The sequence below is a fragment of the Lissotriton vulgaris genome, chromosome 1_1, assembly GCF_964263255.1.
Source record: "Lissotriton vulgaris chromosome 1_1, aLisVul1.2, whole genome shotgun sequence".
In the NCBI taxonomy this organism is placed as follows: Eukaryota; Metazoa; Chordata; class Amphibia; order Caudata; family Salamandridae; genus Lissotriton; species Lissotriton vulgaris.
The window spans coordinates 1,217,315,478-1,217,387,566 of NC_141685.1; positions in this window are offsets into that span (position 1 = coordinate 1,217,315,478).

Here is a 72,089-nt window from a genome sequence, read left to right on the forward strand (position 1 = left end):
CAACCCCATTTCTTGTGAACACATTTGGGTTGAGGATATTATGCCTGGAATAAAAGCTGAATATTTGTCAGGAGAGACTACCATTTTGCTCTTTGCTTTGGTACATTAGACAACAGCTTTGCTGCTTCTGTCTTGGGAGTAAAAGGAGTGGACTTTTCTTTCTAAAATCCTGCTTTTGAGGTTCTCAAAGTGTTTGTGTGTGCTTGCTTCCTGTTAAGAAGTCTCAGGGCCATCAAAGACTTTACCTGCTTCTTGCCAATCTCTGCTGGGAGTCCTGATTGCCATGTGGTGTCAAATCCAGTTCCTGGGCCCTTCAAATTGTGTGGGTGGTGCTACAAATCAAGAAAAGCAGACCCAGTGTCATCAGCAATGCTACTGTTTGCACCATAGCTAAGGGCACTGCTCTTAAAGAGCACAACATTCTGCCCCAACTTACACTGCAGCCCTGGTGGTGCTTGCGGCAGCAAGTTATCGACTCTGACTGTGATTTAGTCTGCGGTCTGCATCGGACCCTAGGGACCTTCTTGTCAAGAGCATGACTCACCACCCTGACTCACCCAGCAGGTCTGTCCTCCCAAAAGACAGCGCTCCACACCAATGCCACACCGCTGCCAGCACGGGAGACAAGGGCGCAACTCGTTAAGAGCAGGACGCACCACACCAACTTAGTCCACAACCCAGATGCCTGTGGATACCAGTGCTTCAACCGTGACACTGTTGAGTCAATAACTGATGTGTGTGACTTCCAGAAATCATTGTTATCACATCATCGTAAGGAACCAATGTATTGCTGCTTCTCCTCCCCTGTGTCAGTAAGGAACCAACGCTGCACCATCCCAGTGGCACCTCACCCCCCCTAAGTCGTGGAAATCTGCTTTCCTTGTTTTCCAAGGTACTGTAATCGGGGTCCATGTGATTCTATAGCTGGCCCGTGCTTCTTCGCGGTCAACGTGAATCTGTTGTATTAGCACCTGTCACCACATCGATGATTTCTAAGAGCCTCAGATGAATATTTTTCGAGACTGGTGTAGAATACTTTTATGGTATTTTCACTGTTTTCACTGTGCTGCTGTGTGTGTGTGGAAATACTTTACACATTACCTCTGGGAGAAATCTGACTACCCTCTGCCAAGCTACCAAGGGGGTGAGCAGGGGTTATCTTCATGTGTAATTCCCTTAACCTGACTAGAGTGAGGATACCTACTTGGACAGGGTGCAAACCACAGGATTTGACTCTGGGAGAGCACCCATTCAAAGGTCTGTCCCCAGGAGCTGGAGGACCGGCAGGAGGCTAGGAAGCTAAATTGGAGTTTGAAAAGATCAGGGTGGAAATAGAGGAAAAGAAACTAGCTATGGAAGAAAGAAAAATGATTTTAGCTCATTAACTGATGCTGGCTACCATTAATCCGTGCACTTGCAAACCTCAAACTTTGTAAAAAAAACTAATTTTCTGCACATTTCGATGATGGAAAGTTCTGGAATCTGTGGGGAGCCACAAACTTCCATGCACCCAGCATTCTTCCAAATCCCTCGATAAAAATGGTACCTCACTAGTGTGGGTGGGCCAAGTCCCCGCAGCAGGGAAGGGCCCAACATGTATTGTGAGTCATCAAAAGCATCTATCACAAAACAACCTGGTTTTGCAAGTGGCTCTCCTGCGTTCTTGGACCCAGACTCAGCGGCCAAATATGGAAATGTACCTAACCCGGACATTTAGCTAAAAGAATCAAATTTTCCTCACGTTTCCGTCTGGTATCACCCCGCTGGCAAAAAGGTTCTACCACCCAGGGTTCTCCTCAGTCTCCCGAGTATAATGATACCTGAATTGTATGGGTGGGTCAAGTGCCTGCGACTGGAAAGTGCCAAAAACATAGGGTACGAGGAGATAGCACAGCGAGCTCTAAGCGCTACTTTAAAAAATATATATAAATGCGTTTTTAGGCTAACTCTGCATTTGACACTCACACAAATGTGGTATCATTGTTATCGAGGGACCAAGGAGGACGCTGGGTGGTAGGACATTTGGGCATGCATGGTGATTAAGCTACATTTGAGGTATATATATATATATATATATATATATATATATATATATATATATATATATATATATATATATACATATATATATATATTACCTACTGGCGGTCGCCAGTAGGTAGTTATAGTTATGATTTTTTTCAATGTTAAATCTCAAAATTCTATTTGGAATAACTTTGGCACCGGTTGACGAATCTGCCTGAAAATTTCCTGAAAATGGCCTCGTCGAGCTCCGGTCCTTCCTTGAAAGTTTGGGGGGGATTCGTCAAGCGGGGGCCGAGATAAAAGGGGGGTCCCAAAACGCGTTTTCCCCATGTTAATTTCCATAGGGCGGTCGATTTCACTTTTAGCCCGAACGGCTGAATGGATTTCCACCAAACTTGGCAAAATTGTAGGGACTGGTAGCCCGATGTGCCTTTGCTATGTCTCAAGATATGTGCTCCAGTGGATTTTGAGTAATTTAGGTTCAAAAAAATATATATATCTATAGGCGCTCTCCGGTGCGCGCACCGGTGAGCGCTCCAGGCGCGCCACGCGACTTGCGCGCAGGAAGCTGATTGGCTCTCAGTTGTCTGTAAACATTCTAAACAGTCCGGAGCGGCCGCCATCTTGTGTCTCGGTAGGATCGAGACACGAGAGGTGGCCAAAACAAAGGGGGAAATGACCATAAGGGGGCAGAGTAGACACCCCCTGTACCCCTAGGTTTGATGTGGGGGCCATTAAAGGGCCCCGCGGGGTCTCACCTTTTTTTTTTTTTTCGATTTTCGCGGGGGAAGCGCCTGGTACGCGCACCGGGGAGCGTATCGAGGAGGGTACTATGGAAAAATAATCACTTCAAAAAATTGTATGTTTATTAATTGTTTTTTTTTAATTTTTTTATTTTATGTAAGTACCTACATGTAGGTACTAATGAAGAGACTTAAATTTAATGTACACCATCTTCTTTATAGACATCTTGCATGTTGTTATTGTATTTTTTGTGGTATATGGAATTCATAACATAGTCTGTCTGGAAAGGAGAAACAGATCGTTTAAGCACTCCCTGAGAATTTCTAGGGGATCATGAGTAGTCTATCCTGCTCCCTTATGAAAATGAGGTGTAAAATATTCATATAAGATAACATAGTGGGAGAAAGGTAGTAACTATGAGTAAACTTACTATGTAACAGAAAATTAGTTGAACAGTATACTATAAGTCTCACTTTATATTTTAAACATTTTTGGTAATACTTTATGAATTACATATAAAAATGAATATTGTCTCAAACAATTTGAAATTATTAAATATAAATTTATTCCTCTGATTCTTTTTCATAATTTAATAAAATTTCTAACATAATATTGTCCGGAATTTCCTCATAATTATAAGTACATGATTCCATTTCTTCCAAACATTCTATTAACTGTTCTTCCAAAGAGTCATCCATGAAATCTACTTCATCTTTTTGCTCTTCTGGTTTTTCCACCTTTATTTTGATAGAAGTAACATTTCCTTGATTTTCTCCTTCCATTTTCTTTCTGAAAATTGCATACAAATTAACTATATTAGTAGAGTTAGGGTACTGTATACCAGAGAAGCCTAACTCAATCCATAACTATTACAGAGAAGTCTATCTCGATCTATAACTTTTACAGAGGGATAGTATATAACTAACAGAATATTTTTTCAGAAATTAACTTAAAGTGTACAATATACTTCCATAATAACAATTTACCTTGGAGAAATCAGTTGAAGTTGTCAGTGTAATTTGTTCTCAAATGTACTTCTGGAAGCAGTAGTCAAAATGGCTGTGTTTCCCTCTCTTTTTTTATATATATTCTTGTACTTAACCAATGAAACGTCAGGAAATAATCGTAGAAAATGAAAGAAAGTTTTTAATTGGTTGTAAATTCTAACATTTCATATGTGTTTTTGTCAGGTAATTTACCTCAGGATATTTAGTCAGGCCTACAGCATAATTTTCTCAATGGAATTCCATCAAATTTGGGTAAATGGTAGGGACTGCTATGTAGTAGGGCCTATTCTATATTTGATGAAAGTGTCTCCAGTGGTTTTTTTGTAAATTGCTTTCCCACCTTTTTTTATCGAGCGCTTACTGGTGCGCGCTCCTTTACGCGCACCGGCAGCGTTACGGGAGTCCTCCATTTTGTGTTTCGGTACAATCGAGACACAAGATGGAGGGTAAACAATGTTCGGTATGGGTAGAAGGGGGCACGGAGAGCCTATAGATATCTGTCTTACTATCTATTACCCTCTGTGTTCCTCTCTTTCTCTTAACACCACTCTCTCTGTCCCCATTCCTTATGGTCACTCCTTCATTAATTTTTTTTCTTTTTTTTTGTTGGAGCGCTGACGGTACGCGCACCAGGGCGTTCACTGGTGCGCGCACCGGGAGCGCTCCAAAGTCAAATTTTTTTTAAAAAAGTAAAATACTCTTTTAACCCCTTCAGCGCTAATGACAAGGGTAACTCGTCATGGAGTTTCCATTGATTTCAATGGAAATTACATTGAAGTGCCAGAAGAGCCATAGCATCCAAGTGGTTAAAATAAAAATAGTATCTTAATATACATTATAGGGTTCATTTTTAGAAAAACATACCTTTCTCAGCTAAAGACATTTGCGAAAAAATAAGCTTAGAAATTCAATAAAAAGTACATAGGTATGAAGCCCTACAAAAAGTTAAAAATTAGCATTAAAAAAACCTATGAAATTCACTGAAAAAACCATAGGTTTCACACCAGTTATAGTTAGGAATTAGCATTTAAAAAACCTATGAAATTCACTGAAAAAACCATAGGTTTAACACCAGTTATAGTTAGGAATTAGCATTTAAAAAACCTATCAAATTCACTGAAAAAACCATAGGTTTCACACCAGTTATAGTTAGCTGGAAATTTTACTGATATAAAACCATTGAAATTCCCACGTTATAGTTAGTCGGACTCACTATAACTTGCGCGTGCAATGCACTGCTGATGACATCACATATTACATCACTCATGACATGGTCAGTGACATCACTCATGACATCACTGATGACATCTCAAATGACATCACTGATGACATCGTCCAGTGAATGTGTATCTTTCTGAAAAATAAATATATTTTATATATGTATATGTTAAGGTCGATGGAAGAATAAATGTTTAAATAAGTGTCTAAATGGATGTTTTTTAAAAAAAAATTGATTGGTTAACTGGCTTATTAAGTGTATCTTAGTGAATACATATATTAGCGAGTAATGTTTAAATATTTAAATATATGTATCAGTGTTTTACTTTGTGTACAAGTGGCTGCATGGGTTGGTGAGTAGCTACATGTGTGTGTATATAGGTTATTAGATGTTTTTTTAGTATCAGTATGAGTGTCTGTATGATTTGGTGGGGTGTTACTTACCACATAGATGCATGAATGCAAAACTCATTATTTATATGTGTTTTGAAGACAGCATATGTGCAGGACTGTATGGGTGGATGAGTGTGTATATGTGTGTGTTAGTGAGTGAATGCCTCTCTCACTAGTGTCTTTATGAGTAACTACATATGTTTTAATCTTGTATATATGAGCATTGATGTATATAAATAAGTATATGTGAGAGTGAGAGATTGAAAGAGTTCCTGTTTAAATAAGTATGTGTTTCTGTAAGTCATTGTTTAAGAGAGTAAGTATGTGTAAGTTTCCTTAGAAGTAATGTGCTAATGTGTGTATAGTTGTATATGCAAATAAATGGATGTTTATTAGTTTATTTGCATGTGTGAGTATATGTATGAGTAAGTTTTTGATGACTGTCGGTGTGTAACAGAATGAATAGGGGTATCACTACATATGATGAATGAGTATATGTATGAGTGAATACATAAAACTGTTGGTGAATGTGTGAATTTGTATATAGATGGTGAAATTACTGAATTGGTTGTTGTAACTGGTATGGGTATATGCAATTTTTTGAAAATGTTAGTTTCTATTTTTCAATATGTGTTTCAAAGGTTACTTTACAGTGAGAGGAGGTCTGTCACTGTGTCACAAGGATGGTGTCATCAGTGATGTCATGAGTGATGTCACTGACCATGTCATGAGTGATGTAATATGTGATGTCATCAGCAGTGCATTGCACACGCAAGTTATAGTGAGTCCGACTAACTATAACGTGGGAATTTCAATGGTTTTATATCAGTAAAATTTCCAGCTAACTATAACTGGTGTGAAACCTATGGTTTTTTCAGTGAATATATATATATATATATATATATATATATATATATATATATATATATATATATATACCTCTATATTGCCCCAATCTGCCTCTTGTGGGGGGCAAAAAGAGTGTGAAATTTATTTCGGGGTGAGGCATTGACATGCCCTATCTGGCCAGCCCCCACTCCAATGTATAAAAAAACATAATCCCTGGAGGACTTTCTGCCCTTGGGGGCCTTTCAGGGGCTATTACCACTATCTACCTCCCAGGAGGGGGAGCGGGGCGGCGGAAAGACTGTGTGAAATTTATTTTGGGGGTGGGGCATTGGCATGCCCTTTCTGGCCAACCCCCACCTCAAAGCATCAAAAAACATAATCCCTGGTGCCTAACCGACTTTCTGCCCCAAGGCGAGCAGTTCAGGGGCTATTTGCCTCATGGGGGTGGCGGAAAGACTGTGGCATATTTTTTGGGGGGTGGGGGCATTGGCATGCACATTTTGGGCATCCCTCACCCCTATAATCATGAATGAAAAAATCCCTGACCCCTAGTGTACATTCTGCCAGTGGGTAGATCAGGGGCTATTGCCCCAATGTGCCTCCCGGGGGAGGGGGGACAGAAAGACTGAATTTTGGACATAACATTGGAGGCGAGCAAAAGCCCTTGGACAAGGGGCCATTCCCCGACCTGGTGTCTAATGTGGATCTCTGCTTAAGGATTGCCCTCCTGTGGCAAACCCCAAAAAGGGGATTCTACGCACCCAACAGGTTAGGATCGGTTGGGCCCCACTATCCACACCAAGGAGAGCACACTGAATTGGCTATCATGCAGTAGTAAACAAGTTATCATTTAGATGCATATTCAATTTCCCCCTGGCAATACAGATATTCATGATAGCCCCTCTACCTGGCATGGCTACCAGTAAATTGTCACAATGGGTACATTTTGACTTCCTTGCTCTTTGTCTCCTCTTCAGCTCCCTGAAGTCGCGCAGGACAGCACAAACACTCAACAAATGAGCTTAAATAATTAAATATTTGTTATTGACAAACAAACCACCCAAAAGGTAAATGTGACCTGGGATAAGGAGATTCAATATCAGAGGGCGTGATTACAACTTAGCCGTTAATTATGTGCCTGCTTAAACCCTTTTTTACACACAGGGGACGGAATTACGAGTTTGGTTTTAACAATAATAATAATAATAATAATAATATTAATAAACTGAGCTTATACAGCGCCTGGTTACACTGACCAGTGTGTCCCTGCGTATCAAACAGATTCGATAATTATTGAATGAGGTAAATAACCCAACATTTGTTACATTTCAAAAGAACAAACCTGCAGAAATTGACAGGATAAGAAATACAGCATTTAACGTATTGTGCAAGTTTTGGAGCATTAAACACCAAAATGTGCATGTTATTCCCCATAACTCATAATAGGTATTATTTCTCGTACCCGATAAAGAACGTACTCCATGGTATCATGATGCATCAGGCATGATAAATAATGCCTCAACTTGTAATAAGGCCCTTAGTGGGAGGAAAACAGTAAAAGTAAAATGTCAGTGTCCTATGGTTGGTTTGATCAATATATTTTAATACATTTTTGTGTCGGTATTATTCGTTTGATTATTTATAATTCCATTGCATTAGGGAATAGTTTATCTCATGCTTATCTGACAATAAAATAATGGCACTGTTCCTAAGCCACATTTTAAGCATTGATCTACTAAAAGTTGGCAGGATCAAACTGGGTACCATTGAACAATGACACCTGCGTTTCCAAATCCCTCTGCTTCAGTTGCTATGGTGACATGTATAGTATATTTGTTGACATAGAAAATTAGAATCTACAAAAAACAGCTAAAATGAAACGAAACCACTCCCAGGAGTGGTTTCCTGTTAGAAGCCAGCATGCACAAACAAGCACTCACTAACCTGACGTCCTAGCTCATGGGAAATGACGGTGTGAAGATAGTCCGACCACTCCCTTTAGTGTTCTAAAAGGAAAACAGGGTAGACTGTTCACCAAGGAGGGCACCCAAGGGAATGGGGGATGGATAAAATAATAAAAGATAGACTAATGGATCTCTCTTCGGTGTGTCACCTGAATTTGTCTCCAGGAAGCGTCTAATCAAAGAAGTCAGTCAAGCGGTGTTAGTGGTTGCATGTAAGGAAACCGCGAAAAAAGTATTAGCAACACGAAAATGTATCTGCTGCCACTCACACGATTCTTTCAAGACTATGATACACACTACTCATATCCATCCAGTCACTCACAATTATTGTGTGGCTGTTTAACTATATTGCAGAATTAACAGGAGTTGTATGTTCACCGCAGAATTACACCCAATGATTTTCACCCTTTTTAAGCTGATAGCTTCTCAGAACCCTTTTGACTTGAATGTTCGTTTATAAACCACATTGCACTCTTTATCACTCAGAGTCCAATGTTCCGATTCAACCCTCACTCAAGCGCAAAGTCTATGGATTCACCTTATTGCATAGTCATGAGCAAGCCTTGTGGTTAGGATGTTCAGTAGTTTTTATCAAAAATGCACTCCTCAGCTCGCACAATGTATATCTCTTGATGCCAAATCATGAATGAACCGCACATTAGAGCACTGATTCTCTACTCAGCTTAGTTGTTAGTTAATGTTGTCCCTCTTATGTGCACATGCATGCATATGCTGCGTTGCCACACTTATCTGACTGTTATTTTTTTCCTGCAGGTCCTCTGGAGAAGAGAGCCGTCTGCCACAAAGATCGTGTTGGGAAGAGAACAGGATGCTGCAATCAGGGAGGAAGCACTCTCCAGTAATATTGAGGTAAGTTCCTTCAATGACCGTTTGGAGTCAGTGAGCGGCTACAGCGAGTTTTCTGTCAAGGCAAGATTGCCTAGCATGGTGTAGCTTATAAGCCCTCATATTCAATATGGCCACAGAGATTTCGACTTTTTGTGTGGGCTCGCTGTAGGCCCCTAACACGTAGCTTCCTGGGAAATAGAATACATTCAATAAGCGCTCACACCTGGCAGTGATATTGAGTCAACAATATGCACTTGCACATTCGTACAGTCTCACATTACTCTCTATGTTCTTGTATGCTGGGGTATTTGGCATCTGTTGTATCAGGCTTTTTCTCAGCTACAGATGGGTGTTATCAGATACTCTAAAGTCAGTAAATACTAAGTGGTGAAAGATTATGGGAATGGTGCCTGTCATACACTCTACCTGCCCAAACACAGGAACATGCGTGCTTATGTGTATGTCGTCTGTAAATGCCCATGACATTTACACAAGTTAGATTTTCAACTCTATGCCACTCAACTGTATGACATTTCACTGTTCGCCACTCATCTCTGGGCTGCTCCACTGTAAACTATTAGATTCTACACCACTCTACTTTACACCACTCTAGTGTATGCCACTCCCCTCTATGCTATTCCACTCTATGCCACTCCACTCTCCACCACTCAAATCTGCGATATTCAACTCTACACCACTCCATTCTATGCCACTCTACAAAATTTCACTCTACGCTATTCCACTTTTATGCCACACTGCTTTTTACCACTCAACTCTATACCGCTACACTCCACACCACTCCACTGTATGTCACCACACTCTATGCTATTCCACTCTATGCCACAACATTGTACACAATTCCACTCTAAATTGCTCCACTCTATGATATTTGACTCTATTCCACTCTATGCCACTCCACTCTCCACCACTCAAATCTGCGATATTCAACTCTACACCACTCCATTCTATGCCACTCTACAAAATTTCACTCTACGCTATTCCACTTTTATGCCACACTGCTTTTTACCACTCAACTCTATACCGCTACACTCCACACCACTCCACTGTATGTCACCACACTCTATGCTATTCCACTCTATGCCACAACATTGTACACAATTCCACTCTAAATTGCTCCACTCTATGATATTTGACTCTATGCCACTCCACTCTACACCTCTGTACTGTACACCACTCCATTCTACAGCACTCTAGTCTACAGCACTCTTCTCTATGCCATTTTACTCTCTGTCACTGAACTATGCCACTCCGCTCTAGCGTATTACACTCTACGCCCCTCCACTCTATTCTATTCCATTCTATGCCACTTCATTGTATGCCAATGCACTCCATGCCACTCCTCTTTATGCCACTTCACTCTATGCTATTCCACTCTATGCCACTCCATTCTACACCACCCTACTCTAATCCACTCCACTCTATGCTATTCGACTCTATGCCACTCCACTCTATACCTCTGTACTGTATGCCACTCCACTCTACACCAATGTGCTTCAGATTACTCCACTCTGTGCCACTTGACTCAATGCCATTTGGCTCTACTAAACTGCACTCCACACAATTCCACCATACACCACTCCACTCTACTATATTCCATTCTAAGCCACTTCACTCGATACCACTCCACTCTATGCCACTCCACTAACTGCACTTCACCCCACTCCTCTTTACACCACTGAACTTTATACTATTCCACTCTATGCCCCTTCACTCTCTACCATTGTACTATATGCCACTTCACTACACTCAACAACACTCCACTCAATGCTATTCAGCTCTATGCCATTGGAATGTATGTAACTCAACTATATGCTATTCCACTCAATGCCACTCCACTTTATGCCACTCTACTCTACGCTATTAAACTCTATGCCACTCATCTCTACTCCACTGTAGTGTATGCCACTCCACTCAACACCACTATACTCTACACCAGCCCCTTCTATGCTATTACACTCCACGCCATTCAAATCTATGCCACTCAATGCCACTCAACTCTACAGCATTCAACTCTATGCCACTCCACTGTATGCTATTCTACTCTATGCCACTCCACTCTATGCCACTCTACACTACTCCACTCTACGCTATTTAACTGTACACCATTCCATTCTATGCCACTCCACTCTACACTATCCCACGTTATGCCACTCCACTCTACTCCACTCTGTGCCTCTTCACTCTATAAGTCAAAAGCGTGTACAGAGTTCCCCACACAAAGTAGAGTAAGATGAGGGAATGACTCTCTTTCTAGAAAGCGTTGGTCGTGCAACAGGGAATAAGGTAATCCCTTGACGGAATTGAGGATGCCTCACACAATTCAAAGGCTGGACGACTGTTGCCATCCCACCCGATGATTGTATCGTGTCATCATTGGCCTCCTGCTCCAACGGCAGGCTGGCGGTGCAATGCCTGTCGGGTAGCACTGAGTGCTACTCTTTAGCGGAGTTCTTTTATTCCTCAGTGTTAGAACCGGCTGTCTCTAGTTGGCAGAGGTATACACTTCTGACAAATAGGGACACACCTTTTCTAGTCAGGGCAAGGGGATCACACCCTTCGATAACCCCTGCTCACCTCCTTGGTAGCTTGGCAGAGCAGACAGGCTTATCTCAGAGGCTGTGTGTTAAGCATTTATGACCACATACAGTAATAAAGTGAATACACTACAAATGGACACGACACCGTAGTATTATAAAAATAAAGATTTTTATATAAGGCTTAGCACAAGACCAAATAACGACAAAACTGTACATAATCGTAATAAATACTCTGGGAAGGGAAAAATAGTTCAAAGGTAGTTTCTTCTTTACACAAAGTCTTCCAAAGCAAATCTTCTTCTTGGAAACAAAGTTCTTAGCAACGGGGTAACCCACACGGGGGCTACACGACGTCGAGGCAAAGTTATTCCAAAGGTTCGGCGTCGACCGCGAGGAGCGCTACGTCGAGCCCGGAGTCACACGGACCCCCAACAACACAGTACCTTTGAAAATGAAGCACACGATGATCAGCGGCGTCGAGCAATCCGGCGTCGCGTCTTCGGTGCCGATCAGGCCTCAGCAGGCGTCGTCATCGATGATGCGGTTGCAAAGAGTGAGCAGCGCTCACGGCGTCGAGAGGGCACACAGTTGATGCGATCAGCAGCGGTGCAGACACGAGGTCCCTTGGAGCTAGAGCCGTACTCCCACTCACTGGCGATGCTGCTGGCGTCGGTCGGGCCCGGCGGCCGGCGGTCGAGGAAGCGGGACACTGGGGCCGTTACCCACTATGTCGAGCTGGATTCGGCGACGTCCGTCGGCGTCGAGATTGCTGGTTCTTTCAGAGGTGCTGGATTCACGGTTCCAGCAAATAGCACTTTAAGCAGATGAAGTCCTTTAGCCCTGTGACTTCAGCAGGAGACTGGCACTCTTCCAGTCCTTGGAGATTTTCTTAGCAAGCGTGAGAGTACACACCCAGTTCCTCTCTCCTGGTTCCTTGGCAAAAATAAAGAAGCGCTGCAGGATTCCCCCAACAAACAGCACACTGGCAGAAGGGGTAGGCAAGTCCTCAGATCAGCAGGCCTCTTGTCCTTGGTTTCAGGGTTCCTTGTCAGAAGAGATCTGATTTCATGGTTCAGGGGTCCTTCTCTTATACCCCTTTTCGGCTTTGATCCCTTTGTCCATACCGGGGAATTTCCCAACATCCTGGGTCAGTTGTGGGTGGGGCCAGGCAGTAGCACCTGGCCTATTCACTGAGCAGGGCTGGGTCCTCAGACGCCCAGCAGGAGGTGGAGCCAGCATTGACACTGGCAGGAGCAGAGCTATCGGCCTCCTGGCAGGAGGTGGGGCTAGGATCGTCCATGGCAGGCACAGAGCTATCAGCCGCTTGGCAGGAGGTGGAGCCAGCATTGTATCAGGCAGGGCAGGCTATCAGCAACTACTCTCCCCCTACTCTCAACGCAAATGTCCCACTCATCCCACACTGACTCATCCAGACCTGTGGAGCCACCCAGCTCCTGTCACACACACGCAAGACCGGCAGAAACCAGAAATGGTTAGACAAGAAAATAGACACTTTCTAAAAGTGCTATTTTCAAACCCAGAGTCAAAAAACCATCCATACCAACGGATGCGTAATTAAACCCCGAGTCCAGGGATACCAAACTGGACATTGCACCATGCTCCCCGAGCCAGCTAGGATCATAGCATTAATAATCCCGGCGGCCCATTCTAACTAATGGAGAGCAGGCTACCTCGCAATAGTGAAGAACGAAGATGACTGTAATTCACTATTAGGACATGCCAACTTGGTCAGGCGTGTCCTACCTTATACTCACAATGCACCCTGCCCGTGGGCCTACCATAGGGGTGACTAACATGAAGTCAAGGGAAGGTTTGAGGGGCCGGCAAGTAGGTATACTTGCGCAGCCTGCGTGACAGCACTAGGCTGCACGTGGGTCTCGCAATGACCGACCCGTAGACATTCTTTTACGCGGCCGCTCCTGTGGGTGGCACAACACGTGCTGCAAGCCCACGAGCGGCATTTGTATTTACAAGCCCCGGCACTCCTGGTGCACTAGACGAGGGACTGACAGTAACCCAAATAAGCCAAACATGGATACAATAGATACATCAATTTAACATAGGGAGCACTTGCGCTGTGGCACTGATCAGCAGTGACACAGCGCCCAAAGCATATACCAGCAAAACATCGTAAAACAGTGGAGGCAAACAGAAAAAATGGAGGAGAGACTCAAGCCAATGATGTCAGGTCTAACACTCAGCCAATAGATGCATGTGTGTGAGGGGCCAAAAAGGAGTGCAGTAGTGAGCGTGAGTGAAAAGTTAAAAAAGGTCAGTAGAGTCCATTGAGAAAACTTTAATGATATGGCTCACTGCCTCATTAAAAGTGGTGAAGGGAGGGGTACCGAGGCACAAAGAGTAAGGTGATTTGGCCTCATTCAACCCTCGCCTATGGTGCGGTCAACATGTTTCATGCCTCTCGGGCAATTCATCAGGACCTAAATGCTCATCAACTTGCAGGGAATTTCCACTGTTAGAAAGAATTGAGTATACAACCTGCAGGGTGTCGCAGGATTGAATCCTGCGTGATTTCCCGCCCCTTAGTCCCTGGTAGACGGTCCCCACAGACTGTCCTTGTGGGGCCAGAGCGGTAAGGTAGTTACCTTATTCGCTCGAGGCACTAGGCTTGTAGGCACCTACCCCAACCACAGCGGCGAGATTCTATGCCACTCCACTCTCTGCCTTTGTATGCCACTCTACTCTCTGCAATTTCACTGTGCAACACTCCAGTTTATACCACTCCACGCCACTCCACTCCACCCTACTCCACTCTGTGCTATTCCACTCTATGCCACTACACTGTATGCTGCTCCACTCGATGCTACTCCACTCTATGACACTTCACACTAGGCTATTTCATTTTATACCATGCTACTCTACACCACACCACTCCTATTCAATGCAACGCCACTCCACTCTACACAACTGAACTGTATGCCACGCCACTCTGTGCCATACCACTCTCCGCTATTCCACTTTACTCTGTTCCACTTCATGCTATTCTACCATCCCACTCTATGCTATTACTCTCTATCTCACTCCACTGTATTAAACTCCACTCTACTCCAATATATGTGATTCCACTCTACACCACTCAACTCTAAGCCTCACTACACCACTCCATCCTATGCCATTCTACTCTATGCCACGCAACTCTAGCCTTTTCGACTCTATGCCATTCCAGGCTATGCCTTTCTACTGTACACAACTCCACTCTACACCACTCCAATACACATGAGTCTAAGCCACTCCACTCTACAGTACTTACAGTACTCCACTCTATGCCACTCCAGTCTAAACCACTCCTTGTAAGCTATTCCACTCTATGCCACTCCGCTCTACCCCAGTCCACGCTACCCTACTCCCCTCCACCACATTCTATGACACTTCGATGTATGACACTACAATATTCTGCTCCACTGTACTTTATGTAAGTTCACTTAATGACACTCCACTTGATCGACTCCACTCCACTCTGATTTTAAACAAATTTTAATAAAAATTACTATATAATTGAAATCCAATGAAAAACCTAAAGATAAAGATTAGTATAGTTAAGGAAAGTGTTTTTATTCTTTTAACACAAACCAAACAATCTACAGAAACATTATAAATTCTAAAGTTATAGTTATACCTTAAATGTACAATTTACGCACCCCCTTCAAATAACTATAACTCTCACCATGCACTGCTTATACCCTTTAATATTACTTCACTTATGTCATCTTCATATATAACTTTATTTGGTCATTTGTACAAAACGCCATCAAAGTATACAAAGATAAAAACAAATAAATATGCAGTTAAATAGTAATAAACCATTAAAATCATAGGTACAAATGACATCCCGAATAGAATTAAAAACAAAAGTTTGAGGATACATAAATTCATTTGGCCTAGTCAAGCTAAGAGGGATTCTATGCAACCACTTAGCATTTAGGGTACTATACCATATGTACCAACTTGATATTTTGAGATACATGTACAACATAAGGAAGGAGAAAGTTAAAAAAGATTACTTCAAAACTATGCTAAACATTTTTCGTGAATCAGTCAAAAGGAAAATAAAAAGTGACTGAGGGCAAAAACTATTGGCACTGAAGTATCTACTTTTAAAATCCTAAACGCAGTCTGGTACTGCCTAGCCCCCAGATTTAAACATAAAGGTCGAATCCATCTCCTGCGCAGCTGCTGGTACTTAGTGCAAAAAAACAGAATGTGTTTTTCAGTTTTATTAGCTTTGCGGCAAGCCGGGCAAGGACCTGGAGCTAAGCCAGTCGCCTCTTTCCCCGGAAATTTCAATAGCAGATTGCCATGTCTAAACCTAATGTGCAAACTCTTGACAAAGAGGGGTGCAATCAGGTCAAGAAAGGGTTCAAACAGAGGGCTAAATATTGATATTTAAGAAGTTAGATGTTAACTTTCCGCTTCTTTGAGTGTTAGTATAATTTTCCCCTACTACATTCCAGTATGTGGCTTTAAGGGTCAGAATATCGTGTTTAGTGGCCCTTTCTGGGTGCTCCCACAAGACCATCAGATTCAATAGCTTACACCACTTAGCGATATGTCTGAACCTAGGCAGTTGTTTTGCCCCATTAAATACCAGGACCTCCCGCAATGGATTACGGTAATCGGTTAATTGCGGAGTGGTCACTTATGTATATGACTGTGTGTCCCCCTTAATTATGGAAACCCATCTTGGTGGATGGGATCCCTTATGCCTTTTAAGACTGGGAGGAAAGAGAATGTGCCCCCTCCCATTTAATTTAAATATGGTTTTGTAGGAGGGGTTCTCAGGGGCCAATATAGCCTTGGTGAAGGGTGCCAGATACCACCACCCCTATTGCAAAATCCTTTACTCCTAGGTTTGGGGTCCCGAAGGCCGCTCCGGGAGTGGAGCTTCGTACCCCCTCACCTATAATTAAATATGGCTTGGGGAGGAGAGTCCAAGTCTCCTCCTTCCCTAAAGTAAAATCATTTCTCCCAGGGAATGGGTGCACCTGTGCTTCTTGAATCTTGGGGGGGGGGTGGCATGTGCCCTCTGTCCTATAACTGAATATTGGCCCGGAGAATAAGATCGCTAAGGCCCAATAAGGCTGTGGGAGTGGGCCAAATACCCTCTTCCCTAATGATAATGCATTTGACCATGGGGAATGGTTTACCTGGGGCCTCTTAAGGATAGGGGAGGGAGATCATGTGTCCCGCTACCCTAATAATATATTTTTGACCTGCGGGCTGGGGTCTCTGGACTAATAGTGGCTAGGGAAGGGGGGCTGTGCACACTTCGTCCCCGTTTACCAAAATGTGCCTGCTTGCTGGGGGTTGGACAAAGGTCCTGGGCACAGTCAATGCCATGCAACTGACCCCTCCCCCCAACCTCAGCAGAGGTTTCATTTGTCTATGGCATTGAAATATCACTTTAAAAAAACATTTAAACTAGAAATTCACTGAAAATCAAAGGTTGAAGTAACATTATAGTGAGGTGTGATAATACGATCTAATTTCATTTAAAAAATAGCCTTAGAAAATCAATGAAAAATACAAAGGTTAAGGTGACGTTATAGTTAGGAGAATATGCCAGTGCCAATATAACTTTTTGACCCAAAAAACACAAAAATGCACTGCTTCTGACTTCACGTTACATGACTCATTACATGTTCTATGACATCATTTGTGACATCACTGTAGACATCTAAAATGGTTCAAGAAAACTTTCAAGCTAATTTAGAAATGTGGAGCACATTTTAATACATACAATGATACCAAAATGACATAAATCCAATAAGTAGAACCGGAAATAGTGAATTTTAAAGTTGTATTTGTATGTAGATATATTGCCTAAAAGCACAAAGCACCATCCATGGTTATCAGTGACGAGGAAGAGCCACAAGGCCAACTACCTTGGAGCATGGTCTGAATACATGGACCAGATTAGTCCTGTTGAAAAAGTTACCTTCTCAATGTTTGGCACAAAGAGCCCAGCTCACAGTGGCCACAGGGAGCAAAGAGATTGTTGTGGGAATGCTGTAGCGGGAATTACAGGACTGGCATCAAGGATGGTCATCACTGTAGCTTGAAGATCTATTTGGGCACCAGAAAAAGTTGTTGCTTGAGTTTCGCGATGACATGGTGCAAAACTTGTTTTGCTGGTTGTTGCTGGCTATAGTGCAAAAGGATCAGGTCCACTGAAGGTTCACATTGGCAGTCGTTGTGGTGTCAGAGTCTCAGTGCACACAGGCCGGTTTGTGGCTGTAATGAGCTCAAAACTACACACTGTTGCCAGCAAAGGGTCCATGACCTGTGGAGGCACCTCTTGGGGATCAGGGTCTCACTCTAGCAGAGGTCAGCAGGGCTTAGGGAAGTAGGTCCAGTTGCAGGTATTTTAGGTCCAGTTGAAGCAGACCAGCTGGTTATTGCAGAGAAGCCTCTGGAGCTTGTTGTGTCCCTGAAGCTCAGAAGGTCAGCCAACTGACCCTTAGAGTCAATTAGGTTAGCCTGGGATTAAAGGAGCAGGTTCAGTCTTCCTACTAAGAGAGCAGGGTATGCCTCAAGCAACAGGGCAGTGCTGCGGCAAAATCGGCAGGCCTCAAGCAGCAGGGCAGTCCTTCGGCGGAACAAGTTAAGCCTCATGCAGCAGGACAGTCCCTTAAAAGCATAAATGCTGTCTTCTGAGGAACAAGGCAGGATTCAGGATGCAGGCCAGTCATCCTGGTAACAAGGCAGGCCTCAAGCTGCAGGGCAGTCTTCTTCTGTAATGTTCACAGGTCAAGGAGTGTGCTGAAGAGTGGCTCTGGAGGTCCAGTATTCAAACCTGGTGCCAGCCTTTGAAATGAGGGAGTTCCATATACTACCACTACATCTGGTTCATCTCTTCCCCTTTCAAGGTGCCAAGAAGTCTGGGGTGGCAAAAGACTGGTGAGTGTCAAATTACTTTGTGCGCGTTGAACTCAAGCCCTTTGAAATGTAAATGGGTCTGGTTAAGCATACACCCCAATCATCCTGACAGAATGGCCCATCCTGTCCACACCTAATACCCTTTTGTGTCACAGTCTAGGAGTAATTTACAAGCCCCAACAGTAGAGCTATTCACAGTCAGGTGGCCCAGGGCACTGAAGTTACAAATAGTAGGGACAATAAAATGCCAACTTTCCAAAAGAGATTACAAATAGGGGGTACTACCTTAATGGTGGCCAGATGGGACATGGCATAGAGTTTTAATAACAAAAAGAATCCAGCCACTGTATTTGCTTGCTGCTATTTATTAAACCAGACTTCAGACCAATGTATATAATAAGTATGAGCGTAAAATCCGTTTGGCTCGCGGAATTTGCGGATTTTCGGCAAATTCGCAATCCGCGAATTCTCGCAAATTTGCCGACAATTCGCAAATTCGCATGCAGCGGATTTTGTTGCTTGGTCGCGCTTGACAAATACAATATTGTGGCACGCGGCGTTCACTTACCGTAATTCAGCGTTTGAAGAGTTGTTTTTCTCCATGTTTGTGTGTGCTGTGCCATTTTGGATCTTGTTGCGTGATCCCGCGGGAGTTTGTCGACCGCGATTACGTTATCGCGGCTCGCCACCCTGCACAGCGAGAGTTTGTCATTGCGAGTACGTCATAAAGGCTCGTGATCACGTATCGCGGGAGTAAACAATTGCGAACTCGTAGATGCGGTGGGCAGCAACAATCTCGCACTCTACGAAATTGCAAAATTTGCAATTCTGCACAAGAAATCCACCAGCAGGCAGCATAAACCTTCTGAAAATGATGATTTTTATCAGAATAACTCCTCAGGTTGACATTTGCCTGCACTTTTTTTTTGCAAGGAGTCCATTTTGGGGGGGAGGGGGCAGGGTGGGAGGAAGGAAGTGCCCCACAGTCTCCAACTTCCTGTTCCTGTCCAGCAGACCCCTCCCAGTGCTTTGTTCATGTCCTGGTCACTTTGATTTGGATCTTGACCTGGAAGGATTACTTTTTGTGGATGCTGCTGGATATTTGGATTTGAGGCCTTTTTGACTTTCTTTGGATCAATTTTGGATTCGAAATTTCACAAGTAAGTTGATGTTGTTTGTTTGGGGCATTACAGTTGCTGCAACTACAATTTTGGAACTTTTTCAGAACATTAAATAAAATTTATTGGGGGTAGCCACGGTATCCAGTAGGACCAGGGTTAGTTATGGATGCATGATACAACTGTTTTGTTGAATTTTAACATCATTTAGGGCATGGATGGCATTAGATTGAGGTGATTTTTGTGTGTTTTTTTATTTTTTGGCTGTTGTTGGGGCCTTTTGCCCAGGGGTACTCAGTGGTGCATGGACTGAGTCTTTCTGTGGGGTCTCTTCAATGTAAACATCATGGAGGGCATAGATGGCATTGGATTGGGGTGATTTTTGTGTGTTTTTCGATTTTTTGGCTGTTGTTGGGGCCTTTTGCCCAGGGGTACTCAGTGGTGCATGGACTGAGTCTTTCTGTGGGGTCTCTTCAATGTAAACATCATGGAGGTATGGATGGTATTGGATTGTGGTGATTTTTGTGTGTTTTTCAATTTTTTGGCTGTTGTTGGGGCCTGTCCATGTGGGTGGGGGCCATTTTGAGGCCTGGTCCAGGCAGGGCCTGGCCATGTGGGTGGGGGTCTAGGGGCCATTTTGAAGCCAGGCAGTGTGCTTTGTTGTGCCATAGACCTGCACCCAGTCTGCCATGCTTTCATCCATTATGCTCAGAGGTACTCAGTGGTGCATGGACCGAGTCTTTCTGTGGGGTGTCTTGAATTTCAACATGATTGAGGGCATGGATGGCATTGGATTGTGGTGATTTTTGTGTGTTTTTCGATTTTTTGGCTGTTGTTGGGGCCTTTTGCCCCGGGGTACTCAGTGGTGCATGGACTGAGTCTTTCTGTGGGGGTTTTTGAATGTAAACATCATGGAGGGCAAATATGGCATTGGATTGTGGTGATTTGTGTGTGTTTTTCGATTTTTTGGGGTGTTGATGGGGAATGGCCATGTGGGTGGGGGCCATTTTGAGGACTGGTACAGGCAGGGCCTGGCCATGTGGTGGGGGTCTAGGGCCCATTTTGAAGCCAGGCAGTGTGCTTTGTTGTGCCATAAGCCTGCACCCAGTCTGCCATGCTTTCATCCATTATGCCCAGGGATACTCTGTCAGTGGTGCATTTTATTGGTCTTTCCATTTTGGGGGGTGGGTATAATAAAAATGCTTACTTGCAAACTATTAATTGAAGTGCTACATATGCAACATTTATTTAACTGATCTTCCTCTGGCTTCGTTTGCTTTTAGGTGCAGAAAGACGAATCATCAGCCTCATCGCTCCTCATCAGTGCCAGGAACAAGTCCTGCTGCGGAGTGTGCAGCACAACGTCACATGTGGCCACAGACAACTCTGCAACTTGTGCAACTGCGGCCTGCTGTTCTGACATCTGAAGAAGATGGCCCCAAAAAAGGTTGCCCGTAGCTCCTCTAGCATGAAATTTGCTAGTAAGGAGCAGAAGAAGCAAGTGGCGCCACTTACCAAGGAGACTGGTGTGTCGAGCGTGGCATTTTTTGGGGAAAAAAAAGTACGCCTGCAGCAGCAGCGGGGTCTGCTGGGGACCAAGCTGGAAGCAGCATCTCCGCTCCATTGGGCTCAGTGCCACCACCACCACGTCAACTTAGGTCCAAGCCCTTGAGTGCTTCAGAGGCAGCCAGTATAGTTGTTCAATCACCATCGACCAGTGATGTTGGCTCATCGCAAGAAAGTAGCAGCATCCCTCAATCAACACAGGTTGTTGTAACTCATCTGACGAGTGTTCAACAACCACAGCCGCAACAACAACCACATGTGCAAGTACAAGCCCAAGTACATGTGGAAGGAGAGGCGGCGCAAGGAGAGGGGCAAGCAGAGGTGCATGGAGCTGCACAAGTGCCCACAATAGTTAATCCTCCAGAAGTAGCGGCACATCAGGAAATCGACATTCAAGCCGAGGTATCATTTGAGGAAGCCACTCCTCCTGATGATTCATTGTCTTCCAGATCCGCAGCAAGGAAAAGATCAAGGATGGTGTCTACATCTTCTTCAAGCTTCAATCTGTAAGTGCACAACATAGTAAATTTCGGCAACACACATCCTCCACTTCATCTGGCATTAGCATTCCCAGTATCGCCTCCTCCGCCCCCCACAGACATTTGAAGTCCGCAGTTTGGGACTTCTTTAGTGTTAGCCCAACAAGGGAAAACATAGCCATTTGTACCATTTGTAAGGTTTGAGTTAGTCGTGGTAAGCTTGGTACCAACTATGGTACCGGAGGCCAGAGAGGTCATCTTGAGAGACAGCACACTGTCAAATGGCATGCGCACCTAAGGGAGATCAAAAGAAGACCTCAAAAGGACAAAGCATGTCTGTCAGGCTTTTAACTAGCTGCCATTGCTCCACCTGTATCCTCAGGTCAATCATAGGTGTACCCAGTGTAAAGAAATACTGATCGACTACCGCATACTGCTCATACAGACGCTCAAGCATGTAGAAGGTTGAGTTCCAATGTGTTACCACCTCCTGGATGAGTGCTTTCACTGGCACTTTAAGTTTTTGCGTTTTTGCTCACTTGCCTGTCTTTGGGGTGCTGTTTGGGGGGCTTCCAGGTTTTTGTGGGTGGGTTTTGGGGTCTGGGAGCACTGCTGGCACAGTCTAATGTTGATTGCATTTGTTTTTCAGGAAATCCATGGTGGAAAAGGGGAGTTGGGGCCTAGCTGCACAGCCCAGCAAGGAAAAGATCAAGGATGGTGTCTACATCTTCTTCAAGCCCCCTTCCTTCTGATGATATGGATGAAAATTGGGATCCACCAGCGCCGTCTGAGAGTGAGGCACACCATGATCTGACAAAGGTAGCTAAGCGTAAAAGGAAGGTCCCTGAAAGTCTCATAGTTATGGAGTGTGATTATGATGCTGAACAAGAAGTGGCATATACTCCTGCTGATGAAGACTCTCACGACGACGACGCAGTCATCATAAACGTCACTCCAGCCTCAGCGGGCATGCAGAAAACAGACATTTTTACCCTATCCCGAAATGCTGCTGAGAGTGATGTTGGCGACGTGTCAATGGGACCACCACCAATGCAGTTAACTAGTACAGCACCACCTACAGCTTCCATATTTTCTCACCAGAAGGGACCTTCATCCACCTCGACCTCCATTTCCTCAATTAGTGGTGCTGTAAGTGCACAACATAGTAAATTTCGGCAACACACATCCTCCACTTCATCTGGCATTAGCATTCCCAGTATCGCCTCCTCCGCCCCCCACAGACATTTGAAGTCCGCAGTTTGGGACTTCTTTAGTGTTAGCCCAACAAGGGAAAACATAGCCATTTGTACCATTTGTAAGGTTTGAGTTAGTCGTGGTAAGCTTGGTACCAACTATGGTACCGGAGGCCAGAGAGGTCATCTTGAGAGACAGCACACTGTCAAATGGCATGTGCACTTAAGGGAGATCAAGGCAGCCCGAATTTGAAGTCAACAAATTGTATCCATTGATGTTTCATCTGATGATGACGAGGATGAAGAAGCGTCAAACATTTCTTAAGTTACACCCAGTACCCCTGTTAGCAGCACACCCCCTGCAAGATATATGAGCCACACTAAGAGTGTGGGAGAGAGTGAGACACCAATGCGAAAAAGTTCATCATCACTACGCGTAACTGGGTCGAAGAAGTCATCATCATCCCGTAAAATGGTCCAGCCCACCGCTAGGAGCATGTTGTTTTTTAGATGCGCCATTTGAACGCAACCACCCAACGGCGCGTCTGTATAACACTAAGCTGGCTAAAATGCTAGTGCTGGGCCTTCTCCCTTTTTCTTTTGTGGAAGAGGTGGGTTTTCTTGAATTAGTGACAACGCTCTGCCCTAAATGGAAGGTTCCTAGCCGGTTCTATTTTGCCAGAGTTGCGGTTCCAGCACTACATGAAGATGTGCTGGAGGTGATTGGGGCAGCTTTGCAGAAGAGTGCTGTTCACACTATACATCTGACAACAGACATGTGGACCAGTTGCCAAGCCGTTGATTACATGTGCATCACTGCACACTGGGTGTCTTTTTCAGGGGTTAAAGCAAAGGTAACCGCTGGTGTTGACATGGACAAAGTTTATAAAGCTGCTCGGAAACATGCAACACTAGCCATGTTTGCCATGGAAAAAAATCATACAGAAGAAAACATTTTGCATTAGTTTAACACAAAGGTCTTTCAATGGCTGTCCCCAAGAAAACGCATGATTGGTTATGTTTCCACGGATAATGGCGCCAATGTAGTTAAGGCCATGGAGAAGGGTAACTATTTCAGAGTGCCGTGTTTGGCGCACTGTATAAACCTGGTTGTTAAAAAATTCTTGAGTGAAGAAAGTCCAGTGTGCGAGTTACTGACCATCTGCCGAAGAATGTGCACACATTTCAGCCATTCTTTTAAGGCCCGGAAGCAGCGGAGGTGCCTGCAACATGAATGTAAAGTGCCAGTGAAAGCACTCATCCAGGAGGTGGTAACACATTGGAACTCAACCTTCTACATGCTTGAGCGTCTGTATGAGCAGTATGCGGTAGTCGATCAGTATTTCTTTACACTGGGTACACCTATGATTGACCTGAGGATACAGGTGGAGCAATGGCAGCTAGTTAAAAGCCTGACAGACATGCTTTGTCCTTTTGAGGTCTTCACGCGTGCAGTCAGCAGGGAGGACTGTAATTTGGGAAAAGCTATCCCATTGTTGCGCATGCTATAGAACCAACTGAAAGCAGTGTCTTCTACGTTTCAAAAAGATGGAAAGCAAGAAGCATTTGAGTTGGCGGAGAAGGTATTACAGCGCCTACTCTGCGATGAACGTCTTCAAAAGATCCACACAGAACAGCATTACATTTCTGCTACTATTCCTGATCCACGGTACAAAAAGGCAGTGGCAGGCAGAGTATTCTTTCCTTTTGATGACGCAGATGTTACAAAGAACAAACATTGGCTAGCTGTGTCAGCCAGTCGGTTTGAAAGAGAACGGCAGGAAATTGAAGGAAAAGGCAGTACATCAGCATCAGTAGGCCATCCGGAGTAAAAAAAAAAACACTTCTGCATCTGTGGCTGTGGCAGAAGTGAGTGATTTTCCCTCTCAGCCATTAACGACACCAGCAACCGTATCATCTGCACCAGACACAACAGTAACATTGTGTGAAGAAGAGGATTGGCTAACTCAGCTTGGGTTTGCTTCTCAAAAGGTCCCAGACAAAAAGTAAGCAAAGTGGAGGAACCCTGGAGAACCTTGAGTCGATGGTGCAGGACTATCTGAATGACTCAACAGAGGTCTATGTTCATGATGACCCATTGGCGTATTGGCATGGGAAAAGAGATGTGTGGCCAGAGATCATCAACCTGGCTATGAATTACTTGTCTTGCCCACTCACAAGCGTGTCTTCTGAACGTGTTTTCAGTGCTGCTGGTGGCATTGTAACTTCCAAAAGACCCGCCTCTCGCCCAAAAATGTGGAGAGGTTAACAATGATCAAGATGAATCAGCACCTCATACCACCAGATTACAAAATACGAGAATGCAAGCAGGAAGAATACGAGGAGGACACCAACTTAGATGAGGGAAGTTCTTCTCTGTTAATTGACCTACTCCCATCTGAATTCGCAGAGTTTGAGGACGAGCTCTTCTTCCCTGACACCGAGCCCTGAAAATGAGTCAATGAATCACTAACTTTCTTTTTCGTCCTTATTCACTTTTATTCCTGTGTGTCTGTCTTTCCTTGTTTTGCAAAATCTATATAAAAAACAACTTTAATCACCTAATCACAAAAACAAGCCCATCAGCAGAACTGTCTTCACTTATTTGCTTATTGATTTGAAGGTGCCGCAGTCTGCATTCCTCAGGTTCACAAGTTCACAAAAACATGCTCCTCTATCCTCCTCCTCCAGACTCCTATTTCCCTCAAAGCAGATGGCTGAATTATGCCCAATAAAGACAGACTCTGCACTTGTGGGGGTGTTCTGCTTCTTTGCGGGTGAGTTGACGGGTCTGGGGCATTGCTGTGAAGGTCTAATACCGGATAAAAGTGGTTTGGAGAAAATCGGAGCAGAAAACGTTTTTGCGCTTTTGATCACTTGCCTGTCTTTGGGGTGCTGTTTGGGGGGCTTCCAGGTTTTTGTGGGTGGGTTTTGGGGTCTGGGAGTACTGCTGGCACAGTCTAATGTTGATTGCATTTGTTTTTCAGGAAATCCATGGTGGAAAAGGGGAGTTCGGGCCTAGCTGCACAGCATATTTGGACTGAATTGAAGGTAGGCACATTTTTGCTATTTGCCTGTTTGGGGGTGTTCTGCTTTTTTGCGGGTGGCTGCAGGGGTCTGGGGGCATAGCTCGGAATGTCTAATATCGAAATTAAGTGTTTTGGACCAAATCCATGGTGAACAAGTTTTTGCGTTTTTGCTCACTTGCCTGTCTTTGAGGTGCTGTTTGGGGGGCTTCCAGGTTTTTGTGGGTGGATTTTGGGGTCTGGGAGCACTGCTGGCACAGTCTAATGTTGATTGCATTTGTTTTTCAGGAAATCCATGGTGGAAAAGTGGAGTTGGGGCCTAGCTGCACAGTGTATTTGGACTGAATTGAAGGTAGGCCCATTTTTGTTTTTTGCCTGTTTGGGGGTGTTCTGCTTTTTTGCGGGTGGCTGCAGGGGTCTGGGGGCATAGCTCGGAAGGTCTAATATCGGAATCAAGTGTTTTGGACCAAATTCATGGTGAAAACGTGTTTGCATTTTTGCTCACTTGCCTGTATTTGGGGTGCTGTTTGGGGGGCTTCCAGGTTTTTGTGGGTGGGTTTTGGGGTCTGGGAGCACTGCTGGCACATTCCAATGTTGATTTCATTTGTTTTACAGGAAATCCATGGTGGAAAAGGGGATTTGGGGCCTAGCGCAGAGCGCATTTGGACTGAATTCTAGGTAAGCCCAAAGTTTTCTAAGTGTGGCTTTTCCCGGGTTTTGCCTTTTGGCTTGTTGGGGGTGTTAAACTTGTTTTCGCCCGGGTTGACAGTTCTGGGGCCATTGCTGGGAAGGTCTAATACCCGAAAGAAAGTGTTTTGGAGACAATCCCTGGGGAAAAAGTTTGTGCATTTTCTGAGATTTTGCTCACTCTACCGTTTTCGGGGGGTTGTTGTGGGGGTTCCTGGTGTTTGTGGGGGGGGGCTGCGAGTCTTGGAGCAATGCTGGGTATGGATACTTTTGCTTGCTTGCAAGTGGTTTGAATATAATCCATGGTGGGTAAGGTGGGATTTGGGCCGACTTTACTTTCAAAGTACGTTTTTTCACCATTTTCTTCTAGGCCTCGTTTTTGGAGATCTGATTGGGGTTCTTCTAGATTTTTGCGACTGGGTTTAGTAAGGGTCTGGGAGCACTGCTGGGAAGGTCTAATTTGTTCTAAAACGCAGTTTACAGTACACCTAGCTTGAGGGGAAAGATCCGCTAAATTAATTCGCCCATACTTATTTATCCTTCAAAAGGAGACTCAGACAGAGTACCCACTTTCAAAAATATTGTATTGTCTATTAGGAAACTCAAAGTGTGACTTTTTGCACTACACAGCGTACATACCTTATATTTATTTGTCAGTGGTGTTCTAATATCACTTCCTGTTTTTCCATCAATAATTACAGGCCGGGTTTCAGCCTGTGCAATGGGAAAAAAGGATGAAGTAAGGCTTCACATTAGCGAGCCGCAATTCAGCATCCGCCAGGCAGGCAGTGGACAGGGTGTCTTCCTGTCCAGCATTGATGGACGGAGCGTCAGATGGAATGGAGGAGTCCCGCTAATAAGAGGAATGGTTGGATGCATGCAACTTCCCAAATTCAACAGGACAACTACAACAACATACAGATACAGTATCCGTTCTTTTCTAATTATCTTTTAAGTAATGTTATTGCTGTGAACTTCTATGAGTGTGACTCTGCATTTCTTTGATCTCTGCTTCTGAATTCATCCCTACAGCCATTGAATAGGTTTTACTTCTGCTATTTTTCAAACCTAATTTAATGTACGAAGTGCAGAGATAGGCAAGTGAAAACGCATAATTATTACTGCAGCCCTGTACTGTCGCATTCTTTCATTCACGGTTGTCGAAAGTACTACTTACTTTTCAGTAACCATGCATGCAGTAGTGCATGCACTTCCTTTATGTCACTTAAAAGATTTATGGATAGCTTTGTACCCAAAGATTTGTTTATCTTCAATTATTGTTTGTCTATGCTGTGCTTTTCTTTCCTTCTCTCAACAAAACTTTCCCAAAAACCCCATTCCCATCCATTTTCCAAACCCTAACCCTCTTCCCCCGGGCTGTGTGATTTTGATTGATGTGTGAATAAATGACAGCAATAATTTCACACACTTGCTGGGGAGGATAAGGTCATAGCAACAGGCTCGTGAAGGAATCCGAGGATATATTCTTACTCAGATTGACACAGAGTCACTATTGGCAAATGAAAGCAGATTTTCATGTGCGCCATCAACTTGATTGGTCATCAAGAACATCCTCCTCCTAGACGTGGCAAATTATTACGCTGCTGTGTCCTTCACCTTCGGTACTATTTTTTGTAGTAGTAGCCAATGTCAAAGAAATTCAACGCAAGTACTAGTTATACTTTCAATACTTAACCATTTGTTAGGCTACATTGTGGCACTGTTCTAGTGTACTGGCACTTGCTATATTCTCTATCGTACCGTTCTAAGGCTACGGTAAGGACAAACAAGGTTTCATTTTCATATGCTTCAACTGCCACTGTGTAACACCACTAGTACCACCGCAATGATGACATTTCATCCACCCAGGATGTGCAGCCAGCCCTGTGTCTAGCCCTATTTCAAAACACAAATTACAGGTAAGATAAGCGTTTGGGAGGAGGTAGTATAATGGAGTATTAGGAGAGACGAGAGACTGACGGTAGTACTAGTAAAGTCCTAGGACTATTGAATTTACTTACTCTGCGAGAGGCACTTAGTTTTGAAAACATTTGGCCAATTAGTAATTACTTACACAACTTGAATCAAGATGCCACTTACGTTTCAGGAAAACAAACTTACTGTCAAACCCCCACCCACCAGCCTCAGAAGCAGTAAAAAACACGTATGCTAAGATAAAGTTTAAAGTATATTTATATCCCTAACATAAATAATCTCCCGCAAGAAACCCAACCTACCCCCCATCCCTAACCCAACAAATGTCCGTGAAATGTCAAAAAAACACAACTCCCAATTCCCACCCCCAGAAGTCTTTAAAAAAGGGGGGAGGGACAGTCTCCTTCTACTGCTGGCTGCTGTTCACTTTTCGGGCCAGGTCGGCATGCTCTCGAGCAGAGTTTTGGTGTTCAACAGCTCCTGCTCGAGGTAGGACACCCTGAGTGGAAGGCGGTGCAACCTTTTTTGGTACTACTCTGGGGGGCAGCTGATTTGTTTGCTGCTCAGCGGTGGCGGGTGGCTGCTGTACCCCTGCTCCGTACCGCTGCAGACCTGCTGCGCTGACTGGCTGACCCAGGGAGCGCGGAGGAGGATGCAGCTGTCCCGGTCGATGTTGTGGTTGGCTGCGTGTCCCCCTCCTCCTGGGCCACCAGCCGCGATATTCTGCGACAGTCGCCTCCAACCTCCGTTGCCGGGCCCTTTTAGCCAGGTCCTTCCGTGTTGGTTTTGGAAGGAGCATCTATATGAAGAAAGAAAGACATAGTCTGTAACCAATGCTCTTTAAAATTAACACAAAATAATTCAGCAGAAAGTTGTGTCACAGTAGAAAGCAACTTGCAAGAGCAGTACATAACTATTGTGGCCAGTATCTATCTAACCTCCAACTTCTTCATCCTTGCTCTAACATTAGTGGGAGTTTAAGGAATCAATTCTATGAGCACTATGGACTCACTCCATTAGGGTCGACTATGACAGTACACCAGTCTTATTCTTCTTCTTCTCTCTTGTTTACCAAAATTGGTACATTAACTTCTGCAAGCCGGCATAATGCCAGCGCAGTCAACTTGCACTAAAAACAGACGCCCACCATGATGAGTGAGACAGACTTGCGTTACTGTACCAGTCCAGTACATGCAGGTGGTGATGCTCTTACTTTTCTATTACGGGTGGCACTGAGAATACTCTGTTCAAGGGCTACTGCTTAATTAATTTAATTTTCACCCTGCTGTGCCAATGAATACTAGAAAAGGAAAATGAATTAGATAAATAATCTGATTATCTATCACTGCACATGGTATGTATTTGCTTACATATGGGATGACTTTAGGTGCTTTGCTTTTTATTGAGTGAACAGTGATACATCCACACATTAATGTTCTACTAAACTTATTAACAGAGGTAGTGAGTGGCCATCGTAATAGCCGGATATATGCTGTGCTTGCAATACAAACTACTGCTACTATTCATGGTAGTATTTGGACAAAATTAAAACTTCTTTTCCTTGCCTTTCCTAAACTGGGACGGACGTGCGGGTGTGGTGTTACATGCTCTTCAAAGTAACACTTAGTTCATCCAGTGACTGTCTACTATCTCTAGATACACATATGCTATCTTAGAGTCAGATAGTACCATGATACAGGCATCCATCCATTCAAACTATATGTCAATCAGTTTTCTTCATGTCTCTCATCTGGACAAACCTTACGTTTTCTCATTTGAAAACAACCTTTTCATTTTATTTGGGAAACCGCAAGCCATACATCTGTGCTTGACTTGCATTTGAATTTCAACCAAAGGATATATTGCGCACACATACAGTTTCTGTTTCACCCACCCAGGCAGTTTTCCTTCCACCCATCCTTGCTTCATCCTTCACCCAGCCATGCATCATATTCCTTCCCAGCCACCTCGGGCACCAATCAAACACATATCCTTCTTCTTTGTCAGTCATCATTACTTTTAACTTGCTCGTCCTTCCACACTTACTTACACCCTTCTTTCGCTTTTCGTTCATCCCATCCATCAAGTTCATCTCAGATCTGATTTGGATTCTCGCAAAAACATTCACCGCTGAGTTGAAGTAAATTTAGAGGCGGCTACTACCTGGTTGATAAAAACTTTGTTCTAAATTTGAAAGTCTTCTTAACAGTATAGTAACTTAACTGTAGAACATATATACTACACCCGTGCAGAGAGCACACTCTGCAGTCTGCAATCTCAATAAGTAAGGAATATAAGAGCTTACCACTTGCGCCACTACAGTGGCAACCCTCACAGCAGTTTCCTCCGGCACTTGCACCGCCTCCTCCCCAGAAGTGTCCTCCTCTACCTCCGCGCTGGCCCCGGCACCAGATGTTCCACCTACAAAGTACATTTAAGAATGTTAGATGTAATAGACATACACCACTCACTAGTATTTTGTCTAGGAATGAAGAAATGTGAATACAGAAACCAATCTAATAATTTGTGACTGTCTACTCTAAAGTAAAAATGTCCCTTTTTCCAGGGAAGGGCGTTGTCTTGTTGCACTTTTTGGCACAACTGATGAATGCTTGCTTTTTAACACGCACCATTTTTCTCATAACAGACAGAAGCTTCACTTCTAAGAACAAGAGCAAGATCAGATCATCATCACTAGGACGGAGTGACCAACGATTCAGCACCAAAAAGAAAAATTAAAGTTCAAACCAGGTGAGGGCTCGGCTCGCCCACAATAAATGTGTGAAATAAATCACTAAGCACTTTTCCATTTTTAATCAACTGTTTATGTTTTATGACAAGATTGATTTTAATAAATGTTTTTACTTTTAATAAAGCTTTAAAACTTAAATAGACTCTGTGGTTTTTGGTCAAGAGTGACTGAGCAAAAGGTTTTGCAATTTGCAAGCATACGTCTGTGCCTCTGACTCTTCTGGACTCTAACTCTTTACTCTTGTCCTGCATTGGATAATCATCATTGGGGATCAATCATCGATGAATTCGGGAGCTAAATGACTCTGCCACACTATCTAGTCAGTAAGGAGATTAGGGGTTCTTCAAAGTTTGATATCACTGAGGTATGTGGAAAGTCTACCCGCGCCTATTATAATTGATAAACAATGCACTATTTAGTGTCCATAGTTCTGTTTGTGCAGATTTGTCCCTGCAACAGTAGTAGTATGGATAGTCCTCCTATCCAAACCAAAAGTAAAGTAGTATCTTATTCTTTCTTGGTGGTCATTCACATTTTATTGTTGGTAATTGTAAAAGCATAAACATTTAGAAGACTTGAAAAGACATTATGGACAATCCCAGAGGACTGCACTCAGTGCATAGAGCTATTGCTGACTAGAATGGGAGTTTCGTTTAACACCTTTTGCCAAATGTGCAATCTTAGTTAGCTACACAGACACACTAATAAGAATAATCTAGTACTACCACAGGGAGTCATAGTAGAGGCAGGATAAGAATTTAGATACAGTCTACAAGAAGAACAAAGACGATTTAGAAAAAATCGAATGAGGAACGCTAGGAAAAAATGGGTACTCTATATTAAAATTAGGAGCCTTCGCCTGACGGTTCCTGGCCTTCTAAAGCAGCAGCAGCCGATACCCCTCCTCCTCGGTCCTCTTGCCCCTGGGGGGAGCTGATGTACAACATGAAAGAAAGAAAGACCCGAAAACATGGATGATTGTTGTCAACCAAATCAAACATTTCAAAAGAACAATAACAAAATAGTTTGGTGAAATAGCAAATAGACAACTATTCCATGGGATATATTGACCTATCTCATGTGGTCTACTACGATATTAGTATTGCTTGATTTGCGGACCGTCGACTTGGAAAGTTATGTAACTCACTAAACAAACTACTAAAACGGTTCGCCTAGGACTGGCAGGCAGCAGTCCGCAGCACGCGAAACACGGCAAACTTAATTGTGATTGCAGATCAGTGACAACACTAAAAAGTTTCCTACTACATTAACCAGTCATTAAAATACTCAAACTATCAATCCACCACCACTATTTCTTCTTATTGCCAGGCGTACAAAGGAAGGACTGGACTTCATTCTGTAGGGGCAGATTTACAAGCCCCTTGCGGCTCTTTTGCTCCGTTGTTGCCTGACTTTTGTGACGCAGCGGCTGAACAAAAGAGGCGCCATGGTGCGGCGTATATTAACAACGTGACGCATATGGGAGATGCATCACGTTGTAAAGCCCTTCGCCATCAGGGGGCGTTCCGGCGCAAGGGAGGAGGTTCCTGCGCAGGAACGCATCCTAAAAGTGACTGAGGGAGATCTACAAGATTTCAATCAGTCACTTTTAGGACAATGATGCGTCACTCAAACCCTGCGCCTGCTTGAAGCAGACGTACGGCTTGACGCAGCATTGGGGAGATAGGGCACCCCAGAGCATTGCTGGAGCTGCGCCATCGTTGCGACGCAACTCCAGCAATGCGCCGCCTTTACGGCACAGATACGTAACGCTTCGGTGACGTTTTGGGCCCATGGTGCCCATGGTGCGCCGCATTGTATATACGGCACACCATGGGTGGTGGTGGCGTGGCGCACAATTACTGGCGCATCCCTGCTACTTTGCAGGGATGCGCCGGTAATTGCAAATCTGCCCCTTAGTGTCTAGCATTACGCAGTTCTGTAAACTACACTCATACATAATTTCTCAGGCCAATGAAATGAACACGAAATTGAAAGCAAATAAGCATAGTAGCAACGCTACTGAGAAGGAGAGCAGTGCACCTGAAATGCACCGAAGATTTTGAAATATAATTTACCTACAATGTAATCAGCAGCATTATTGCTCTTGATAAAAAACAAAAATTTGCAATATAATTGTATTGTGGTATACTTATAGAGCGCAGCCTGTCACCACAAAGGGCATCCTGGCGCTTTGAACCCTGATCTAACAACAGCTTCAGCAACTAGCCTATCCTCGGGAAGAGGTAATAACACACAGAGCAGGAGAAAACAGAGTAGTGATGAAATAGCTACTACTACTCACCAAGCCTGGGGATCTCGATCCCGAGCAGGTCAAGCAGGTCGCGTTCCCGGTCCAGGAGATCCGTCCAATGGTGGGTGGCCTGGTTGTAGGTGCGCCGGACCCGAGAGTGAGAATACATGGCCCAGCACACCTTCTCCCACCGCTTCTGGCGCTCCCGTAGCCCGTAGCCGCTTGCGATCTTGCCGCCTGCCATGATGGTCCTGGGGAGGCGGCACTGTACATAGAACACTAGTGTGGCCAACTCCTCCGCGCTAAAGATCTCCCGTGGCAAAACTAGCTCCCCCCTAAAACGCCCGCACGTGAGTCGGGCACGGGGTGCGGGACTCTTCCCCTTCTCTGGCTGCTTCCTGGCTCCCTTTACCATGGTCTGGGCAGAAAGGAAGGTAAATAATAAATAAGAAATAGAATAGGGAAGAAGAAAAGAAAAGAGTTTAAAAAAGTAGTTTAAAATGAACCAAAAAGTAGCAGAAAACACAAAAATATAGAGCTAGAATAATAGAGGGATAGATAATAAGTAAAATAGATTAAAAAAAACTTCAAACAAGCAAAGGATGGCAGAGATTGATAGAGGATACAGAAAGCATGCTCAGAACCATAGCAATGAATGAAAAACAAGATGGCCGTGCCCGTTCACGACCGCGTGGGTAAGTTCGCGCGAGATTTTCCCCGCGATCACACGCGAACTTGTACTAGCGAGCCGCACACTTTGCGAGATTACACATAGCGCCCGGAAATGGAAATACGTCACGCAAACAAGATGGCTGTGCCCATGTACGACCGCTAGGGTAACTTGGTGTTGTTGCGCTACCAGCGGCTTGTGAAAACACAAAAAACCACGCGAACTAACAAGCCACAAAAAAACAAATCGCATATTCGCACGAATTTGCGGCTTTGGAATTCGATCTCGCGCAAATTCAGGCACTGCGAATCCCGCGAAATTGCAGTAAAACTATTTTTGCAAAACTGAAAGCACTCAGCAGGTGCAAAAGTTCAAGCTCATCATTAGTAACCATTCCCTGTAGTGCTTCCTGAGGGGCCCCTCCAGAGTTCAGTTGCCTACTTGCAACTATTCTATGCCCTGCTCTGACCCTCACAGCAGGCTCAGAGAATAGCTACTAGTATGCCACCAAGGTCCTGTTAAACAAATTACACTGCAACAGAAAGCAATTACAGATAAGGAAGCAGGTGCCAGACTGGAAGTTCAAATTCAGTGACACATTATTCAACCCCTAATTCATTCATGTCAGTTGAGGCAGGGCAGGTGTGCTAACGAATTTTGCAAAACTGAAAGCACTTAGCAGGTGCAAAAGTTCAAGCTCATCATTAATCAGGAAGCACTTACAGCTAAGGAAGCAGGTGCCAGCTCAAATTCAGTGACACATTAATCAGCCCCAAATGAATTCATGTCAGTTGAGGCAGGGCAGGTGTGCTTTTCCCCCCTTAATCTACAGTGATGAACCAGAGGGTGGCAGTGATGTACCAGAGGGTGGCATGGGTGAACCAGAGGGTGGCATGGGTGAACCAGAGGGTGGCAGTGGTGAAACAGAGGGTGCTGTGATGAACCAGACGTAGAAACAACATGGTCGCGACCCGACAAGTAGGTCCGCATTTGTGAACTGGTAAAAAACCCTCGCGAACTGGCAGAAACCCTTGCGAACACAAAAAAAAGAAAAAAGTTTGCGGATTTTGCGGATTGCTTATTCGTGAATACGCAAATTCACGAATCGCGAATTCGCAAAATTTGCCCATGCTTAGTATATAATTAAAGGTCCTGGCTTTTTATTTTGCCTATTTTTAAATGTTCTTTTAAATCATTTTTCTGTTTTTAACAAGCCAGAGCATCAAAAGATACACTCTTACAATTTGAACAAACATTAAACAAAATACATTGTAAAAAACATTACATTAGTGAAAACAAAATGCCATTCAAATATCTTATTAAGTGCATAAAACATGAACTCAAATTATTAATTGTCACACCAGTTGTCACACAAAATAAACAATAATGGCTTTCTTATCATCTATAAGAATGCCTTTAAGCCAAACAGGCTTTATTCAAGGACTTGGAACTAAAACTAACATAATGATTCTTGCTTTACTTATGAACACATCGCTTAGATTAAAACAACTGTTATATCTTTGTTTTATAGATTTCAAATCGGCATTTGACTGCGTAAAACGGAAATTACTCTGGGAAAAACTCGAAAAAATGGAAATTCCGGTTCCACTGCTCAAACTAATTCGCCTTACATACTCAGAGACATGGGTGAGGGTGAGCATGGGTGACGGGCATACACTATCTACTGAGATCCCAGCAAATAAAGGATTGAAGCAGGGGTGTGTTTTAGCCCCCCTTCTTTTTAACTTGTTTCTTGCTGACCTACCAGGACTTTTGGACAAAGAGAATGCGCATCCGCAAAAAATAGCGAATAGATGGCTCGCAAGTCTGATGTATGCCGACGATGTCATACTTATGAGCCACACAAAAGTGGGCCTTCAGCGATAGATGAAAAGGACCTATACCTACGCAAAAGAGAATGGAATGGTTATAAATGAGACAAAAACCAAGATTATGGTAGTTACTAAGAAAACAAAGATAAAACAAAAATGTAAATGAGGTCTACAAATACCTAGGGGTATTATTCCAAAGGGCAATTACCATCTTCACAAAGCAGACGCTAGCAGGAAAGCCAACACACTAATTGCGGCATTTAGAACTGTGCAAAAGTCTCTCCCTAGCCTGACATACGGTCCTCTGCTGAGCATTGTTGGTGCAAAACTCTTACCTACAATTACATATGGGAGTGAAGCACTAATGGGTAAAGATAGTGATTCTTTGAATAAAATGATAACCCGAGTATATCGAGCGCTTTTCCAACTCCCAGTGAACGCCTCCCCAGCGCAAATAAGGATGGAGTTTGGCCTAACAAATCAACACGTTGCAAGGCAAGTCCACTTTATTAAAGTTTGGAACCAAATAAAAAGTGACTATCAAAATGAGATCTCACTGCTCCTATGGAGAGAAATAAAGAAGGACACTAACTTTAGTGCAGCTCTCTATCTTAGAGATGCGAATAATGAATTTGGGGTTATCTCGATATGGGAAATGAACATAACCAAGTCTTCATTTAAGCAAATCATTAATAAATCTGCAGACCACTTATCCATTCTAAAGGACAAGGCTACCCTTACCAATAGAAAACATGCCTGGACGGTGCTAAACGGTTATAAAAAGAAGGAGATACAACAATATCTGAAAACTCCGTGGACGGAAAAAAATAAGCAGGTGCTCATTAAAGCAAGATTTGGATCCATGCCAGGCCTATGTCATCTTCCGCCATGGGAGTTTCAAGAAACCCATACGAATTGTAGACTATGTAACATGGGCAAAGAGGATATTCAACACCTCCTGTGTATCTGCTCTGCACTCACGCAAGAGAGAAAATCAATGCTTCAGTTCGCTTTAAAATCACGTGGCATACGAACATGCAGGCAGGCAGTAATTAAATGTATGGACTCAAATGACATTGCTCTAAATGTATCCTTTGTAAAGTTCCTGATGCTGGTCAAAAGGAAATTCGGAGACGTAACCACTGCAAAACTTAACACTTCGTAAAGGTCCCGCAATGATAACTCTATTCGATTTTATGCTGTAATATATTTTAATAGTTTCTTTTATATTCGTTATGTTGGAAGATTTTAAATAATCATCAAAATAAAATACTTACTTCATCATCTATTTAGTTTTTGTCAAGAGAGTTGCTACCCATGGGGATTGAGCTTAAAGTCCTTGGGGTAAATCAATTTTAATTCCCTTTTTCAAGACTTTTATCTACATAATTTTTTGTATTCCCTCATGGAACCTGATAAAACTGTGCTGATGCGTTTTAAATCCCTAGACTTATCATGGGATATTCATCAGGGCTGTAACACAGTGTAATCTAAATTCTTGTTGAGGGTTTCCTTCCTTTATTTGTAGGTTGTGACCAGTTTAAATACCAGCATGTTTCCCTTTGACGTAATTTGGTGTTTTAGGTCGACCGCATATGCTTCGACAAATTGGTTCCTGCTTTATTGCTGCAGGCAGTGTTCACTGAAAGCCTGTAGCTGTATGAACTCTGAAATGATTCTTAGCAACTTCGTCGCGGAGTTGAATGTTTTAGTTTCAACCGCACCCCCGATTTCTTATGGTGGGTGGATGAGTCTTCAGACGCTCAGCGCGTTTGTTGCTTTTAATTTGTTTTGTAACACGATGTATCCTCTACTTGTGCCATAGTTCTCAGGCTTGCTTGCTTGTCAAAACCATTTCATCTGAAGAGTCATCCGCCCACCGTAAGAAATATATGAATCATATATACTCCGAAAGTTACTGTATCTGCTGCATAGCTCTCTGCACGCATCTATGTATCACTTGCTAACAGCCTATGTGAAGGAATGCTTGGCGGAATGACAGTTTGCACCCACTGTTAAAAAAATAACAATCTCAAGGAAGTACATGACAACCCCACAGCCTCCTATGTAGGTATGCACTTTCTTGTTTAGCTCTTTTAAAGCCTTTTGGCATGTACTTCAATTTAACCATGTTGAAGGGAGAAAGCACAATCACTTTATCACTGGTTAGCAGGGAAATGATGCACAGAGTCCTAATACAACAGATCCGTGTAAAGGAAACAAGGGCCACCCTGGTCACATGGAACCAGGGTACATAGTATATAAACAGAAACTGTGGTTCCTGTGGACAAATGCAATTAATAAACTATAATCAAAAGCACAATGGCAATAAGGAAGGGTAAGGTGAATGTCAGGGAGCGAAAAGACCATATACTGCAGGATAATTGTAAATTCATATGTTTATATACTTAAATCTTCAAATTTATCCTGAAATCAAGTGCATGGTGTCCCCAGTGAACATGGACCCTAGAGAACAGTTTGTGACATAATAATTGGTTTCCAAAGTTACAAAGTCAACCATAACAGAGGTATTAGATAAATGATCACAGCCTTCTAATGCAATGATAGAGGCTGGTAAATGGTTCGCTTTGGGTTTGTTGACGATGTTTCGACTCCACCAACAATAAGTGGTCTCATCAGGACCTAGCAATGCAGGGACATCTGTAAGAATGATAATGCAGTGGATCAGTCTAAGGCACAAGAGAACAAAAAAGGCTCTAAGTATATGCTAATTGGAGACTGGTTGTGGTACCTGAAAAAAGATTACGTTGTCAGAGTGGCAATAGTGCACCACAAGGAAGTGAGTGTAAAATGAGGGTACTAACATGGGACACAGATGGGCAATAGCAAGAATGAGGAACATAAGGTATATTAAAGCCTCATTTTAGACCTACAAATTTAATTTGTACAATATCTTAAGGCGTACTGGAAATTAATTGCTGTATCTATAATTGTGCCAACCTCGACAATCCGTGTTGATGGATGGTATTCCTAAAAAATGTAAAAAAACGAGCGTTCACTAATGTCATATTTATCAGTCTGCACCGCAATGGTTAATTGTTTTGCCCCCAAATATTGTTACCGCTGTTAGAGTTGAGGATGACTCATTGATGTTTAATTATAGAGGCTGCGTGCATAAGCTTCGTGTTAAATTTAAGAAGGAATGAAGGAGCTCCACATGAGTCCGTCTCCGCCTGTAGAATGACAAGGATCCAGCAGTCGCTGCAGAGGTTATATAAGGAAGCACGCTCTACCCGCAAAAAACAGACGGCCTGGCAGCCATTACTACAGATAGCTAAGGGTAGCATTGTCTCGTGCTTATCTGTGTATGCCTCATGGCCTGGCGAATTCCTGTGATCACTAATTCAAGGTATGCCATAATTATACGTACAAGGATAATACTCGTATAAAGCGATATGCCCGTACATGTTACACTAAAGGAAAAGTAAAAAATAAAATAAAATAAGAATCAAAGAAAATAATCGAGGATTTTTTCTATGTCCATGCCTCCTCAGCGAGGAGTGCATGATACCAGTGTCAAAAAGTACTGGTGCGTGAAAGTCATGGTCAAATAGTGACGTAGGTATCCACGTTGGTGCCTCAGTAGTTAATCAGTGAGGGATGTAATGGTACAGGGGCACATGCCCGTGCATATTGATGTAGAGGATGGAAAGCAAATAGTAAATAATATGTTCATTATTTGAGAATATTCCTGCGACTTCAACTGAAGCAGTCAAGGTACAGGTTTGTTGGACTCAAGGGTGGTGCAATTTGTATGAAGTACGTGTGCACAATCGCACCTCAATTTGAGGGGTGCATAATACTGGGGTCAAAATGTACAGGTGCGTGAAAATTATGGTTAATTTGGGATGTACGTATCCATGTTGGCATCACATTTATTGATCAGTCAGGGACAGGGGGGCATGTACGTGCATATGAGTTCTAAGGATGGATAACCTATAGTAAATAATATGGTTATTATTCGAAGATATCCATGTGATCTCCACCAAGGGGTCCATGATATTTGAGGATCAGGATACTGGTGTGTAAGAGTCAAGAGTGGTACAAGTTGTATGAAGCATGTGTGCGCAATCACGCCTCAATTTGAAGTAGATGAGATATGAGACTAACAGTATCGGCCTACATAGTGATTTAATAACAACAGCATATACAGTGACAGGGTTGGCCGGCCATTCTACCGAAGCAGACACTGAAAGCCGGTCACTCATGGATCCGCAAGAACATCTTCTCCTTACTGCCTGACTAACTCAGATATTTCGGGGCATCATGCTCCACGGCCGCTAGAGAGGGGCCCTCACCCCAGTACGGACCTGTAGCTGCATGATGCTACCTCAAGTCAGATACTTTGTATCCGGCCCTGGAGTTCTGAGGACTCATTCTCATCACAACCTAGTTTCTACTAGGCCCAGGGCTGGACATTTGCTAGCACAGCCCCTAGGGAGTCTTCCTCAATCCACTGCTTCAAGACTACATTATCTTTTTTCATAGTTAGCCTGGTTATTGGCTTGAAGTTGCATCAGACACTGGCATTAGACGTCAGCACGAACTGCATATCTACGCCCAGGGTCATCACTTGCAGTAAACGGAGCCCTGACCTTTACTTCTTGTTAGGCACCCGACATTCTCCCCCACCATCCACGGGGCACACTCTTTGGATTCCATCTTGCTTGTGCCCTGAAGAAGGTGGTGACTATATTTAAGCCCTTCACCGAAACACGCATCAGCACTGTTTTGACAGGAACCACATAGTGGTACATGTAAAGAAGAAGAGGAAGTTGAACTGTTCAAATGTGTTTTTCTCTATCATTTCCTCTCTCCATGGACATACAAAATCAATGTTATTGAACAAATGAAAATTTATATGGCAATATTTGAGTACTAATTTACCAATTTAAATATTATGGTACTCCAGCCAACACCTGGTGCACATCAGTTTAAAGCACTGTCCTCTTGGGTTGTAAATGATATCACTACTACCTTCATTTGTGGCCCCTGTCTATATATATGCATTTTTTATTAGTAGGCTTTGCCTTTATGATAGATGTATGGGTGCAATTGTGGTACCATTGATTTAATTCAAGAGCGCTGGGGTGTAACTAATATCATATCAGTTACACCCCAGCACTCTTGCATTAAAAAAATTAAGTTATTACTTTGCCGTGTTTCACTTTAACTGGGAGATACTTCAATAGTTATATCATTGTTCTTTTGGGTGCATCTTGGAAGCAAAATACATGCGATTATGTTATTGGATTTGTTTATTATACATGCAAAACATTATAAAAATGATTTAATATATTTATTGATTATTCTACTTTAAATAAACTATTTTTGTACTAGTCACTTTTGCTATTTTCCTACGTTGATGTTATCTTCTGATGCTTGTGTTATCCATGGTACTGTTTCCCTGCTTGAGATATTTGTTTTGCCATTTGCACCCATGCTTCTATCGTAGGCAGGTGACACCTTTTCCCTTCTTGTGTAGGGTCTCACTTATAGGGTGCTAAACTGGCCCTGGCCTCTAACGAACATCACATTATGCTTTTGTGTCATATTACTAGATGATCAAGTGCCCCAGTGTCTCATAGTATTGGGTAATTATTATAAGTGGTGAAAGAAACATATAACAACATTTGCCACATATAAACGTCCATATACCATGATACATGGGTAATGGAATCATTTACATTTACATGTTACTTGTTAGAGGAGGTTCAAATGTACATTTGGTGTTAGTTAATAATACTAGGTTGTAGTTGTTGCTATATAGATCCCCATTGTTGACCTTGTTGTCATTTAGAATTATATTAATGCAGCTCTTAAAGTCAGTGAGATAGAGTGGCCGTAAAACCACGCCATTCCTCAGCTGTATTGAGTCCTTGAATTATAGAATTAGTCCTTTCTATCCAATGACATGCAAGTCTGTGCAGAATTTGTGAAATGTCACCTCTTCTTTAAGGGAGAGTTGACTTGTCAATAACCTGCCATTTTATTTTATCCGTGGGGTGATTTTTTCCATGAAATGTGATACCAAGGGGGCATTCAGCACTGAGCACCTTATTCTGCTTCGGTGTTGGCCTATGTGCACTTTGATGGGTTGTGAGGTTTGTCAAATATATGGTAAGTGACAAGGGCACCATATGCAGTAAACAACATTTCTTCTGTTACAGTTAGAATTTATTTAGGCCTTGTCTAATATTGGCATGTTCAAAGATGTCTATGTCAGAGGTAAATGTGCATGAAACACAACGTCCACATTTAAAATGGCCTTTTACCTCAGGTAGGCCCCAAGCTGATTTGAGTGTTCTGGTCTTTTGCCTAATATTGTCTTGTGTGGATGAGTGTACTAGGTGATCTTTAAAATGTTTGCCTCGCTTCAATGCAAACATGGGATTTGCTATTGCAGGATAAATGTTCCTAATGAGATGACAGTTTTTTGGGATTACATTGCGAATCCTATTTGTGTGTACATCCAAGGTGGTCACACAGATAAATCTCTCAAGGGGAGTTTTTTCCTTTAGGGGTGAGTAAATCTCCTCTTTGGCAAAACCAAGCGTGTTTCAGGGAATTTCTTACTATTCTGTTAGGATATTCCTGGCTAATATTTTGGCTTTCAAAACTTGGGCTTCTCTCATGTAATCCTTCTTTCGGGAGCAATTTCTACGAAGACGCAGAAATTAACCAAATGGCAATCAGACTCTCAGAGCTCGCGGATGGTGACTGTTATATGCGAGAAGGGTATTTCTCTCTGTGGGTTTCCTATGGAGGCTCCTGTACAATGAACCATCTTCGTGTGTGATGGCTAAGTCAAGGAAAGCTATTTCTGACTTATGTATTATAGATGTAAAGGTTAGAGGTTTCTAAATGTCATTGAGGTATATAGCAAAGTCATGAAAATCGTTCTCAGGGCCTGATCAAACTAGAAAAATATCATTAATATACTGTTTCCAATATTTAATGTTAAAAAGGTAACTGTTTAGTGCAGACAAGGCAAAAGTCTGCTCAATGGAATCCATATAGATATTACCTAGATTCGGTGAGAAAACAGCTCCCATTGAGGTGCCAGAACATTGCTGGTAGTATCTCCCTTCAGTTATAAAATAATTATACAGCAAGGCAATTCTGAGTAAGATGATGAAACTAGTGGGGAGCTGAACAGGCTTTGTTCATGTCTCTTCAGTTTTTCTATTATTAGAATGCTCTATTTCTGTGGTATGTTGGTATATAACAATGAAATGTCTAGAGTGGCAAGCCAATCCGTGTCAATGTAATAGGACATTTTATCAATTAAGTTGATCATAAACATACTGTCCCTCACATAGGTCTCTTGGATAGCGACAAAGTCTCTGATGAAAAAATCACTGTATCTGCCCATTGGTTCCAGAGCCGGCCCACATGCCAATAGAATTGGTCGCCCCAGTGGATTTGGGGTGCTCTTGTGAATTTTAGGCAGAGTTTACAGGACAGGTGTCCTAGGATTTTCAGTGTTTAGATATTCAAATTGCAGTTTGGTAATATAGCCTTGTTCTTTTCCCTCTGTAGTGACAGTGAGCATTCCCTCTTCATACTTGATAGGGGTTTGGAGGACAATTTCTTATAGTGTCTCTCATCAGGTATTTGTTTGTGGATTTCAACATCATAGTCATTTTGATCTAGGATAACAATGCTGCCACCTTTGTCTGCTGGTTTCAGAGGTATTGCCTCATCATTTTTAGGTCATGTAATGCTTTTTTTTCCTGCAGGCAGATGTTATAGGTAAGCCTATGCAATGAACTCTGCTCCCCTACCGGAGTTTGCAGAGATTTTTTAACTACACATTCCATTAAAAGCACGTAATTCAGGTAAAAACTCTGTTCCTCCACGTGGCAGAGTCAGCTACTAAACTGCACCCACAAATGCTTTGATAAAGCAACTTTACAAAAAGCATATAACCAATTCACAAAAGTGAACTTTGGAAATGAAAAATATCAGGCAATGAGAGTGGTGATGATTTTGGGGTCCCCCCTAACCAAATAAATGCCTTGAACACAAAGAGCATATAATGCTGAACGGTTCAGTGGTGGTCCCATCCTCTTAGGACCACCACAAGCACAGGTATGGGCAAAAATACAATCCCAACCAAAGGCCCTGCAAAGCATTATGGGACAAGTTAGCAGTGGGCAGTGAATATTATAGTATCTAATATCAAAAAAATTCTACAAAGAGCTGCAGTTCAACTAGTCGTTACTAGGTGTCCCTCACTAGTCAAATGCAAAAGCATTGAAATTATTACATCAAGCTGCAGGTCAATGCTTTTGCATTTGACTCATGAGGGACACCTAGTAATGACTAGTGAAAATGAAGCTTCATGAAAGGGTTTCAATGCTTTTGCATTTGACTCGTGAGGGACACCTAGTAATGACTAGTGGAACTGCAGCTTGATGTAATAATTTCAGTGCTTTTGCATTTGACTCGTGAGGGACACCTAGTCTTTCAAGTCGCAGTCAGATGAATGGGAGTTCAGTGGAGGAAGCACCCCATCACATTTGTGGATTGGAACTTATTAAGGTTCTTTACCGGCGCGGTTCTTTTCTTTCTCATTGATTACACAACTGAGAGGGCACGTATGTCTCTCCCTTGAATTTGGAGTGACTATACCAATTTAAGCTCTTGTGGGGTGCCCCACCTTATACAAAAATTGGTGTTTTCCGTGGTGATGAATGATGAACGTTTTAACAAGGACTTTTATTGGGGGCACTGATTGCTGGTGCTCTAGAAGACCAAAGAACGCTCTTAAGAATAAAGGTTGTGGATTTCACTCAACCAGATGTACAAGAAATGTATGTTTTTTGAAGAACAGTAGGATAAAGAGTATTTTGCCAATCGCCTTGATAAAGTCTCAGTGGAGACGAAACACATGTTGGCATAGTGGCAGCCTTTTATGATGGATGTGACAGCTACAAGGAAATAAAAGGATTCTAATTGAAGAAACTGCATAGAGTGGACTCTGTTTTTCTCGTATAAACTTGGAACTTGGAATGATCTTCACTTAGTGGCATAATTGCTTAAGGAACAGATCTCTATTTTTGGTCAGAAACTAATCTCTCGAACTGAAAATTGTTTGTGGGATATTGGAACATCAGAGGGTGGCATAATCAGTGCTCTTTCATTTGATTTACCTCCTAGAAGTTCTTTCTCTAGCTCCTCTATTTCTTTAAGTTCTGCTTTATCGTGTTCTAATGAAGTTTCTACTCCAAACATCATCCAGTGCCACAAGCAGGTTGTGGAAATGTGGCTAAATCCAACTTTGAATTTCGGATCTTCTCTGAAAATTGCCAGAACATTCCTAACTTATGACCCAATACTTTGAGGCACTGAGACACTTGATCATCTAGTAATATGACACAAAAGCATAATGTGACCTTCGTGAGAGACCACTGCCGCTTCTTGGGGGCCAGTATAGCACCCTGTCACTGTAAATGCTGTTGTTATTTAGTCTCATTGCACCTTGTCACTGTACAGGCCAATATGGTAGTTTCATATCTCCTCTACTTCAAATTGAGGTGTGATTGCTCACACATGCTTCATACAACTTGTACCACTGTTGACTCTTACACACTGGTACCCTGATGCCCACATATCATGCACCCCTTGGTAGAGGTCACAATATCCATGGGGCCTCACTTATGAGACTCCTTGTGCCTCCGGAACATCACTTTTTGTGACGTTCCGTGGCGCAAGCTTGCATGATATTTATCAGGCTGCACTATGCCACTTTTATAGGCTTAATTCTGCCTGATACATATCAGTCCCTTTAACGCAGTGTTCTGCGTTAAAGGGGCATTCAATGGGTGTTGCTGGTGGCGTTCCCAGCAAAATCCATGGCCTTTTGACACTGCCCCAGATTTACGAGAAATCGTAAATCTTAGGCAGTTCCAAAAATGCACCGCTCCCCAGGGGAAGCGTAAGGGAGGAGCAAGGAGGAGAAATTATTTCTCCTTGTCTTTAGCCTTCTGTGATTATTTTTGTACAGAGGTGTTACACTTCCTGTACAAAAATAATCATCCCTGCAACGCAGGCATACTTGCACCATGGTGCAAAAAAGGTGCCTGCGTTGGTGCACGGCAGTCCATTGCGCGCCGGCACAGGGGAAAAGGACAAGAATGCAATGCATCTTATAAATAGGGTACATTCCTGCCGTTTTCTTTTGCAGTAGGGTAGCGCAGGAGGAAGGCCTGCTGCGCCTCCCTATGACAATACCTTATAAATGAGGTCCATATTATGTACTATTGGTTATCCATCCTTAGCATTAATATGCAAAGGCATGCACCCTTATCCCTGACTGATCAATAATTGTGGTGCCAACGTGGATACGTACGTCTCAAATTAAACATCATGTTCACGTACCGGTACTTTTCGACCCCAGTATTATGCACCCCTCAAATTGAGGTGCTATTGTGAACACGTGCTTCATACAAATTGCACCATACTTGACTCTTACACACCGTTACCTTGACTGCTTCGGTTGAGGTAGCAGGGATATTCTTGATTAATAAACATATTATTTACTATTTGCTTTCCATCCTCTACATCAATATGCACGGGCATGCACCCATGTGCTATTACATCCCTTACTGCTTAACTATTTAGATACCAATGTGGACATGTATGTCACTATTTGACCATGACTTTTAGGCACCAGTACTTTTTGACCCCGGTATCATGCACCACTCACTGAGATGGCATAGGCATGGAAAACATCCTAGATTATTTTCATTAATTCCTATTTTTTTTTCCTTTTCCTACTTTGGTATAACACGTACAGGCATAGCGCCCTTATGCGAGTACTATCCTTGCATGTATATTTATCGCATCCCTTGAATTAGTAATCACAGGGATTCACCAGGCCACGTAGCGATCACAGATAAGTAGGAGACAGCGCTACCCTTAGCTATCTGTAGTAATGTCTGCCACGCCGTCCGGTTTTGGCGGGTAGAGCACGCTACCTTATATAACCTCTGCAGCAAGGGCCAGCTCCTTATCATTCTACAAGCAAAGACGGATTTGCATGGACCTCCTTCATTCTTTCTTTGAATTATCATGAAGCTGACGCACGTGGCCTCTATTATTATACATCGATGAGTCATCCTTGATTCTAACACCAGTAATAGCATCTGGGGGCACAACAATTAAACCTTGCGGTGCAGACCGATAAATATGCCATTACTGAACCCTCGGTTTTTGACAGTTTTTAGGAATACCATCCATCATTACAGATTCTCCTGGTTGGCACAAATATAGATAAGGCAATTCATTTCCAGTACACCTTAAGACTGTCAGTCTTCCCCTCACTGGGGTAAGTCTTTTTACATGATAGATATGGTACTAATTACATTTGTAGGTCTAAAATGTGGCATTATTATTCCTTTTATTTCTCATTCTCGCTAGTGCCCTTGTGGTGCACTATTGTCACTCTGACAGGGGAATCTTTTTTCAGGTACCACAACCAGTCTCCAATTAGCATATCCTTATAGCCTTTTTTGTTCTCCTGGGCCTTATACTGATCAACTACATTATCATTCTTACAGTCCCTGCATTGCTAGGTCCTGAATAGACCTCTTATTGTTGGTAGGGTCGAAACGTCGTTGACAAAACCAAAATGAACCATTTACCAGCCTCTATCATTGTATTAGAAGGCTGTGATCATTTATCTAATACATCTGTTATGGTCGACTTGTAACTTTGGAAACCATTTTTTATGTCACAAGCTGTTTAGTAGGTTCCTTGTTCACTGCAGACACCATGCACTTGATTTCAGAATAAATATGAAGATTTATGTATATAAACATTTTAATTTATAAGTATCCCGCAGTATATGGTCTTATCTTTCCCTGATATCCACCTTCCCTTGCTTATTGCCATTGTGCTTATGATAATTGTTTATTAATTGCATTTGTCCACGGGAACCACTGTTTCTGTCTAATACTACAGATGGCAAAATTCTGGGGGAGAGACTGCAAAAAGAGCCAGATCCTATCCCTGTGTAGTGGAGTTATTACAATGTCACATCACTAGTTTTGAATGCCATGAGGCATAATAAAGATATGGTTTTCCAGCACGGTATCGCCTCTTCCTGTTTCTCAGCTTTCATGTGCTGTATCATTCAGGGCACAGACCTTTTCTCTGATTCTCACTCTCAATGACTCCTGTCTATCCCCAAATCAGCCCTCTGGGTCAATAAACTTGATCAGAGTACAGTTCTTTCAGCTTTATTCATGCATCTTCCAATGTAATATCTGTACGTTCACAATACTAACAGAGGTTCTTCCCATATCCCATCTGAAACACAAGCAGAAGGTGTAGCACCCAGTCTGCTTATTCCTCAGGCATTACTACCTCTTAAACGTTGAAACCCTTCAAATCATATATGAATCTTCATCCACTTCAAGTCTGCCATATTAGGAGTCGATTTCCTTGCCTCTGGTAATCTATGCAGTCGAATTTGAGGGTGCAATAGCCAAAGGATTAATGGCAACCATTTTCCTCAAGGCTGTGCCACATATCCCTTTTCCTATATTTTTGAGGATGGCTTTCAGTAGTGCTGAACTTGTCCTATCCTTGAGGTGAGTTACACTACTGATATCTATGTATGAACTTTAGATTACTCACACAAGCATATTGAACACATCCATTCCATCTTCTATTCAACTAATGTTAGACCTGGATTTTTCAGCGAGTTTATACCCAGACTTGTTGCTTTTTAGCCTCCTGTTTTTGTTAGTTTTAAGATTCTGGGCACTTTACCACTACTTTTCAGTGCTAAAGTGGATATGCTGTCCATGTGCATTGTGTTTATGGATTGGATTTTCCATGATTGGCTTGTTTGTCTTACTACTAAGTCCCTAGTACAGTGCATTGGGTGTGCCCAGGACTTTCAAGTCAGATGCTGCTAGTGGACCGCAGTACTGATTGTGCCACCCACACAAGCAACCTGTCAAAGGGGTTTCAGACCTGCCACCTCAATGTCTACGTGCTGTTTTCACTAAGGGTCGGCAGAGTTTATGGAGTTGCACTACGAGGAATTCCACAAAGTTGCTTAAAAACTCTGTGGAATTCCACAGAGTTCTGCAACGCCCTACCAAGTAATGGAGGAGGTCGGAAAACACAGAGGTCTGCCATCGAGGAGCTGCATCCACAACACAGTCATGCCTAATAAAGAAAGTTGTGCACGTGTTTGAGCACTTGTAATGCTGCAATACAAATTTTCAATACACAATTTATTCTGTGCTCGGCAATACATGCTTGCAGCAAGTGTCCACTGCACCTAGGTAGCCCTTCCTTTCACATACATGGGGGTTGTATGTAGACTAAGAGACTCACCTGGGTATTGTGGTTGGTGTTGGTTCTGCCCCTGAACAATGTGATATGTGTAGATTAAGCAGCAACAGGAGTCCCAGAGAAGCAGCAGCAACTCCGCTGTAAGCCAGATCTGATGATTCTGTCTAGTGAATCAAGTTGTAGACAGAGGGGCTGCTGACAGTGAGGTGGTATACCTCTGTCTTTGCCCAGCAAGAAACTGCAGTACCCCTCTGTCACTGCTCATCAAGAACTGCACCTCCTTCCCACTCTCTAGACTGGAGGTGCTCAGAACAAATTGTGCCTCATGAATATGACTACCTTGAAAAAGGTAAATGCACAATCGTAAAAGGTCACAGTAACTCTGACTAGTTTATACCTTTTTTAAGGATTGAACAGAATGGCTGGGCTTTCTCTTATGTTGGGGCACAAAAGGTTATCCCGCTATTACCAACCAGGTATGAATTAGTGGTGGGCCGGTGCCGGTGAACTCCGCTACGCTACAGGGGAGGCAGAGTTTTTGTCCGAACTCCGAGTTCCAACCGCTGTGTGGTGTAAAAAAAACTTTGCAAGCGCTGCCTGCGCAGCGGAGTTCACTTCCCACCGTTAGTTTTCACTGCAATGCTGACTTGGCAAGTGCACACACTTGCAAGCCCTAGCCTTCCCTTATATGACACGTAAGTCACACCTAAGGTAGGCCCAAGGTACCACTATGGGCACAGTGCAGAGCATTTTAAAGGTAGGACATGTACTGGTGTGTGGGACATGTCCTCATAGGGAACAACAGTGTAATTCATTTTTCACAATGGAAAGACTTTCTGTCCCAAAGGATGGCATGGGAGTTTATGTATAACTTCCCAATAGGACACAGTAGAAAGATGGAGTTTAGTATGCCTGAACTCAGTATATAAAAATGCATCTTTTAGTAAGGATTATTTTTATATTGTGTGTTTGAAAATACCACTTTTAGTATTTTCTCGCTTAGCCATTTGTTTGTGGATTGATTGTCTGGCTTTGGAGTGACAGGGGTTGGGGATGGCATTCTCTTCAAACAGCCACTGGGGGGTTGAGGTGTGTCTTGCCTTTCCTCAGGGCTGGGCTGAATAGACCTAGGCTGCATCTAGAGTAGTAGGAAGTCCAGTTGTCAAATGTCGAATTCTGACACTGGATTTGGGGGTTTGGAGGATTACTTCTTTAAAAATAGCAAAACGGTCCGTACTTAGGTAGAACGGTATATTTTTTAAAAGTTGCACGACAGTGAACTACATGGCATTCATGGGTATTCCCGGCCATAGCGGATATACTAGTGTGTAGTTTTGAAATATTTCAATGTATCCAGGGATGAATTGGACTCTGATACTGTGCATAATGTAAGATGTAGGATATAGACTGTCTTTGACTTACGTACCCTATGTCTACATGTTTTTTTTGTGAAGGCTTGCGATTGATCGCGTTACACCCCACTTACACTGCTCAATGAAAGGGACAGCCACTACGGTGGCCCATAGATTGAATTATTTTCAGGTATGCTGATACACCTATGTGAGATCAGAATGTGTTGTTGTACCTAGGGGCAATTCTGGGCTTTTCAATGTGTACAATGATACTTGCAGGGCACATGTCCTTGTTTAAATCTTGTGCATTTTCGTGTACAGGTTCTTTGTTTGAAGGCCTACGAGTGACCGTGGTACACTACACTGGTCCTTGAAAAGGTCGGTTACTGCAGAAGTTCATAGATTGAATGTCTTACGGATTAAATACATTAACAGGTATACTGTGAACCTTGATTTCTTAAACCAACAACATTTGGATTACACAGTCTTGCTATCTTTTATTTAGAATGTTAATGAACTTGTATTCTACTTCTCTTCAGGTGTTTTTGTGTCATTTATCACATTTTAAGTTCATGGTGGATTGACCTGGGACAACTCCTGGAGGAATCTCCCCACTCCTTCTATAAACTGTGTGGTCCAATAATTTGGGTTGGTAAAATGTTGTCTAATGTGAACATCTTTCCTCTCCCATTTTGTTTTCTTCTTTTTTCTCTACCATGTTATTTCCTTTTCTCCTCCCTCTCAGTCTGCCACTTCTTGATTCCTAGTGGCTCAATATACTTATGACCATACCATCGAATGATTTTATGTTTGTTACTGTAATTAATGAGGACAATTGTTACATACCTCGCTCTGTCAGAGAGTTTTGCTTCCGCATATACCCAGTTTTGGTTACTCTAACTCATAACTGTAAACAATTCTTTTGAGATCCATGCATCAGAGATATTGTCTTAGTCTTTTAACTCACTATAATCAGGATTTTTGTTTTGTGTATTTATAATTAAGGTCTGGTTAGGGATTTATGCATGCTAACTTTGTTAGAATAAAAAATGTTTAATATGGTTTTAATTGTATAATAAGTTTGAATTTTTTTTGTATTGTTATTTGCAGCCCTGAAGAAGCCTGTGTGGGTGAAACGTGTTGGGTGCTGTGTTTTAATATATTAAATAAAAAGAACCTATAACAGAATAATTGTGAACAAACTACTATTTCTGCCATCGCAGTCTTCTTCTTGTGTGGGACTTAACCCCTTATATATTTTGCCTAGGATCCAATGCCTCTCCCACCTTTTGTGCTCAGGTATTATATTTGAAACCAATTGTGGGTGGCTGGTTTCGGGAGGTGGGCATTGACTATTTGCAAACTATATGCAAATGTGTTAGGACATTAGTAGTGGATGCAGCGAGATATACCCTACCACCGCATCTGTATGCAGTAGTAGTGGGTGGAGATTTCCTTTCATCTGAGTAGGCCTGGTCTGCCTTGCACAATGCTGTCTCCACCTCATGCCAGAAAGCTGGACCAGAGAGGACAGAACTGGTTGGGCTTAGCACATAGCCTTTCTGCCACAAGAGAACAAAGAGAAATGCAGTATAAATCTTTGGGGCCCACATCCAAGATCTTTAGAACTTAATTGGATCAAGGAACCTGCCAAGAAGAGCTGGGTAAGCTGTTAGGAGAGACTACCACTTTGCTGTGCCCATTGCTGTGTTGGCCTGTTGTAGCTGCTTCTGTCTTGGGCAGAGAATGATCTGGACTCAACTTTCTGTAACTTTTTCTGCTGAGTGTCTCCAAGGATTTGAAGTAAAGCTTAAGCCTTGTTCAAGAAGTCTGAGGACCATCAAGACTTCACCTTTCTATGGGTACTGCCTCCGGGACCTTGCGTTCCAGTTGCCATAGAGGGGAGCCACAGTCCAATGCCATCACTGACACCGCTGCTGGCTTTGGGAACTGAAGACACCACATAGGGCACCGCAGCACTTAGCCCCACGACCCCGGTCTCACCAACGACAATGACTGCCGCCTGAGCCGCTGCTTGCTCAGCGACTTATGGGCACTGCACGCCACACTGCCTCAGTTCACTCCACCGCCCAGGTCTCACCGCCGACGCTGCTGCAAGGTGACATCGCCGCGACTACCTGCACTGTGATTTGGGGGCACCGCTCGTAAGTCACACAACGCACTGCCTCATCCCACACCGCAGCCTGGGCCCGCCGACACCAGCTCCCATCCACCAACACCACTGCCTGCACTGTGACCTGTAAGCACCGCAATGAGCACTGCTCCACTTCACAACACAACCACAACAGTTGCCACGACCAGCCGGCAATGACGTGGTCAGCCAGAACTAAAGGAACTGTTTACAAGGCTTCTGACACCGATGCCGGTCCGCCCCAACTAGGTCCACTAAAACTGTTGAATTTCATTGTTTTCAGCACTGCAGAAGCACCGGATGGAATTATTGATTAATTAATTATTGTATGTTGGATTTTTGTCATTTTGGTCTTGCTTGATTTACATAAAGATCACTTATTTTTCTGCACTGGTCTGGTGTCCATTTGTCGTGTTTTCACTGTATTATGGTATGTGTGCGCAAATGCTTTACACACAGCCTCTGAGATAAGCCTGTCTGCTTACGCCAAGCTACAAAGGGGTGAGCAGGGGTTATTTTAGAAGTGTGTCCCCCTTATTGTGACTAGAAGGAAAGGTCCCTATTTGGACAAAGGTGCAACCATTGCCAACTAGAGACCACCATTTCTAACAACTATGTATCTATGCACTTACTCAGCTATTAATTATTATTACAACCAGTTACTCACTCATTCATCCACTCACTTTCACCCACATCCACTCACATATTCACACACACACTTGAAAACACACACACCCATACACACTCACATACACGCTCTCTCTCGCAATTCAATCAATAAACAAATGGACATTTAAAATAGCCAGACCTATTGGCTTACAAATGCTTGCTTTTATATGCATTTATCAGGGTTTGCCTGAGGTTATGTATTTCTACCATAACCAATGATAATCTACTACTAATATTGTGTCTATTTCCATGGTTTGTTGCTCAGTTGTTGTTATTAGAACAGCTGTGTACATGCAGCATTGTGATAAAGAATTAAGGGAATAAATGATGGTGAATCATTTTCTGATTACTAGCAATTTCAGAATGATAATTTGTGGCATAATTAGTTCCTGTTTGTAAGCCATTCTTTTAGTAATCAAATGTAAAAGGCCTGTCTGAAAATAGTTTAATTGAGGAAAATTGAATGCCGTACACAGCAAGTTTCCTACACCTATTTAATCATGTAATATTGTGAGGAAGTGAATTTAGTTTTATTTTTATTTTGTGTAAGCCCATATGCATCTCTAATATGGTGTGGTGTGATCTATTTGAGCTTTTATAATATAATACATTTTATTGAGGTAAAATACTGTAGGAGACCGAATAAAGAAAAATAGGAATGTGACCTTGTTCACTCTAACCAGTCTAACTGCCAATGTTCATGACAATGGTCAATCTTCGAGTCTCAACCTCTAGGAGCATACTTATGCATTGAGCTTCATAATTATGAATTTTCTCCTCCAGTGTCACCATCATAGGTTCCAGTGGGTCATAACCATCCCCTTATTTTGACACCATATGTTCCACATTGTATAATTTTTTTGTGGGCACCCTCTAGCCAGAATAATAGGTCTTCCCATACTCATGCAAAGATATAGGCCTTTCCTCCATCCTTACACTGATGGCATGTACCTCTCTGTTCTTCTCCATGCAATATCTTTTTCACTACTAGGAGCCCCCACCACAGCAGGTCCATTGTATATAGAGTGCCGGTAGTGGAGCACGCCGACTTGACAGGCTACAGCTGGCTCCGGCTTGTTTTGATCAGGGAGGTGCCGACACAAACCATTCTGAAGCTGCTACCTCTATGTTTCCACGGCTCTTTCCTCGGCATACGTCCTGGATTTTTGGTAAAAAAACACGGAGAAACAAAGTGAAGAATCCCTGACCCGAGGTCCCCGCAGATAACAGGGAAGGATGCACGTTATTTTGATAACGCTACCGCTTCATTATTGCTATCCCTAGAAACTGCACCTGCTGTCCTGACGAGCCCAGACTTCCTCAATTTCACCGCCGCTGGCCTCTGACATCTAGCCCTTGCTCTCCCTTTGCCGCAGCGCCTCCTGGACTGTGGGTGCAGCCGCAGAGTGGGGGAGCACGAGAGTGGACTACAGTCCCCGGCAGCCATAGCGACCGGAAGTCGCACAACGTAGCAGGACGAACAGCGCCAGGAGGCGTTAAAAGCAAAGCACCACGTGCGGCAGAGCGGGGTCCCTACAAACCGCACCTGCTGTCCTGACTAGCCCAGACTTCCTCAATTTCACCGCCGCTGGCCTCTGACATCTAGCCCTCGTTCTCCCTCCGCTGCAGCGCCCTCTAGACCGTGGGTGCTGCCGCAGAGTGGGGGAGCGCGAGAGTGGACTACAGTCCCCGGCAGCCAGAGCGACCGGAAGTCGCACAACGTAGCAGGACGAACAGCGCCAGGAGGCGTTAAAAGCAAAGCACCACTTCACGCGTCGCGGGGCAGCGCCGGGCAGAGCCCGGGCAGAGGGTGGGCCGTCTGTGGCCGTCCGTGGATGACTGGGGACGGGACGGGCCACCTCCCTTTTCAGTGGCACTTAATCTTGAAAGTACCCGGCACTCTCTTACAAGGTACTGTTATCCGCTCTTCCCTTTCATTTGCGGGCCATTGTGCTAGTTGCCCCCCTTAAGAGTGCGAGTGATAATCTTTTCCTGTGCTGGACTAATCGTGTCTTTTATACTTTCCCCCATACCTTGCTGTTAATTAATGAGGCACCCTACAGCAAATAGGAGTATCCAGGGCAAGAAAACTAAACCATCTGTTTCTCGCCCAAATACTAGACTTCAGGCCACAATGCCGCAGTCCCTTCCAACATTGACGGCAATTGATAAAATGCTACAGCAGACCATAGGGGTGGTTGCCAATGCAATTGAAAATACAGACAGAAGATTATCCTTCCCACCCACAATAAGCTCTAAAGACCATGGCGAAGATTGCTCGGCTATTGCCATTGATCCCACGATCCTGGACTCTTACTTAACATCCACCTTTGCCGAGCTGCCCTGTGCACAGATCCCGGCTGAGACCTCAGTAGCTGATGATTTATCATTGGCTTTAGTTCAGTCCTCTATTAACAATGACGATCAACCCTGCATCTTGACTTCTCCTCCCCCTGCGGCAAAAACCTGGTAGGGTGGGCTCTAAGACAAAAAAGGATAGTCTTCCTGAGAATCTAGGTACAAAGAAACAGCCCAATCATAATTTGGTAACCCCATCTGACTATCCCCGGCATCCAACTACAGGGATACCATGCTGGGTCACCAATATGGTGACGGATCTCCAGAACAGTTTAGAGCAAATAATTGCTTCCCACATTAAACCTCTGGTTTCAAAACTGGACAGACTATCTTCCATTTTAAATAATAAGACTATGGGGACAACTAAGCCACATAATTCCCAAGGTAACTCGTTACCCCCTGCTCTAGTCAGTGACTCTACAAAGGCACCCTGTCTTGAGGTAGCTAACTCCACCGTTCCAGTAGTACCAAATAGAAAATCAGGACCGGCAACTACTGCTGCTAAGTCCTTAAACCTCGTACCCCCTCCTATACCTGTAGCCAACCCACTAGGTCTTACCATATCTCCCGCTGCGGGCCAAACTGTTAAATCTAGTCAACATCCCAAGGAGGGTAAAAATACGGCACCAAAAAAAGTTGTACCTTCATCGAGACCCCCCCACCTAAGGCAACCTTTAAACGATTGCCGTCAATAAATTTGCCTCCAGAAGCACAACCATATGTAGTGGCCCTAGTGGGTGTTCCACCCCTTAGTGAGGAGAAGAGAGAACATGAGGTAGACTTACATAATAAGTGTATACAGTGGCTGAGCCTAAATAGACCCTTACTTCCTAACATTTCAGGTCACATATTGTCAGTGAGAAGAGTAGACTGGATTGAAAGGGGCCCTAAAACAGTGGCAGGGGATGTTGTAACAATGAATTTTAGGGACTCCTCTGCTGTTGATCACATCTGTAGAACCTCTTCCCACAGAGAGTCCCAAATATTCCCTTTGCACTTGCCTATTTCTATCCTACCCCAATCCATAAATCGTCTCACAATAGGAGACCACAGTATACCGGAAATCATCTCTCCCACCCGAACGGGATTCACCATTGGCAGCCATTTGGGGAGGGTTTTCTTCCCGATCTACCCGATACAAGCTCATTGGAATAGGTTTAGCGTCCTCGAGGAGGTGGACTGACTCACTCAGTCATGTACGCCCCCACGAGATCATAATGAGGGTAACTCAGAGGATGGTGTTGCAATACAGGAAAAGTCACTATCCTCTGCTAGTTACGAGGTCCCCTGCCCTCATGCCTCAAAGAGGGAGGAGACAAGGGCAGAACAGAGCCTGGACCAGGTATTACCAAGAGAACAAGGGGGTGAGAAGGATAAAGTTAAGGCTATGGAAGGTAGTATAAAAATACTCTTGTGGAATGTCGCAGGCCTAAAGAGCAAGCTACTCGTACGAGACTGGTCCTCCTTTATGACCACTCATGACATTTGCTTGATGCAAGAAACCTGGTCCCTCGAGGCGAGTGACAGTCCCGGTTTTGCTACCTGTGACATTCCTGCAGTCTCCGGTGGGAAAGGCCGCCCTTCGGGTGGCCTTGCCATATGGGTAGGTTTACACTTGGGCATGCAGGCTGTACAAGTGGATACAAACTCGCCAGATATCCAATGTGTTTTTCTATCATCTGTTAGTAGATCTACATTGTCTATTATTAATATCTACTCTAGGCCTACCGTGAACGGGAAAGAATCGAGTACTATTCAAGCACTCAACCATTTCCTTTAGACACTTGACCCCGCAACTCCGATCATTCTTGGTGGCGATCTGAATTGTCAGTTCGAACCATTGGGTGGATCCGAGTTGTGTGAGGAGAATGAGGTCGCTTTGCTCTGGCACATTCCAGCCCCAAGAATTGCCCCGGTTAAGGCCTGGACCCCGTTAGTATTACAAATCAAGGCCTTGACCCTTGCAATGTCTCTGCGGGCATGCAATGGAAGGGGCAACAATGAAAGTTCCGGCCTGCCCCAAATATAATAGGACAAATTGTACTTCCACCATTGATTACCTCATGTTGGAAGCCAAACATTGGGGCAAGTTTAAAGACTTTGGGGTTGTCCTAAGGCACGATAGTGACCACAATGCACTGGTCCTAACGCTTAAACCCGGTGCATTTGGACTAACTAACCCTGACTCTAATTCCACTCCGATAGTCCCACCACACATTATATCTAACAACAGGAGAAGAGTCAAATGGCCTTCTTGCCTAGACTCTCCTACTCGTTTCGCAAAAATCTACCAGATAGCTGTTCCACTGATAAGCGATATGGGTAATTCCACCTCCCATGGGCAGACTATAGAGTCCCACAGAAAGTTAGTTGAGAGTCTAGGGGATGTATTCTATCCGGTTAGTGGGACTAAGTTGCTCCGGAATAAAACACATCCCTGGCACAACCACGCATGTAAAAACTCAAAGAAAGATCTACCTGTTGGAGGAACTTGGTCTTCCTCCTTACTCACTAGATGCCCTAACCCAACTTCATACTGGGAACTACGCCCAGGTGAGGTGTGGGAAAAACGGGGAACTATCCGATCGCTTCCCTGTTACCCGGGGAGTACGCCAGGGTTGCGTACTGGCCCCTACTCTCTTTAGCCTGTATGTCAATGGCCTGATAGATAGACTTAATTGTGTCAGGGATAACGATGCTCCACGCCTGGCTACTGGTAGGGTGCCCGCTCTGATGTTCGCGGGCGACACCTTGTTGTTGTCGCGGACATCATCGGGCATCCAGCGGGTTCTGGACGGGTTTGTTTCCTTCTGCGCCTCGCGGGGTTTGGAGATCAACTTGGAGAAAACCAAGTTTATTATCTTCAACCCCCCGAGGCTCACCCGCCCAAACCACACATTGAATGGAACCCCACTTGAGCGAGTTAAGACCTTTATATATCTGGGGGTGACTTTGACTGAACACTTTACATGGGACCACCAAGTCTCTAAATCCTCCTTGAGACTTGCACAGATTATGGGTGGCGTAGGCAGACTCCATAGTGCCTCAACCTTTAAACCGGCTACCCCTGCCCTAGAGATATACAAAACACAGGCCAGGTCTGCAGCCTTGCACGCTGCTGAACTCTGGGGAAACACTAATGCATGTAATTTAATGAAAGTCGAACAGTCTTTCATGCGGCATCTGTTTGGTCTTCCAAAAAGCACGCCCCTGCTACCATTACGCTTGGACCTGGGTTTGGAACCTATTACTGACCTGGTGGCAGCTCAACCTCTGCTCTATTGGAGAAGGCTCTGGTCTGTGCCGGAGCTTGAACCATTTAGAGCAGAATTCAATACTATCTGGGAGCAGCTAAAGAACAAGAATATACCTTGGTTGGTACAAGTTAAGACTCTCCTTTACCAAATTGGTCTTCCCCAACTTTGGGATACACCGGAGGACAGCTGCATGAGGATGCAAAGGATTGTACTGGTGGCAGCTGTAAAATCGCATAACCTCAAATTGCTACACTGTTCTACTTCCCTGGGCAGATTGTCCACTGAGTTCCTCACAACAAAAGTTGAATACAGGATGGAGGTGTTTTTGGACCTGGTGCAGCCGCCACTGGCAAGAAAACTATATATTCAATTGAGGCACGGCTCCTTACCGGTTGGGGCATTCACATCCAGATGGGCAAAAACAACGAAGGCTAACTGCCCTGCCTGTAATAACGCCAGGGAAGACATTATACATATCCTTTTTTTTGTCCAGCATACAGTGAAATTCTGAAGTGCTGAATTATCCCATTATTCAAACACTTGGGTTTTAGACACTGTGTACATGCTTGTAGAGTCCTAACTCATGACACTGCCCCTCTCATTGTTTTTGCCGTCTCCCGGTTTTTATTCGGCATGTTGCGGAGAAGAACTGTATTTATCCACAAGAAATAATGGACTACTGCTTTTATGCTTTATTATTCCTTTGATAACCAAAGTTTAATAACTTTTTAATTCTGAAGTATTTATGTTTTATCATTGTGCTTGTACATATTTTATTGCACTTTTATGGTCTTTGACCGAAATAAAGTTATCAAAGTGAAGTGAAATATATATTAGTGCCTAGATCTGTCTTATATATGAAGAATAGTAAACTTGATGTCAATTAACAATTTTCATTTCAGGAATGAGCTCTAGGAAGAAAGGACTCTCTCTCGGAAAGGACGGATCATGCTGCATTCCCATATCATGTGTAACAAATCTCCACCGTGAGAGTTGCACTTTTGACACATCAGTGAGGCCACCGCACTAACTTTCTACAAATTTTACCATGTGACATATACTCTCTATAAACATTTTAGCTGAATCAAGCAGTACTTTGACACTAAAGAAGATTCCCTTGGGTATTCCCTGGCCTCACCCCAGTCCTTTTCAGAAACTGGTTCCATGCAATGTTCCCTCCAATTTTCTTCCTCTGTGTGCGGCAGTGTAAGGTCTCTGCGCACTGCAGCCAAGGCTATGAGTGCCAGGAACCCGACCGCACCTGTGGGTGCAGCTACAAATATCAATGGAGATCATGAGTATTCATGTTAATCACAGCACCAGTCATGCTCTGCAATTAACATGAATACTTTCTCAGAGGCACACAGGGCCAGCCTTAGCCCTGGGGGTGAGGGCAAAAATGAATAGCCTGATAGGGACCCATCTCGGCATCTGCTGAGCATCGATAGAACCTGGCCCCCTTAAAGGTCTGGGTTTGGGGTTACTTTTGGTGTCAGTCCACTCTCCCGCGCAGCGAGTCGCAGGCGTGAAGTAAGTTCATTGACACCATGAGATGACACATTAAAGCACATCTTTCTTGTGGTCAGGGCTAAGTGGAATGAAAAAAACGGAGGGCCTCTCATGGGGCGTAGCTAATGTAATTAAGGGAGTGCCTTAAAACACTTTAGCTAAAAATCTGTACTTAGCACAGTGTGCTGCACCACTGCTATTTGGCTGCGTATGTCCATTCATCCAGATAGATAACACAACAAGTAACATTACACCTACAACAAGCCAGGCCTACTGGCTTTGTCAATGATTGTAAATTGCATAGGATAAATAAGCAACAACTATGACTTTGTTGAATATAATATTGAAAATGCTTCCATTCTTGTGTACTGAAGGTTGTGGCTAAGTCTAGAGCTGACAACTTTCGAGCTGAGAAAGCAGCTTCTAGCCGCACATCAAAAAGAAATGCTGCATGTCTAAAAGTAAGAAGTATGCTTTCAGAATCATCTAAAGGTACACGTCATGCTTATAGACTTGCTGCATTTCTTTCGTTAAAATGGTGCGCCTGCGGGGCAGATTGTGTGCCTTTGTGAAGTGATCATGTTAATTGCTTAACATTGGTGCAAAAGCAGAACAAACCCTAAGCTGTTTAACAAGCTGAACTATGCCATGGATCTGCTGCTATTGCAGCTAGAAGCACCACCACCACCATCACAGAAGCAGCGCAGGAGAATGGAGTGGGCATACTGCCAGAGGAGAACCCTCATTGACCTCAGGGAGGAAGAGGTCATTGTGCACATTACAATTTCAGGAGGGAATCCACTGTCCACCTCCCGCACCAGGGGCCATATGTATCAAGCTATTTTGCATTCGCAAAGGCCGAATTTCGGCCTTTGCGAAAGCTAAATACCTAAATGGTATGTATGAAACATTTTTGCATCAAAATAAGGAATCGCAAAAATTGCTATTCCTTATTTTGCGATTGCACTTAAGGAATCGCAAATTTTGCGATTCCTTAAATGCAATGTATCAAAGAAAAAAAATTCAAAAAATGCCATTAAGGAATCGCAAATTACCACCAACTTCTAGTTGGTGGTAAGTTGCGAATTCTTTTAATAATGCTTTTTTCTAATAAACCATAGGTGCCATATGACGCCCATACATGCCCATATCTTCTGCAACAGATGCACACCTGTTCCATGAACTTGCAGGCAATCGAGGACCATAAGGGCCTTTTCATCAACATCCTTGCCAAGTACCAGGGCAGTGCACATGACTCATTCAACTTCCGGCATTCTTCCATCAATGAGCGGTTTCAGAATGGGGCCTATGGGAATGGCCTGCTTGTTGGTAAGTACATTTCAAGGACACAACAGACCACAAGTCAGTCAATCATTTAGGAAAACATTGACATATCAGTCTTGGTTTGAATGACACAGTGCATACGTTGTTGGTGTTAGTCGATATACTTGTCCCATACTACATATCATATGGGCAACACATTTCCTAGAAGCCACACATGTTGACAACCCCTGACTGTGAGCCACATGTACAATTCAACTGGGCTAATGGAGAATCACTAATCATGATGCTCTGGTGGAGCAGCTATCTAAATCTAGCCAACGTGTCAATGCTAAGCATGTCTGCATGACATTGCAAGGCCTCATAGGTATGCAGTACTTGAAGCCACACCAAAGTGCATCTCTCATTCACCCTACAATTAGGAGGTCTACCATGGGCCTTAAAGTGGCCTTTCACATCTAACACCAATGAAGATCGCACACATTTACACACATCCTATGTACAGGGACCCTGTGACAGTGTGTAAGAAGTGTGTCTCCCAAAAGGAGGTGAAAAGAGGATACATAATCACATGTCTCATTCTTATGTTCAAGTATAATGTATCCAGCATTCGGCAAGACACATTGAAGTAGAAAACAGCACAGACTTTATGCAAATGGTGCTGGAATGTGTCCTTTAAAGCAAGACATCATGTCTGGACACTATCTGACACAAATGCACCATGGTGCAAGGGGGGATTGTTGGCACTAGTCATTATCATGTTATGTTGCAAATGTGGACAAAGTGGATGTGATGTATATAAATTGAAAGGCACATTACAAAACTTTTTTTGGATGCAGGTTAGCTCAGCTTTTTCATTTCCATTGATGCCTAGTGGCTACAAATGCTACATGAGGCCCTGTGGGCACCATCAAATGTGTCAAAGACCCCCACATATGTACTAACTAGTTAAATGTGGCTTCCAAACACAATGTAGAAGCAACAGTCCCTGTCTAAAGTCTGTGTATCACATGTCAATCCCATAGGCAGAAGGCATAAAGATGTCTCTCAGGTCTCGTAAAGGCTGAAGTGATTTTAACCCAGGGTATACATGCTGGTATAGATATTGGGGATGCAGCTACGGAAGTGGCACATGCTAAGGCAAAAATAAATCTACAATGGAGTCAAGAGGCTGCAAAAAAATATGTCGTTAAACAGCAGTTTAATTATGAATATGGAGAGGCAAGTGGCAGGTGCCTGGCCCAAAGTTACGGATAAAAGAAGCGGCTGAAAGAATTAATAATATTCTGGACCCTAGAAGATGCCGTATTGAGAATGAGACAGGCATATTGGAGGTTTTCAAGAATTTCTATGAAACATTATGTGCGGATGATCAATATGATTTACAAAAAGGCAAAAAATGTGTACGCCAGTACTGCGAACTAGATCTTCTGGAGGAAGACGCAGCAAGATTAGATGCCCCTATTACAATGTCTGAGCTTGAGCAAGCTATAAATGGGCTGGCAACTGGTAAGGCGGCTGGCCCCGATAAATTGCCGCTGGAGATATATAAATTTGTCTTTGAGTCTTTAAAGGAATATATGCTAGCTATAGTCAGAAGAGCACAAAGTGGGGTGTCTCCAAAATCTTGGGACAAAGCCAGTATTGTTGTATTTTTGAAAAAAGATAAACCTTCTGATCTACCGGCATCATACCGCCCTATATATTTACTGAATATGGATGGTAAAATCTATTCTAAGATTTTAGCCACTAGGTTAGTCACTGTAATTACTTCACTTGTGTCTACAAGACAACATGGTTTTATTCCTAATCGGGGCTCTACAAACCATGTGAATAGAGTTATAACTCTATTAGACCACGCTAATAATACCGGAGACGCCTTCTGCCTAATTCTACTAGATGCCGAGAAGGCTTTTGATCGAGTCTCTTGATGCTTTTTATGGGAAGTAATGCGACATCGTGGCTTTGGGCAACAATACATCACTGCAGTACAAACGTTATATCGCCAACCTGTTGCCAGGATATGCACCATGGGGCTCGAATCAAAGGAAGTGTTTCTTCGGAGGGGGACCAGACAGATCTGCCCCTGCTCTCCACTATTATTCTCGCTATACATTGACCCATTCCTGAAAATGCTTGAGCATAGCCGGCAGATACAACCTGTAATTATACAGCAGCAACAATGCTGTGTTTTTGCCTATGCGGATAATGTCGCTATTGTATCTCCTAAGCCGGCGGCAGCAATGCAGTGGAGTATGGGGCTGTATCGGACTATAAGGTAAACATAGCTAAAATACAAATTCTGTGTCACAATGTATGTGGCTTTAATGATCCAATGGTGTTACAGGAGGTATCGTATCTGGGAGTTTTAATTAGGACTTCTACAGCTGCGTTGTTTGATTCTTACTGGGGGAAGCTGTTGAATGGGGCCGCAGGCAATTAGATAATTGTGAATGTTTGCATCTTTCACTAGTTGGTAGATGTAATGTTCTTAAAATGATGATCCTGTCAAATATTTTTTTTTTTAGATGTGTTCCATTGGAGATATCGCGTACTCATCTGGCACAACTACAGTCCAGTCTCTGCATGAATTTCATATGGGCACGTAGGAAAGCTCGTAGAGCAATGCGATACATGGTGTTACCTAGCTTAGGGGGGGTGTTAGGGGGTTGGGCTCTCCCGGATTTTACTCTTTATTATTACGCATGTATGCTACAGCGTATGAATATATTGCTTACTGGGGTAGGACCAATTGATGTCGCTGAGTCCCCTTCCATATATCAGATGCTGTTGGGTTCTGATGCGAAAAATTGCTTGTTTATAAATTTAGACTGGAGCTACTATAAACTGACAAGATTTAAGATAGTGATAGCTGCTTATAAAGTATGGAAAGCCATTAAGAAAATGTTTGGGAGAGAAAAAGTCTCATGGTATACCCCATTAACAGCTATGGCCTTTTTTCCGAGTGCATTTTGGGACAGGATTGTGTATAATTGTGTATAATTGGCGGAGTAAAGGTATAAGAATGGTCGGGGATCTTTATATGGAGGGGGGTATGAAATCGTTTGATCAGATTGAAGGGCAATATCTTGTCTCCCGGGCAGATTTTTTAAAATATCGACAAATTAGAGACTCCTCAAAGCCCGGTGGAATATCCAGACTAACCCCCTTGCAGAAGCTATCATTAAGGCATCAAGAATCGGGTCACTGTATACTCTTATGTTAGAAACAAAACCTAACGATTTAGAGGAGCACAGTCATAAATGGGAGAGTAGGCTCGGCAGCCATGGTATACATTTGGAGACCTCCATTGAATTAGCTAACCGATTATTTATGTCCGCTAATTTATCTGCTCAACCTTACAAGACTATATTTTATTTGTACCTTACACCCAATAAAATCGCTAAATGGGGTGGAGAACAAGAGGGGAAATGTTTTCGCTGTGGTAATCCAGATGCAGAGGTGGTACATATTTTTTATACATGTTCACAATTAGATACATTACTGGAGCATGTAGATACATTTTTAACTGCGATTCTGGGATCCCCTATACATTTATCACCTATGCAGATCTTGTTGGGTGTAGAGATGGGTATAAATGCAGATACCGTACCGAAGAATGCTATTTATTTACTTTTTGTAGCCGCAGAATTGGTAAGGCTGTTTAAGCTTCTTGTTGGCTACAAAAGGATCCCATACACAACAACAATTGAGAAGAGGGTCTAAGGGTAGGTTTAACGACTAACCAGGTACACGCCCCAAACACAATATCAAAACACCAGATTGTACCTAGAAGTCAAAAGAGTAAGTTATTCACCATGGATCACAAGACCAATACCATACAGATAACACCCGTGGGAACACACCATGCAAACTATTATGTGATGTTGGCCGAGTAAGGGGTCAAGGACGTATGGAAAAAATTCCCATCAGAAGCCACACTGTACTGCCCTCTTTTGCATCATTTGGGTTCTCCTCGCACAGGAGACAAAACAAAACGGCCGGTCTGATGTTACCGTGACCGAAAAAGAAATGTGAGAGGGAAGTAATATATGATATTCAAATGTTGAGGTGGCGACTGGAAAAAGCAGTGTGAAGTGATAAGAGTGAAATGGTGAGGGGTTATAAAATTAGGTAAACTGGGTAGAGGTCAAAAGTTTATTAGTATCTCCCAGTCCCTAAGGCTAAAAGACAAGTGCAAGTGCGGGTTTGAAATAATAACCACACTCAGTAGTGGTCAACATGTTTCTGCATTTAAAGAAAAGAGTTTCAATGCATTCTTCAGGACCTGTTATTTCAAAACTACTGCTTTTCGTGAAAAATAATAAATAGATATCACCTGAGAATCCAAGGTTGTGTGCTCAACCATGTACTGTTATCGCACCGTACCAATGACATTGGATCCACAGGAAAGACAAAAACAAACAAGACAAAAGAACATGAATGTGTCATATTCCCGCGGTTTTTTGAATACTTTGTCAAATGAAACCTTAATTTAATGGCGCCAAATTCGCACATGCTGAGAAATAAGTTCCATTGCAAACACTCACCCATAAACGATGGTTGAGGAGCTTCACCCCACCTGGCTGCGGCTCAGGTATGAGGAGCACCGCTCTAAAGTAGGAAAATGTAATTTAAAAGAAAAGAGGCAATCATGGCTCAGTTGAAAATATCCATTGAATGGTACATGGATTCCTTATGAACATTCACTGCTTATACCGATTCTATAGAATCTGATGGTTGATCTTTAACTCAGTTTCAAAAGAAAAATCTCAAAACGATTAATATGATTTCCTACATATTGCAAAGCTCTGTGTATATTATTGCATATGTAGAGTATCACATGAATTTTGGCAAAGCCTCAAGAAACCCGTCTATGAGTTTCTGGACATGCGATCAAACGTACTCGCGCTACGCTGCTTAAGGAGCAATAATATACACAGAGCTTCGCAATATGTAGGAAATCATATTAATCGTTTTGAGATTTTTCTTTTGAAACTGAGTTAAAGATCAACCATCTGATTCTATGATTCTATAGAATCGGCTCCTCAACCATCGTTTATGGGTGAGTGTTTGCAATGGAACTTATTTCTCAGCATGTGCGAATTTGGCGCCATTAAATTAAGGTTTCATTTGACAAAGTATTCAAATAAAACGCGGGAATATGACACATTCATGTTCTTTTGTCTTGTTTGTTTTTGTCTTTCCTGTGGATCCAATGTCATTGGTACGGTGCGATAACAGTACATGGTTGAGCACACAACCTGGGATTCTCAGGTGATATCTTTTTATTATTTTTCACGAAAAGCAGTAGTTTTGAAATAACAGGTCCTGAAGAATGCATTGAAACTCTTTTCTTTAAATGCAGAAACATGTTGACCACTACTGAGTGCGGTTATTATTTCAAACCCGCACTTGCACTTGTCTTTTAGCCTTAGGGACTGGGAGATACTAATAAACGTTTGACCTCTACCCAGTTTACCTAATTTTATAACCCCTCACCATTTCACTCTTATCACTTCACACTGCTTTTTCCAGTCGCCACCTCAACATTTGAATATCATATATTACTTCCCTCTCACATTTCTTTTTCGGTCACGGTAACATCAGACCGGCCGTTTTGTTTTGTCTCCTGGGCGAGGAGAACCCAAATGATGCAAAAGAGGGCAGTACAGTGTGGCTTCTGATGGGAATTTTTTCCATACGTCCTTGAGCCCTTACTCGGCCAACTTCACATAATAGTTTGCATTGTGTGTTCCCACGGGTGTTATCTGTATGGTATTGGTCTTGTGATCCATGGTGAATAACTTACTCTTTTGACTTCTAGGTACAATCTGGTGTTTTGATACAAAAGGATCCCCCATCCTTTGATGCTTGGAGGGCTAGGTTTCTGGCTAAGTTTAATATCGAGTATAGTTTATATACTCTTAAAGGCAGCCGTAAACGGAAATTGGGTTTGCAAATTTCGGGTTCAGTATTGTCTTATCTATAATGTGCCTTTCGGCTTGTTACTTTATTTTTTGTTATCCCTGTGCCCTCTGCTGAATATCCCCTGTACATATTCAATCTTATTATATTCCCTGTAGAGTTTCATGCAATTTGCAATGTGATTTTTAAGTTTACTATATGATTTTGACGTATGTGCCGTATTCCTTTTATGTTTTATGTTTTTGTGATTACTCATGTATTGTCAATTAAAAAGTTTTTTTTTTAAAAGATGTCTCTCAGACATGTAAAACTGGGAAATATAGGCATATATGAAACTCACAGGATTAAATCAACTACACTATGTTATATCACATAACGTATACACTCATCACATCCAATGTGCACAACATGTATAATTGTTGGAGCAAAACCACTACAGCCATCATCCAAGGTGCCAGACTGTGCAGCAAGGTGCCCCCTCATGCACAAACTACAACCCCCATGACAGCCAACAATACAGTTCTCACAGAAATAATGTGACTGTCATGGAGATATGCTGCAATGGTTTTGCCTGCACAGTCACATGCACATGGGCACAGAATCATGTGCAATATATAGCCTACAGTGTCCCCAAGATGTGTTGCATTGTAGTGTATGCAGTCTACCTCTCACACTGTACAGTGCAACACTACCACATATCTAATAACACTTGTGTACTGTCACCACAGTGAAGTCTGTGCACTGCCATGTGTATACTACCATGTGCCATATTTACATACACCCTCTACTATCCCAGAGCTGAACCCATAGGAAAATGTTTACTAACATTATCAATACAAACTATGTGTGACATAAATAAGACACATCACCAGCTTCTGTTACATGTTTTCAAATCAGACAGGTATCATTTCAGGATTTGCAGTAGTAGACACAATAGATGATTGTGAGATATCTGACTACTAAATGGCAAAGAGACTACCCTCATTGGTGACAAATCATCACCTGCATGACATTGGCACTAAGCTAAATGACAAATAGTAAGTGAACCTCAGAGGACAGCACACTTGTATGTGTAATTCCAACTTGCCTGTAAGACATGCAATGTCATAGCATGTTCATGGCAGTTTGCCAGGTGTATGAGTCAAGCTGGACACAGTCCAGAATGGAAATCAATTTGGGGCTAACCCTTCTCATGAGTCTTGACTAATACAAAACCTACTTTCTTTACAGCAGACAAAGGTTACGCTCTGATGTTGTGACTCATGACTCCTGTAAACATCCCACAAACAGTAGTCCAGCGTATCTACAACCATGCCCTATGCCTCACCAGGTCCATCATAGAGCAGACATTTGGAGCACTGAAATCCCACTTCCGAAGCCTTGAAGTGTCTGCGAGCAGATTGCTCCACTCTTCACCTATGGTCTGTAAAATAATCTTGGTCTGCTGAATTTTGCACAATATGTGTTAGGATTTATCCGCTTAACCGCTGCGGCCATTCCGCCGCAGTGCGGCGGTTTAGCGCAGTGGGCGGGGCCGCATAAGCCAACGGACATGCGCAGCACTACGAAGGTAGTGCGCGCGATGGCCGTTGGCAGACGCCTGCAGCAAAGGGGTTATGTTTCATGGCTAGATGAGATTGGGGTCAGGAGATAACAGAGGTATGCACCTGTTACAACGCATTTTTTACTCCGCACTACCATTACAACGCGACTTTTACAACGCATACCATTACAACGCATTGCGCTGGGGGGCGCTCTAGGATAGGGAATAAGTATAATTTACTATCCAACACCTTCCCTAGGGTCCACGGGGACTGGAGTTAGAATAGTAAATTATACTTACCACTATCCAGCACCCCAAAGCGCTATGCGTTGTAATGGTCGCGTTGTAATGGTAGGTAGTTGTAACGGTATGCGGAGTAACGTCATACATCCGATAACAGATAATAAGGAGGAGGAAGATGAAGAGCCTCATTAGCCTAGAGCGTTAGTGGCAGCAATACGACGGAAGAACAACATCGTCTATAAAACATATTCTGAAGTATGATTGTCCAACATCATATGAAACAATGTTGAATGATTGCACATTGCACATCAATCTACAAATAAAACGTCAGAGCACTACCATTGTGCAACCATTTGTATTCCATACTTATACTATACGACTACACTTCTGCATTTGATGCAATACTATTTGTCACAAAGATTATTTATGTAGCAATGTATAACAAAAAGCCTTGAACATCATCTAGTACAAATGAAATAATGTGCATGTCAACTAAATGAAGCATTGCCGTTCACAATTACCATGGTGTGGTATCGTAGATAGTAGGCAATGCCTGTGTGTGTCTCTCCTGATGCTAGCCATCTGTTAGGCCTCATACGTGTGGCCGAAAGTAGAGGCAACTTTTGTGTGATGAGTTTGCAATATTCCACATAGGATGTGCATGGGAATACACTCTCAAAACTACAGGGCACGTATGCTACATCAGCAAACTTAACCAGCTGTCACATCCATTAAGTTGTCTCAATTTACGCAAACAGAAATCTACATACCATACTTTGTGAGAGCAACAGTGTTGTATGTGTACAACCACTGCTATGCACTATCTTGATACACAGTGTAGTTATGGAGTCATTTACGTAGCCTTACTGTCTGCAATATGTTGGAGGACACCACGGCATGCATGATGACCTACCATACGACAATCACCATGAATAAGGATTATGGTGGCAAAAAATGATGACACTGTCACTGTTCTTTGGGGTATGGCCCTAAGATACAAATGGCACTTATGCAAACAATTGAATGCCCCCCACCCACACATACCCTTTCTGGTGTGTGCAGTCAAAAGCTACAAACGTTCACATTTTTACTACCACCGAATTCCTCCACTGTGGGACACAGCGCTATTTTGCTGTATGCTGAGCAGTCGTAGATGTGGTTGCACTCACCCCATAGCAGTGGTAGTCTCTGGCATCCCTGGGGGAAGCTGATACATTGCCAATGGCTGACGAAAATAACTTAGCACACAGAGCACCTCTGGCAAGGTGTATCATTGTGCTACCACAGTGTTTTTGCACTATGGATCAATGAACCGAATGATCCCACACATATGTTCATTAGTTACACACATATGACACATCTGAAAACAGTGTAAACAGCTCACCTCTACCCATCACACATAACATTGCATTCAATTTCAATATTTACATTGAGAGCACATCTCAAAACTTTAAAAACATATAATGTAGACCTCTAGCATAAAAGAAAAGGATGCAACACCAATCAGCATGAAATATTTCTGACTTTGTGTAAGTGAAAAATGACGCTTCCCCACCGGTGTGCAAATTAATCATTTTTTCCCATTGTTAGGCATTTAGTGAAATAGACGCATTGAGCAGTAGCTTAGAAAATAAAATGACGTATAAGCTGAAAACATGCCACAAGTAATGGATAAAGGGAAGCGATGTAATGGATCTTACATGCTGCAAACCAGGAACTGTAAATTTACTTTCACAATAAGTCACAGTTTTAATGTCTGTGCTTGGGAGTGATGGTGTTGGAGTTTTTGGAGTTGTTGTGTCATGTCTGCTGTCCCTGCTGTGTCCCTTAAGTTCTTCTTGTGTGTTTTTGTGGTATATCGTTGTTTATTGTCCTGTGTGCTGTCAGGTGTTTGTCTCTTGGGGTATATTTGTTATAAGGGTATTAGGGTGTTTTTTTGTGTGGTGTTAGGATAGTTTGTTGTAGGGGGGATTATGCTGGGGCATAGCCGTAGTCGTCCCATGAACCCAAAGGAGTCAGGGGCATTCCTGTTGCTGGTCTGCTATTATTCACTAAACATAATAGGCCATAGGGGGCGTATGATCAGGGCTACCATGTAAAGGTAAGGAAGCATCGATGTATGAGAATATGCTTACAGATGCAGCACATCCATGTAGTGGACCACCGACTCCCAGCAGTTAAAACATTGCTGGGCAGAAGTGGTCGGCAGGGAGTCCAACCTCCTGCAGTATGTGGGCATCGAAGTTGGTGGTCCAACATGTAAGTACACATAATGTGTCTGCTCTCTTATGTTTTTCGCGTACCCACTGACCAGTTGTGGAACCATTAAGTATGGCCCACAAGAAGGGTTGGCTCTAAATAGCTATACCCCCATGCAAAAGGGACCAAAGCCATGCACACACTGCTGGCACAATATGTGCACCAG